This window comes from Salvelinus namaycush, chromosome 25 (assembly GCF_016432855.1).
Source record: "Salvelinus namaycush isolate Seneca chromosome 25, SaNama_1.0, whole genome shotgun sequence".
Lineage (NCBI taxonomy): Eukaryota > Metazoa > Chordata > Actinopteri > Salmoniformes > Salmonidae > Salvelinus > Salvelinus namaycush.
The window spans coordinates 14,657,063-14,721,043 of NC_052331.1; the positions used below are offsets into that span (position 1 = coordinate 14,657,063).

A 63,981-nucleotide genomic window follows, 5' to 3' on the forward strand; every position below is an offset into this window, starting at 1 on the left:
CCATAGACTTTTAAAGGAAAGGAATACAGCTAAAGAAAAGGAGAACAAAGGAAAGCCAAGTGAGAATATTGGGAACCTAAAGCTTTACTTTCTTTTTTGTCAAGATCGTAAGTCAGGTAAGTTTGGCTTGTTCTCAAGCAAGCTGCTCACATCATTTAGTTGTGACAGGCGCTTTAGAAAATGTGGCGACTATGAAACAAGGTAGTAGAGGACGCTTATATCAAGTTTACAAACATATTTCACACAGTAAATGCATGTTTAGCGTTATACAGCAACATACTCATGTGCGTGTTTCATTTATATTTGTTGGATAGCTGCATTGAATTAATAATTTCTGATACTCACGTCTGAATAGTCGTAACTCAGGTATAAGGGAAAACGCACACGCACAGTGATGATGTCGGCTGTGTGAGGGACAAACTAATTGCTTTTGTATCACTCCGTGCGTGCATTTGTGGATGTGTAAATTTCCTCATTGTGGGAGTGCAGCAAGATAAGAGGAGAACGATAAGTGTTAGCTGAATGCTGCATAGTATCCGTGCACGGCAGCGTTGGGGTTGCCTTTTCCTCTTATCCAGCAACTTAAATTGCGTTATCGAAGATAATAAGGCGATGCAGCATCTCCTATAATATTTTGTTTTGACAGTGCGCTTCAAACAGCAGCGTCCATTTCAAATGATCTTGTCTTGAACGACTGACAATAGCAAGGGAATAGCACATTATTGGGACTATACGTTTTTGTTTTCTCTTCCGACCTGAGCCAAAGTTCAAATGATACCGGACTGAACGATATTGTTCACTGTAGAATAATATCGGAGGGAGCAGCATGACGGTTTACAAGTTCAGTCGTGTGTATATCCACCATTTAACCATTATGCTCGGTATAACGTGAAGGTATTAGAGACAATTCCACCCTGACTGTAATGATGATATCATGTTATGTTATTCACAAATAAATGGGCTAGAGGTAGGCTAAATGGCTTGCGTGGTGTATTTGTTGCCTAGGTGGCGTTAACAGTCAGGAAGTCATGTCCAGATCCGGTGATAGAACCTCCACCTTTGACCCTACACACAGTGACACCCTGCTGCACGGGCTCAACCTGCTATGGAGGAAACAGCTTTTCTGTGATGTGACTCTCACTGCCCAGGGACAGCAGTTCCACTGCCACAAAGCCGTGCTGGCGTCCTGCTCACAGTATTTCAGGTCTCTCTTCTCCAGCAGTCATATGCTCAACAACGAGGGGACCAACAACAACAAAGACCAGGGGAGCAGTGGTACCCCGTCTTCCTCCCCCGATGACAAGCTGATGGCCAGCCCCCGGCCCATCAACAACTTGGTCCTTCAGGGCTGCTCCTCCATCGGACTACGGCTAGTGCTGGAGTACCTGTACACTGCCAATGTCACGCTCTCCCTGGACACTGTGGAAGAGGTGCTCTCGGTCAGCAAGATCCTCAACGTCCCTCAGATCACCAAGCTCAGCGTGCAGTTCCTCAACGACCAGATCTCTGTGCAGAACTACAAGCAGATCTGCAAGATTGCGGCGCTGCACGGCTTGGACGAGACCAAGAAGCTGGCCAACAAATACCTGGTGGAAGATGTGCTGCTGCTGAACTTTGAGGAGATGTGTGCCATGCTGGATGCTCTGCCGCCCCCGGTGGAGTCGGAGCTGGCCCTCTTCCAGATGTCGGTCCTCTGGCTGGAGCATGACCGGGAGACTCGCATGCACTACGCCCCAGACCTGATGAAGAGGCTGCGCTTCGCCCTCATCCCGGCCCCAGAGCTGGTGGAGAGGGTGCAGTCGGTTGACTTCATGAGGAGTGACCCGGTATGCCAGAAGCTGCTGATGGACGCCATGAACTACCATCTGATGCCCTTCAGACAGCACTGCAGGCAGACCACAGCCAGCAGGTGAGGAGACGCACACACACGCACACACGCACACACACACACACACACACACACACACACACACACACACACACACACACACACACACACACACACACACACACACACACACACACACACACACACACACACACACACACACACAAATAAGGGTTAGGAGTGGTGTGTAAGAAGTCGTTAGCAAAGGTTAATAAAGATACTACATACTGCATACTTGCTTAAGGTTTGGGTTAGTGAGGATGCTTTAGAATGGTCTACCTTATTTTGCATACCATCTCAATTCCAACGCTACACTATCTAACTTAGTTAACTCTTGGTAAAATTGTTTTTTCTCTGTAAAGGTTTTAAGTGCTGAAAAAATGGAGGAACGTACATTTAGTCAATAGTTGTACAGTACATTCAGGCATTTCTTCTGAAATAAGAAATTATTCTTATTTCCTATATATTCCAAAAATATATAGGTCACTCATAACTTAACGTAGGCAGACATGTAAAAATATGACATAAGAGCACATGAGCATTTGTGTTGACATAACCTGGGTAGATATCACCTATAACTTATAACCTATTTATACACAACCAGTAGGTATATTTCTTTATTAGCAAGGACAGGAAAACAACTCATGGGTTATAGAGTTATAGGTCTGAGTGATCCATACTTAGGAAAGTTGCTTGGTCTGCCTCACCTACAGTACACAACCATGGGAGATGCAGAGTACTGCATGGCCAGGTATGCTTGTCATGGTCTGTTTGTCATGATGAGCATTTTCAGAGATAATTAATGGACAGGATGTTGACAGGAAGATGATTGATTGGCAGTGCTTTATGATGCTGTTGTTTATAGAACACAATTTAGTTATTATAAGTCTCAAGTATTATGGAGCAATTTTGACTTTTATATTTGTCTAACGTTATCTGCTTCATTCAGAAACAGTAGACTATATGATTGGAAAAATATTCTCACAGTATTGTAGAAAATAGAAATCAACAATTGTGTTGCAGTTGTGGGGTACTATTTATTTACCAGGGTAATTTATGGCATGGGTCATTTCACAATTTCTTTCTCACAATATCTTTATAGAGCACATAAGTGGAAATCCAATAAACAGTTTTATCATAAATTCAGAGTAGAAACAGCTGTGATATTACAAAGCTGATTTTCTGTATTTAGAGGTAACAATATTATTAGGAAGTATTATCATGTACATTCACATGATTGTTAAGATGTTACAGCTATGATCTACTGTATATAGCTCATATAGCGTTGGCCAATATGGACTTTTCTCCATGATAGGGAACATTATTTTGTTATCTAAATCTTCCATATAGAAAACAGTTACAGTGCATTCAGAAAGTACTCCAATAAATAAATCCAATAAAAAGCTATGTGGAATAGAGAGGGCCTGCATGTGCTGTAGCATGTAGCCATTGCCTAGTAGTCTCAGTGAGATACCCATAGATGGGTCCAGATACAGCAAGATCTAGGGTCTAGACTTCTCAAATTAATATCACAATCCACTGTTTCTCTCCCCTTAATTAATTAGCCTTATCTATGTTTAGTGGCCATTTGCAGATGAGAATAACCCCCAAAACACGAGTCGGCCAGTATCCAAGTGGGTGCATGAGAGGGCGGTCATTTAGTCAATCGTAAAACGAGAACGATGCAAATGCCTGGAATTAATGGCCAATGTTGTTTAAACGACTGTTACTTTGTGGTTAGTTGTTTAATTGCATTGCACTTAATTAGATGACTGGACTCAATGTACAGTAAAGTATGTGGCCCTGAAATTGTGTTTCACAAACCAACCCCACAGCTCAAGAATATGCTGCACAATTGGCTCAGAACTATCACATGGAGAGTCTTTGCCAATGGAATAGCAACATTTTATGTAGTAGTTGATCTACTGTGTATTGTCCAGTCATAATAATATTTGCCTCACTGTATGGCACACTAGCACCCTGTAGAAAAGTTCTGATGAGTTCACACCTAATTGAACAGATATCTTTAGGCTGTAAACCCTCTTTAGACCGAAACCGAATGAAAAACAAGCCATTGAAAGCTTTATCATAAATTCAGAGAAAAAACAGCTGTGATATTACAAAGCCGATTTTCTGTATTTAGAGGTTACAATATTATTAACATGTTGTTACCAAATACATAGGAAGTATTATCATGTACATACGCATGATTGTTAAGACGTTACAGCTGTGATCTACTGTATATAGCTCATTTAGCGTTGGTCAATATGGATTTTCCACCATGATGGGAAACATTATTTTGTTATCTAAATCTTCCATATAGAATACAGTTACAGTGCTTTCGGGAAAGTATTCAGACCCCTTGACTTTTTCCATGTTTTGTTACTTCACAGTTTTATTCTAAATTTTAATTGAATCATTTTCTTCCCTTGTCAATCTACACACAATACCCCATAATGACCAAGCAAAAACAGAATTTTTATGTATTAAAAATAAAAAAACATTTACATAAGTATTCAGACCCTTTACTCAGTACTTTGTTGAAGCACCTTTGGCAGCAATTACAGCCTCGAGTTTTCTTGGGTGTGACGCTACAAGCTTGGCACACCTGTATTTAGGGAGTTTCTCCCATTCTTCTCTGCAGATCCTCTCAATATTTTCAGGTTGAATGGGAAGCGTTGCTGCACAGCTGTTTTCAGGTCTCTCTAGAGATGTTCGATCGGTTTCAAGTTTGGGCTCTGGTTGGGCCACTCAAGGACATTCAGAGACTTGTCCCAAAGCCGCTCCTGTGTTGTCTTGGCTGTGTGCTTAGGGTCTTTGTCCTGTTGGAAGGTGAACCTTCGCCCCGTCTGAGGTCCTGAGCGCTCTGGAGCAGGTTTTCTTGAAGGATCTCTCTGTACTTTGCTCCGTTCATCTTTCCCTCAATCCTGACTAGTCCCCTAGTCCCTGCCGCTGAAAAACATCCCCACAGCATGATGCTGCCACCACCATGCTTCATCGTAGGGATGGTGCCAGGTTTCCTCCAGACGTGACGCTTGGCATTCAGACCAAAGAGTTCAATCTTGATTTCATCAGACCAGAGAATCTTGTTTGTCATGGTCTGAGAGTCCTTTAGGTGCCTTTTGGCAAACTCCAAGTAGGCTGTCATGTGCCTTTTACCGAGGAGTGTCTTCCGTCTGGCCACTCTACCATAAAGGCCTGATTGGTGGAGTGCTGCAAAGATGGTTGTCCTTTTGGAAGGTTCTCCCATCTCCACATAGGAACTCTGGAGCTCTATCAAAGTGACCATCGGGTTCATGGTCACCTCCCTGACCAATGCCCTTCTCCCCCGATTGCTCAGTTTGGCCAGGCGGCCACCTCTAGGAAGAGTCTTGGTGGTCCCAAACGTATTCCATTTAAGAATGATGAAGGCCACTGTGTTCTTGGGGACCTTCAATGCTGCAGAAATGTTTTTGGTTACCTTCCCCAGATCTGTGCCTCGACACAATCCTGTCGCTGAGCTCTACGGACAATTCTTTTGACATCATGGCTTGGTTTTTGCTCTGTCAACTGCGAGACCTTATATAGACAGGTGTGTGCCCTTCCAAATAATGTCCAATCAATTGAATTTACCACAGGTGGACTCCAAGAAAGTTGTTGAAACATCTCAAGGATGATCAATGGAAACAGGATGCACCTGAGCTCAATTTCGAGTCTCATAGGAAAGGGTCTGAATACCTATGTAAATAAGGTATTTCTGTTTTTTATTTGAATACATTCGCAAAAATGTCAAAAAATATGTTTTCGCTTTGTAATTATGGGGTATTGTGTGTAGATTAGTGAGGAAAACATTTCATTTCATACATTTTAGAACAAGGCTGTAACGTAACAAAATGTGGAAAAAGGAAAGGGGTCTGACTACTTTCGAAATGCGCTGTACATGGTGTCATGACTGTCCAGAGAATCCAAATAGATCAGTTTTGCAATGAATAACTTCAATCAGACCCACTCTCACCCGCAGAGGAGGGAGAAAATAACTAGTGGGGATTGACACTCACGTCCTGTTGTAAATGAAGGGAGAAGATCCAGGCCTGCGCTCTCAAGATTCACCAAAGGAATGTGCTTTGTCTCAACAGACCCTTTTTCCTGCTGAAACTCTAACGCGTTCAAAAGCGAATAGTGGAACAATATTTCTAACGTAGAACGTGGGGTATGGTCTGAGGCGAACTATAGAACACTAATGTAATTTTGTTTGTTATTTTGTGATGTCATTAAAAAATGTATTAAAAAAAGGAAATACTGAAACTTGGAAAGTATACACACTACATATATGAAGTTTCCACACTATGCGTTGTGCATGTAATATGAAAAATGATAAAAGTGTTTTCCATAACTTTGCACAGTGAGTAATCACCGCCCCGGAGTGAGGTCAGGGAGCGTGCTAGCCTGCCGGAACCGCCCCTTTCGAGCAAAAGGTATAAAGGATGGGTTAAGAAGTTAACACGGCACCAGAAAAGCGTGAAGCTTCAGCTACATGTTTAAAATGGTTTGAACTTTGAATCTCAACACGAGGTGGAGACGATAAACTCACCTCCCGGACAATCACTGGTATGGCGGATTAGCTGTCCTAAGTAAAGTATCTTCGAAAGTGAATTTAAGCTCAAACCATCGTATTACGCTACTCTCATCACCACACTGGGGAACCATCGATACGGCTGGTAAGCCTTTCTTCAAAGAAGCATCTTCAAGAGAAAATGGAAGGAACATCAACTCTGTAGTTCTGTTCAGGACTAAACGACTAGTCACCGGATACCGGATAACTACGAAGAAGGACAACAGTAGAAGACTTGTTGGAACCCATTTCGGACTATCAGAGCCTTACAAGCGTGCCGAGAAAATGCCCTACCCCCTTTCCAAGGCTGGCCGGTTCACTGAGAGACCCCCGGCGAACCCAGGCATTTCACGTAAATACATTCATGATTTTTCTCTCAAAGCGGGCGGCTGTTCGTGTGCAAAGTATATGGTTACTTTAGGTGGTAGTAGTTTCTGAATGTTGCAATGTTAAGTGTCTCTGTCTCTCTCTCTATCTCTTCTTTAACAAGCAGCCATGTTATTGTCATTCCACTAGGGACCTGTTTTCAGCGTGTTAAGTCTCCAGTCAATAACCGGTGCAGAATGTGTATGTTTATCTGTATTCCCATTTAAGTAGCTAGTAAATAAATAATTCAACCAATTTGTGTAGTACTGAATCATAATTCAGACTCCAGTTTTTGCAGATGCAAGGTTACGACTGTTCAGAATGATGATATGATACAAAGTTATGATTAATACGTTGACTGTTTATAGATGTGATAGGTAAAGGCCTTATAGAGTTTAATTCGGGAGATGGTAACTCTTTAAAGAACCGCTCTCGTGGTGCCCCAGATCCTAATGAGTTAGTTACATGATTCATTGAATTGGGTAACAATTAAACATAGTTAGTTAATTAGATAATGAACAGTCTTCAGATTAATGTTAAAGTCAAGTCACGACAATGGGCTACAATTCAATGACTACCAACACAATGAATTTGTTGGGATTAGTTACAATTGGCTTTCTACTCAACAAAAACGGTTCTCTGTTTGTTTATGTGTGCAAGTGGTTGTTTTATTTAATCTATATCTGTTATGTAATCTATGTTTCCCGGCTCTTGTCCCCCCCAACCCAACCCACTCCATACCCTAACCCACCTCCACATCCCAACGCCTAAACCCGAATCGCTCCAAATCCCAACCCCCTCCACACCCCGAAACCCTCAACACCTCCTCACCCACACTACTCCAGGATTCGTTCCAATAAGAGGATGCTGTTGTTGGTGGGTGGCTTGCCCCCTGGACCCGATCGACTCCCCAGTAATCTGGTCCAGTACTACGATGACGAGAAGAAGACATGGAAGATCCTCACTAGTGAGTAGAAACCCTATCTTTTACCGATATGCTCTTTCTGTTATAAGCTTATTTAATAAAGATGAATCAACGTACCAACGTGTCAACGTACACATTTTTCTACTTCATATTCATCATCTCCAGCAACACCCCAACATCAACATATGTGAAAATGGAGCGTTTCTATGTTTTGAAGTCAGAAAGATAGAGGAAGATAAGTGTTTACAAACCTTTGCCTACTTATAGTTGGTTAGAATCACATAATGCACACCAGATGATGTAAAAAAAAAAATCTAATTACATCGTTGATCATCTGGTGTGCATAATTTTGACTACAAAACATAAAAATACACCGTTTTCACATATGTTGATGTTGTGGTGGGGCTGGAGATAATGAACCTTAAGTTAAACAATTGTGAAATGTCCCTTTCATCGATTTTTGGGTTGAATTCACAAAAAGTAATCGACATTATAATTTAACCAGATTTCAATCACAAATCAATGACAGAATTTTAAGAAGTGGTTTATTTCAAGTTGAACATTCCTGAGCACGGGTTCATTTCCAGGTAAAATGAAGGGAAGAACAAAAGGAGTTCCTTAAATCCTAGAGGTAATGATGTATCACTATCACTTTTAATGTACGTTTTTTAAACTGAGCGTGGCTTTACAGTCACAGCCCTGTGGCGTGGAGCTTTCTGCCTGGATTCCCTTGTTTTTGCTGAAATCTCTTGGCAAAGATGCATGGCCAGATTTATAATAATCTAATAATCTTGTGAGGTGTAGATGTAACATTATATAATTAAATGTTACTGTCCAGCTGCTTTAAAATACAATAATATTAAGTTATAATATGTTATTATAAATATTGAATATGCCAGATATATAGCAGAGCGAGGGAAGGAGAAAACATCCCTCCAAGATGATAAAACCATTTGGTAATTGGACATGCATGAACGTCTTGAAAAACCTTGCAAAGCCAAAAGATAATTGTGTGGGTATTTTTTTGCCCAATAATATGATAAAATATAATTTTTCCCGCAAATGTTGACAATGAATTGAATAATTCTAAAATTCATAATTACATTGATTTTATGGTACATTTGAAGTTGGAAGTTTACATACACCTTAGCCAAATACATTTAAACTCAGTTTTCACAATTCGTGACATTTAATCCTAGTAAAAATTCCCTGTCTTAGGTCAGTTAGGATCACCACTTAATTTTAAGAATGTGAAATGTCAGAATAATTGTAGAGAGAATGATTTATCTCAGCTTTTATTTCTTTCATCACATTTCCATTGGGTCAGAAGTTTGCATATACTCAATTAGTATTTGGAAGCATTGCCTTTAAATTGTTTAACTTGGGTCAAACGTTTCGGGTAGCCTTCCACAAGCTTCCCCGAATAAGTTGGGTGAATTTTGGCCCATTCCTCCTGACAGAGCTGATGTAACTGAGTCAGGTTTGTAGGCCTCCTTGCTCGCACACGCTTTTTCAGTTCTGCCCACAAGTTTTCTATAGGATTGAGGTCAGGGCTTTGTGATGGCCACTCCAATACCTTGACTTTGTTGTCTTTAAGCCATTTCGCAACTTTGGAAGTATGCTTGGGGTCATTGTCCATTTGGATGACCCATTTGCGACCAAACTTTAACTTCCTGACTGATGTCTTGAGATGTTGCTTCAATATATCCACATAACTATCCTACCTCATGATGCCATCTATTTTGTGAAGTGCACCAGTCCCTCCTGCAGCAAAGCACCAACACAACATGATGCTGCCACCCCCGTGCTTCACTGTTGGAATGGTGTTCTTTGTACCTGTTTCCTCCAGCATCTTCACAAGGTCCTTTGCTGTTGTTCTGGGATTGATTTGCTCTTTTCGCACCAAAGTATGTTCATCTCCAGGAGACAGAACTCATTTCCTTCCTGAGCGGTATGACGGTTGCGTGGTCCCATGGTGTTTATACTTGCGTACTATTGTTTGTACAGATGAACGTGGTACCTTCAGGCATTTGGAAATTGCTCCCAAAGATGAACCAGACTTGTGGACATCTACAATGTTTTTCTGAGGTCTTGGCTGATTTCTTTTGATTTTCCCATGATCTCAAGCAAAGAGGCACTGAGTTTGAAGGTAGGCCTTGAAATACATCCACAGGTACACCTCCAATTGACTGAAATGATGTCAATTAGCCTATCAGAAGCTTCTAGAGCCATGACATAATTTTCTGGAATTTTCCAAGCTGTTTAGAGGCACAGGCAACTTAGTGTATGTAAACTTCTGACCCACTGGAATTGTGATACAGTGAAATAATCTGTCTGTCAACAATTGTTGGAAAAATGTCCTTACCGATTTGCCAAAACTCTAGTTTGTTAACAAGAAATTTGTGGAGTGGTTGAAAAACGAGTTTTAATGACTCCAACCTAAGTGTATGTAAACTTCCGACTTCAACTGTATATAGTTGATGGTAGAACTCTACCAGAGTATATAATGCGCACAGAACACAAACAAATGATCTATTGGCTTCTGCAAGTACAAAGAACAAGCTTTCTATTACAGTACTATCCCATAATGAAAAAGCAAAAACAGGTTTTTAGAAATGTTTGCTAATTATAAAAAAAAACTGAAATATAACATTTACATAAGAATTCAGACCCTTTACTCAGTACGTTGTTAAAGCACCGTAGGCAGCAAATACAGCCTACAGTCTTCTTGGGTATGATGCTACAAGCTTGGCACACCTGTATTTGGCAAGTTTCTCCCATCCTTCTCTGCAGATCCTCTCAAGCTCTGTCAGGTCGGATGTAGAGCGTCGCTGCACAGCTGTTTTCAGGTCTGTTTTCAGATGTTCGATCGGGTTCAAGTCCGGGCTCTGGCTGGGACATTCAGAACCTTGTCCCGAAGCCACTCCTGCGTTGTCTTGGCCGTGTGCTTATGGTCTTTGTCCTGTTGGAAGGTGAACTTTCACCCCAGTCTGAGCACTCTAGAGCAGGTTTTCATCAAGGATCTCTCTGTACTTGGCTCCGTTCATCTTTCCCTCAATCCTGAATAGTCTCCCAGTCCCTGCAGCTGAAAAACATCCCCACATCATGATGCTGCCACCACCATGCTTAACCGTAGTGATGGTGCCAGGTTTCCTCCAGATGTGACGCTTGGCATTCAGTTCAAAGAGTTAAATCTTGGTTTCATCAGACCAGAGAATCTTGTTTGTCATGGTCTGAGTCCTTTAGGTGCCTTTTGGCAAACTCCAAGTGGGCTGTCATGTGCCTTTTACTGAGGAGTGGCTGGAGTGCTGTAAAGATGGTTGTCCTTCTGGAAGGTTCTCCTATCTCCACAGAGGAACTCTGGAGCTCTGTCAGTGTAAGCATCGGGTTCATGGTCACCTCCCTGACCAAGGCCCTTCTCCCCCGATTGCTCAGTTTGGCCAGGCGGCCAGCTCTAGGAAGAGTCTTTGTGGTTCCAAAATTCCTCCATTTAGGATTGGTGGAGGCCACTGTGTTCTTGGGGACCTTCAATGTAGAAATGTTTTGGTACCTTTCCCCAGATCTGAGTCTCGACAGCTCTACTGACAATTCCTTCGACCTCATGGCTTGGTTTTTGCTTTGACATGCACTGTCAACTGTGGGATCTTATATAGACAGGTTTGTGCCTTTCCAAATCATGTCCAATCAATTGAATTTACCACAGGTGGACTCCAATCAAGTTGTAGAAACATCTCAAGGATGATCAATGGAAAGAGGATGCACCTGAGCTCAATTTCGAGTCTCATTGCAAAGGGTCTGAATACTTATGTAAATAAGGTATTTCTGTTTTTTATTTGAATACATTCGCAAAAAATGACTAAAAACATGTTTTCGCTTTGTAATTATGGGGTAATCACCTGATTATGTTGACCCTTTGAGACACACCATTATATTCTTGCCACATTCCAAAGATCAAACAGGTGCTAATGTTAAACCTTATCTGTCCTTTGCAGCAGCATCATCATCATCATCATCTTTTGTCTCTCAGTTGAGTTGTTGTCCTCTTGTCTGGCGGGGAGCATCTCTCACTAATGTCTCTCCATTCATAGGTATTAACCACTGGCCTATGCTGTCAAATACCCTGTATACTCTCTCACAATACAATACAACTTTCTAGTCCATTTGTCACAACTGCTCTCAATCCCACCCCAGACAACACACAAACAACACTCACTTTGTGCCCATAGTTATTTCTGGTCGTGGTCTGGTGGTGCGAGTATCATGTACCATGATACCATTTTAACACATGCCATCTGTAGCTAGATTGAATTGTAGTAGTGTTCCCAAATATTACCCACCTGTTTACTATCTGTCAATACTCAGCAAGTTAATTGTCTGCTCTATTAAGTGTTACGTTAATGGTATTTTAACATTTGCCTTAGGTTTTTTCATACATGTACATGATTTGGAAAGACAGGTATGCATACACAATGACTTACAAGCCCCCATTGATATTTCACTGTTGACGTTTTTTTCCATTAAAACTAATCGATATGTGTAACAGTGTAAAACAACTAAAAGGTCAATGGGGATTACCATTATTCAAAACTTAAAGTTAACGCTCAGATGGTCCGTGTCTGAGTGGAAGGACAAAACTGCAAAATCATCCCCTTAACGTAACACATCGATCGCCACCTGATGGAGCTGCTACACACTGGATGTGAAATAGAGGATGATTAACATTCAATCATAACTTTTCAATAAGGCAAAGCCTGAGAGGGACAACGTTTGATTAAGACGTTTATCAACACAGTTTAAGGAGAATCTGATCGCTCTCGTCGCGTCAGATCACTGCAGCTCGTCTGCTCTAGAAACTAGAGGAACACTTGCTTGCCATCTAGTGTACCTATAGCACCGTGAAGAAGCAGGGGAGGAAAGTAAGACAGAGACAGTGGCTCATTGAAAGTAGTGACTGTCTGTCCACAGGCTGATTCTACAGTACCTGTGTCAACATTGCATTAACACCTGATGGCTTCAAAAATAAATCTTTATCCAAGCACAGTACTGAACAAAAGAATGCAATGCGGTGGGATGCAACACTAATGACGTTCGATGGCAGTAGTAACGCAACGTTGGTTGGTCCAGTTGCAGTTGAGTTATTCAGTCGACCCCGACCAAGCGTGTTTCAATGCGAGGTATCTAACTCCCTCTAGTGAGCCTGAGAGTTTACTGTAAAGCTAAGACAAGGCCAATTCTAAGGGGCTGGGTTTCTGCCCCATAGTGGTCTTACTGTTTAGGCTCCAGTGGTAAGTTAGGGGAAAATTCATTGACAAAAATGTTTGATATCAACATCTTTCAACATCATGATCCCTGATCAAATTAATTAGCCAACTTAAACGTGTGTTATGGATAGTAAAACCACTGTTTTGAGTCGTGTTATTACCTTTACCCCTTATTGGAGGCAAAGTGTCTGGTTACCTATGTATCTGTTTTTTATTTTTTAATAAATTAGCAACAATTTCTAAAAACCTGTTTTTGTTTTGACATTATGGGGTATTGTGTGTAGATTGATGAGGGGAGAAAATGATGTAATCCATTTTAGAATAAGGCTGTAACGTAACAAAATGTGGAAAAGTGACGGGGTCTGAATACTTTCCGAATGCACTGTTTTAAAAATATATATGTTACTTCATTATATATTTTACTCCCCTAATTGGAGTAAACTAATGGGCAACAACATTTAGGCTTCTACTTCCAGCTTATACATACTATGTACATTTTACGGACACAGTATTTTTTACATTAGTTATCTTGTTGTTTTTTGTCCCACCCTTCAACTGAACCCCTCTCATCTATCTCTGAACACCATCCAGTTTTGATTTCTGTTTTCCATGTAGTTTCCAACTGTGCTGAGATGTTTCACAAGTTCTGAACCTTTCCATTCTCATAGTTTTTAAAGATTGTAAATGACTTTTTTTTTGGTTAAGAGCATTATTATATTATTGATCGATTGACTATGACTTTTTACATCACCCATTAGTGCTATTTGCAGAGTTAGCGCCAGGTAAATGTTGCAATTCTTTAGCCATTCCTGAACCTGTGACCAAAATCAAGTCACATACTGTATGGACAGTACCAAAACAAATTATCTAATGGTTCTGTCTCTTCGCAGCAAAATCTGCAGAGCTGGGATGGTTTATCCCTCCTATATATAACATTCTATTGGTTGCAAGGATTTTGGATAATCATTTAAATGGAAAAATTGTAACTTTTGAATCAAGCGTTTTGTGTATCAGATCATAAATTATGTGTCATGGAAACGGTACAAAGAAAATCTCTTCCCAACTATTTTGCAATCAACTGTATATGGCACAGTTGTCAATCCTTAAAATAAACTGGTATACTTTTATATTTATCACAATTTTCTTTAACCAATTTTGGTCTTTAATGCAGAAAAGTTCCTTACTTTATCCCCCTTCCACTTGCTCTCTATCATTTTTGCCGTAATGCTGCAATTAGTTGGCTGTAATTTTGAGTAGAGCAGACATTTCCTACCCTAACCAGAAACCGTGGATGGATGGCGGCATTCGCACGAAACTTAAAGCGCGTTCCACCGCATTTAACCATGGAAAGAGGTCTGGGAATATGACTGAATATAAACAGTGTAGTTATTCCCTCCGCAAGGCAATCTAACAAATGCCAGTACAGGAACAAGGTGGAGTCGCAATTCAACGGCTCAGACACGAGATGTATTTTGCAGGGTCTACAGGAAATCATGGACTACAAAAAGAAAACCAGCCACGTCACGGACACCGATGTCACGCTTCCAGACAAACTAAACACCTTCTTTGCCCGCTTTGAGGATAATACAGCGCCACTTGTTAGCGGCCTGCTAACAAGGACTGCGCCTCCCCCTCTCCTTCTCCATGGCTCACTTGAGTAAAGCATTTAAACGCGTTAACCCTCGCAAGGCTGCTGGCCCAGACAAAGTGATCTCCACTTCGCTGATCCTCAACACTGGGGCCCCACAAGGGTGCGTGCTCAGCCCCCTACTGTACTCCCTGTCCGCCCACGACTGCGTGGCTATGCACGCCTCCAACTCAATCATCAAGTTTGTAGACGACACAACAGTAGTGGACTTGATTACCAGCAACAACGAGACAGCCTACAGGGAGGAGGTGAGGGCACTCGGAGTGTGATGTCAGGAAAACAACCTCTCACTCAACGTCAACAAAACAAAGGAGATGATTGTGGGCTTCAGGAAACAGAAGAGGGAGCACCCCCCTATTCACATTGGAGGGACAGCAGTGGAGAAGGAAGAACGTTTTAAGTTCCTCGGCATACCTATCACAGACGAACTGAAATGGTCCACCCACACAGATAGTGTGGTGAAGAAGGCGCAATAGCGCCTCTTCAACCTCAGGAGGCTGAAGAAATTTGGCTTGTCACCTAAAACTCTGACATACTTTTACAGATGCCCAATCGAGAGCATCCTGTCGGCCTGGTACGGCAACTGCACCGCCCTCAACCGCAAGGCTCTCCAGAGGGTGGTGCAGTCTGCACAACGCATCACCGGGGGCAAACTACCTGCCCTCCATGACACCTACAGCACCCGATGTCACAGGAAGACCAAAAAAGATAATCAAGGACATCAACCATCCGAGCCACTGCATGTTCACACTGCTACCATCCAGAAAGCGAGGTCACTACAGGTGCATCAAAGCTGGGACCGAGAGACTGAAAAACAGCTTCTATCTCAAGGCCATCAGACTGTTAAACAGTAATCACTAACTCAGAGAGGCTGCTGCCTACATTGAGACCCAATCACTGGCCACTTTAACAAATGGATCACTAGTCACTTCATACAATGCCACTCTAAATAATGCCAGTTTAATAATGTTTACATATCTTACATTACTCATATCACATGTATATACTGTATTTTATACCATCTATTGCACCTTGCCTATGTGGCTCAACCATTGCTCATCCGTATACTTACATGTACATATTCTCATTCACCCCTTTAAATTTGTGTGTATTAGGTAGTTGTTGGGGAATTGTTAGATTACTTGTTAGATTTTACTGCACTGTCGGAACTAGATGCACAAGCATTTCGCTACACTCACATTATCATCTGCTAACCATGTGTACGTGACAAATAACATTTGATTTGATTTGATTTCCATATATATTTGCTAGCTGCATGTGTGACATAACTCCACCAGTCATATTTATAATATAATTTACAAAGATTAAATAGTCATTTTTTTTGATCAATTAGTATATTTGAATTTAACCATAATGTTTGTTGTAATATTTGTTCAGTATTTTCTGGTGGATTAAACTGAAATTACAACCTTCAATGGCTTGTTTTTAAAATAGCGATATTTTTTAGATGATTTCATTTTAAAATAACCTAAAGTGAGAGGTTGTAATCTGAATATTGGGAAAAAAGCCATTATTGAACATGGGGTGAGACATTCTTACTAATCTTCTAGAGAACCAGTTCAGATTTAAGTATTGCTTTTGTATGATTGAAGCCTTTAGTGAGAGGTCTAATGCTTAATATTTAATAAGTGCTGCCCTCCGAATTCATATTCATCATATAAATAGGCCTGCTTAATTTTGTCTTGCTTGCCATTCCAAATAAAATTGTATATGCTTTGCTCATTTAAAAAACAAGTTGCTAGTGTAGGCCATAAGTAAAAAGGTAAATTGGGATATGACTAAAGAGTTAATCAGGGATATTTTTTCCACAAATAGACAGGTATTTTCCTTTCCATGGTCACAAGATCTTATCTATTTTTGTTAACTTTCTATAAAACAAATTGTAGTGAGATAAGTTCTTTCTTCGGGATATGATTACTGAGTATGTTCACTTCATCATCAGACCATTTTATTGGTAAACTACACGGTAATGTAAAAGTTGTATTTTTTAGTGATCCAATCCGTAATATAGTACATTTATCATAATTTGGTTGTAATCCAGAGATGTTAGAAAAATTGTATAGATCCTCTATGAGGCTGTGGAGGGATCCAAATTGTGGATTTCAAAGAAAACATGAATCATCAGCGTACAATGACACTGTTGTTTTTAAGCCCTGGATTTCCAGCCCCTTGATATTATTGTTGGATCTAATTTTAATAACTAACATTTCAATGGCCATAATAAATAGATATGCCGATAGTGGACAACCTTGTATTACTCCTCTTGACAGTTTAATACTTTCTGAGAAGTAGCCATTATTTACTATTTTACACCTAGGGTAAAAATACATAACTTTAACCCATTGAATAAGAGATTCTTCAAAATTGAAATATTCCAGGCATTTATATATAAATTCCAGTCGTACTTTATCAAAAGCCTTTTCAAAGTCAGCTATGAATACCAGGCCTGGTGTCCCAGATTTTTCATAGTGTTCTATCGTTTCCAGTACTTGTCTTACATTATCTCCAATGTATCGTCCATGTAAAAACATATCTGATTAGGATGGATAATATCCGACAATATCTTTTTAATACCTGTGCTATCCATTTTTCTAGAATTTCTGCATCACAACAGTGAAGTGTAAGGGGCCTCCAATTTTTTTAATGGACTGGATCTTTTTTTCTATCACTTGGGTCCTATTTCAGTAACAATGAAAATAAGATCTTCTTGTTGAGAATCTGATAATCTATCATTTTTATGGTTAAAACATGCTAATAATGGTCCTCTGGTATACCTTCATGAATCTACTTGTTCTAATAAATCCATGATATTTGTGATTTCCTTAAATGCATGAGGGTAATAGTTTGTAGTGTGATTTCCTTTACGGTCCATTGAGGTATTTAAAACCGTATTATAATCTCCCACCATAATAACAGTCTTGTATTGCTTATAAGCTTGATCAATTATTATACATATTTTTAAAGAAGCGTTGATCATCATTATTTGGACTGTAATTTAAAAAGAATCCATCTACTAATTAATATCATCAACCCTTTTGAATTTCTTTGGGAGAACTATATTCTGTTCCTCATCAATCTACACACAATACCCCATAATGACAAAGCAAAAACATGTATAAAAAACCCAGAAATGCCTTATTTACATAAATATTCAGACCCTTTGCTATGAGTCTCGAAATTGAGCTCAGAAGCATCCTGTTTCCATAGATCATCCTTGAGATGTTTCTACAACTTGATTCGAGTCCACCTGTGGTAAATTCAATTAATTGGACATGATTTGGAAAGGCACACACCTGTCTATATAAGGTACCACAGTTGACAGTGCATGTCAGAGCAAAACCAAGCCACGAGATTGAAGGAAATGTCTGTAGAGCTCCGAGACAGGATTGTGTCGAGGCACAGATCTGGGGAAAGGTACCAAAACATTTCTGCAGCATTGAAGGTCCCCAAGAACACAGTGGCCTCCATCATTCTTAATTCTTAAGCCTAGGCATCCCGCCAGCGGGACAACTTCCGGTAAAACTGGAGGGCGCGCAATTCAAATAAATAATCATAAAACTATGGATATTAAACATTTAGGTACATAAGTGTCTTATATCGGTTGAAAGCTTAAATTCTTGTTAATCTAACTGCACTGTCTGATTTACAGTAGCTATTACAGCGAAAGCATGCCATGCGATTGTTTGAGGATGGCGCCCCAAATCATAAATTCACAAATAGCAATTAAATATTCACTTACTTATTGAAAATCTTCCTCTGATTTGTCATCCAAAGGGACCCAGCTATAACATGTAGTGTCGTTTTTTTAGGTAAAATCCTTCTTTGTATCCCAAAAAGTCTGTTTAGTTGGTGCAATCAATTTGAGTAATCCACTCGTTCAACATGCAGAGAAAGGAATCCGAAAATCTACCCCTAAACTTTGTTTCAACAAGTCAAAATAAGTTTCTATTTACTCCTCGGATACCCTAAAATGTAATCAAACTATAATATTTCTTACGGAAAGAAGTATGTTCAATAGGAAACCGATTCTGGATGGTTTTTCTTTGGATTTTCTCCTACCATATCTATTGTGTTATATTCTCCTACATTATTTTAATATTTCTACAAACTTCAAAATGTTTTCTTTCCAATGGTACCAATTATATGCATATCCTGGCTTTTGGAACCACCAAGGCTCTTCCTAGAGCTGGCTGCCTGGCCAAACTGAGCAAAGCGGGAGGAGAAGGGCCTTGGTCAGGGAGGTGACCAATAACCTAATGGTCAATCTGACAGAGCTCCAGAGTTCCTCTGTGGAGATGGCCAGTCAGGCCTTTATGGTAGAGTGGCCAGACGGAAGCCACTCCTCAGTATAAGGCACATGACAGCCCGCTTGGGGTTTGCCAAAAGGCACCTAAAGGACTCTCAAACCATGATAAACAAGATTCTCTGGTCTGATGAAACCAAGATTGAACTATTTGGCCTCAATGCCAAGTGTCACGTCTGGAGGAAACCTGGCACCATCCCTACGGTAATGCATGATGGTGGTAGCATCATGCTGTGGGGATGTTTTTCAGAGATCTTTGACGAAAACCTGCTCCAGAGTGCTCAGGACCTCAGACGGGGTCAAAGGTTCACCTTCCAACAGGACAACAACCCTAAGCACACAGCCAATACATTGCAACAGTGGCTTCAGGACAAGTCTCTGGATGTCCTTGAGTGGCCAGCAGAGCCCGGACTTGAACCCCATCGAACATCTCTAGAGAGACCTGAAAATAGCTGTGCAGCGACACTCCCCATTCAAACTGACAGAGCTTGAGAGGATCGGCAGAGATGAATGGGAAAAACTCCTCAAATGCAGGTGTACCCAAGAAGACTCAAGGCTCTAATCGCTGCCATAGGTGCTTCAACAAAGTACTGAGTAAGGGGTCTGAATACTTATGTAAATGAGACATTTCAATTTTTATTTTGAATACATTTGCTAAAATATCTTTTAAAAAGTTTTTGCTTGATAATTATGGGGTATTGTGTGTAGATTGATGAGGGAATTTTATTTTTATAATCCATTTTAACGAAACAAAAAGTGGAAAAGTCAAGGGGTCTGAATACTTTACGAATGAACTGTATATTTAAAATCTAGCATATCTTAATTTATTTCCACAATTAACAAGTAATATGTGTAATAATGTAGGCAGTTCATGTTACCTATAATCAGGATTGGCATTACAAAAATTACATTTTTGGCAAGCAATTATTATTTTGGCAAACAATTATTGTGATTCTACCTATATTGTCCCTAACATTATTGCCCTATAGAAACAGATGTGGGACACACACACACACACACACACACACACACACACACACACACACACACACACACACACACACACACACACACACACACACACACACACACACACTCCCCACCCTTCCCCCACAAACAACCACAAGCTCAGATGTTCAACAGTTAAAATCAAATCAAATGTTGTTGTTCACATACACGTGTTTAGCAGATGTTATTGCGGGTGTAGCGAAATGCTTGTGCTTCTAGCGCCGACAGTGCAATAATATCTAGCAATTACACAACATGCAGTCGCTTGCAAAAGTATTCACCCCTTTGGCATTTTTCCTATTTTGTTGCCTTACAACCTGGAATTAAAATAGATTTTTTGGGGGGGGATTTGTATCATTTGATTTACACAACATGCCTACTACTTTGAAGATGCAAAATATTTTCTATTGTGAAACAAACAAGAAATTAGACAAAAAAACAGAAAACTTGAGCGTGCATAACTATTCACCCCCCCAAAGTCAATACTTTGTAGAGCCACCTTTTGCAGAAATTACAGCTGTAAGTCTCTTGGGGTATGTCTCTATAAGCTTGCCACATCTAGCCACTGGGATTTTTGCCCATTCTTCAAGGCAAAACTGCTCCAGCTCCTTCAAGTTGGATGGGTTCCACTGGTGTACAGCGATCTTTAAGTCATACCACAGATTCTCAATTGGATTGAGGTCTGGGCTTTGACTAGGCCATTCCAAGACATTTTCCCTTAAACCACTCAAGTGCTGCTTTATCAGTATGCTGAGGGTCATTGTCCTGCTGTTAGGTGAACCTACGTCCCAGTCTCAAACCTCTGGAAGACTGAAACAGGTTTCCCTCAAGAATTTCCCTGTATTTAGCGCCATCCATCGCCATCTATCATTCCTTCAATTCTGACCAGTTTCCCAGTCCCTGCTGATGAAAAATATCCCCACAGCATGATGCTGCCACCACCATGCTTCACTGTGGGGATGGTGTTCTCGGGGTGATGAGAGGTGTTGTGTTTGATCCAGACATAACATTTTCCTTGATGGCCAAAAAGCTAAATTTTAGTCTCATCTGACCTCATCTGACCTACCTTCTTCAATATGTTTGGGGAGTCTCCCACATGCCTTTTGGCGAACACCAAACATGTTTGTTTATTTTTTTCTTTATGCAATGGCTTTTTTCTGGCCACTCTTCCGTAAAGCCCAGCTCTGTGGAGTGTACATCTTAAAGTGGTCCTATGGACAGATACTCCAATCACCGCTGTGGAGCTTTGCAACTCCTTCAGGGTTATCTTTGGTCTCTTTGGTTGCCTCTCTGATTAATGCCCTCCTTGCCTGGAGTTTTGGTGGGCGGCCCTCTCTTGGCAGGTTTGTTGTGGTGCCATATTCTTTACATTTTTTAATAATGGATTTAATGGTGCTCTGTGGGATGTTCTAAGTTTTGTGTATTTTGTTATAACCCAACCCTGATCTGTAGTTCTCCACAACTTTGTCCCTGACCTGTTTGGAGAGCCCCTTTGGTCTTCATGCTGCCGCTTGCTTGGTGGTGCCCCTTGCTTAGTGGTGTTGCAGACTCTGGGGCCTTTCAGAACAGGTGTATATATACTGAGATCATGTGACAGATCATGTGACACTTAGATTGCACACAGGTGGACTTTATTTAACTAATTATGTTACTTCTGAAGGTAATTGGTTGCACCAGATCTAATTTAGGGGCTTCATAGCAAAGGGGCCAAATACATATGCACGCACAACTTTTTTTTTCCTTTTCTTTTTTAAACCTTTTATAAGTAATTTTTTTCATTTCACTTCACCAATTTGAACTATTTTGTGTATGTCCATTACATGAAATCCAAATAAATTACAGGTTGTAATGCAACAAAATAGGAAAAACGCCAAGGGGGATGACTACTTTTACAAGGCACTGGATACCCAAATACACACAAATCTAAGTAAAGGAATGGAATTAAGAATATAAAAATATATGGACGAGCAATGTCAGAGCGGCATAGAATAAGATACAGTAGAATAGTATAGGATACAATATATACATACAGTTGAAGTCGGAAGTTTACATACACTTAGGTTGGAGTCATTAAATCTTGTTTTTCAACCAGTCCACACATTTCTTGTTAACAAACTATAGTTTTGGCAAGATGGTTAGGACATCTACTTTGTGCATGACACAAGTCATTTCTCCAGCAATTGTTTACAGACAGATTATTTCACTTACAGTTGGACGTCAGAAGTTTACATACACCCTATGTCATCAATCCCACCGAAGATGGTGCCTCTTCCTGTTCGGGCGGCGCTCGGCGGTCGTCGTCGCCGGCCTACTAGCTGCCACCGATCCCCTTTTCTGTTTCAGTTAGTTTTGTCTGATTAGTTTCACCTGTTTCTTGTTTGGGTTTTGTTTTGGGCTATTTAAACCCGGTAGGCCCGCCGGCTTTTGTGCGGGCTTGTTTTTCTGTTCATGGTGTGTGGATTATTGTGGATTCCTTTTTCCTGGACAGTTTCGTCCTATTTGTTGGACTGGGTATTTTATGTGCCCTTGTGTTTGGTGTGACCGTTACTCTGTTCTTGGAATAAAGATCCACGTTTTGAACTACCCTGCTCTCTGCGCCTGACTCCTCCACCCACTACTTCTTGAAGCTGTGACACCTTAGCCAAATACATTTAAACTCAGAAGCTTCTAAGGCCATGACATAATTTTCTGTAATTTTCCAAGCTGTTTAAAGGCACAGTCAATTTAGTGTATGTAAACTTCTGACCCACTGGAATTGTGATACAGAGAATTATAAGTGAAATAATCTTTCAATAAATTTTGCCTCAGGATATGTGGTTTCCAGTTTGCATAAAGTCCAGTGGAGTTCTTTGAGGGCTGTCGTGGTATCAGCTTGAGGGGGATATACACGGCCGTGACTTTAACCGAAGAAAATTATCTTAAAAGATAATACGGTCGGCATTTGATTGTGAGGTATTCTAGATCGGGTGAACAAAAGGACTTGAGTTTCTGTATGTTATCACAATTAAGCCATGAGTCGTTAATCATGAAGCATACACCCCGCCCTTCTTCTTCCCGGAGTGATATTTATTCCTGTCTGCGCGATGAACTGAGTATCCAACTGGCTGGTCCGATTCAGACAGTAAATCCCGACAGAGCCATGTTTCCGTGAAGCAGAGTATGTTACAATCCCACATTTTTCTCTGGAAGGAGATCCTCGCACTGAGCTCGTCAACTTTATTATCCAGAGACTGAACATTAGCGAGTAATATACTCTGAAGTGGTGGGTGGTGTGCTCGCCTCCTAAATCGGACTAGAAGACCGCTCCACATCTCCTCCGCCCGCGTTGTTTTGGGTCAGCTTCTGGAATCAGTTCAATTACCCTGGGGGGTGCAAACAAAGGATCCACTTCGGGAAAGTCATATTCCTGGTCGTAATGCTGGTAGCATTGTTCCATCCCCGAGCCCAACTCAAGAGAAGACTTGATGTGCGAATGCACATACAATTGTAGCTTTTTGAGAAGGCATGCATAATTGAGTAAGAATAGGAAGATTTGATTAACCAATGTCAAGCCCTAGCTGATGGAGCTCAGATATACCCCCCTACCCTGAAACACACATGCTGGTCCCCCGTTGTGACCATTTTCCCAAGCATCTCTGTGCAGTCAGACCTTTTGATTATTTTATGCTACCAGGGCCACAATCATTTACCCCCTCTCTGATTGTCCGAGTGTGACGCCCTCCCCGTGGGTTACTGCAGCTAGTGTTGCCAGCACTGCCACTACCTGGGTGAGGGCACCCCACCAGAATTCCCACAGGATAGGTACAAGGTCATCAAGGTTCTCATTAGCAGCTTTGAGAAATTCCTTGTATATTCTGCTCACACATCTGGGGACTTTGGCATTGTTGGACCAACCCTGCCAGGCAGGCTCAAACTCTTGAGTGGCTATTGCTGCTTTAGTGGGTCTCTGACCGCTTTTATCGGCTACTACTTACAGTAGGCCTATAAAACAGATAAGGACTTCTCCTTAGTGTGTGGGTCGCTCAGGTGGGTGTCTAGGGTATAGGGTTGGGGACCGTTCCATCATGATAGGACAATAAATATATATATATATATATAGAGAATTAATTTAAAATGTATATCCCATATCTGATACAACCCCCAACTGTTGCGATCCAAATAGTAATAAGGGAAAAATTATGTGTAGGTGCTTTTTTCCCGAGGGAGATTACGTTTATGAATTTCCTGCATGGGCTGCGGGACAGTGGAATTATTACATTTCCCATACCAGAAACCATGGATAAATGGCAGCATTCACACAAAACTGAAAGCGCGAATCCCCACATTTAACCTAGCAACCCCAGGACTCTCCAGAGTGTGGTGCAGGCAGCCCAACGCACCATCGGGAACACACTGCCTGCCCTACTGGACATCTACAGCACCCGGTGTCACAGGAAACCCAAGAAGATCATCAAGAACCTCAGTCATCCGAGCCACAGCCTGTTCATGAAATGAAGAAGGTAGAGACAGTACAAGTGCATCAAAGCTGGGCCGAGAGACTGATAAACAGCTTCTATCCCCAGGCCATCAGACTGATAAACAGCCACCACTAGATGGCCTCTGCTCAATACCCTGCACTCTGCCAAGTACCCTACTCTGCCCCTCAGTCACTGTCACTAGCCAGATAGCACCAGGCACTGTACCCTGCACCTTAAGGACTTCTGCCATATGTACATAGTCATTGAACACTAGCCACTTTAATTATGTTTACATACTATTTATATATCTACTGCTGTACAAAATGTTTGATTATTTTAAAATGTTGGATTATTGTGTGCTTGTTGACATTTAGTGCATTGATTGATAGGAACTAGGAACATAAGCATTTCGCTGCACCCGCCATAACACCTGCTCAGTGGTGTATGCGATCAATAACATTTGATTTAACTAAAAGAACAACTCGTTCAAATCTTTAAACATCAACTGAATGTTAAATATTAAGGCATTTAAGGAAATCTGACACCTACACGCTCCTTCCATTGTGATGCACTGAAGTCAGGGACTATAATCCCCTTTCCTCATTCAAGATAAAGCTGTGTTAGTTCCCCTATCTGTCTGAGGCTCAATGGAAGACCTCTGCATGTCAGCCACACACACACACACACACACACACACACACACACACACACACACACACACACACACACACACACACACACACACACACACACACACACACACACACACACACACACACACACACACATTACACACACAGAGAAGATAAAGCTGTGTTAGTCAGTCCCTATCTGTCTGAGCTAGACTCCCCTCGATGAATGGAAGACTTTCGCATGTCAGCTAGCCACAGCTATTGAGATTGCAGCTGAGGAGTGAAGAAAATAAATTAGATTCAAGGCTGTCTAATTTTACAGTAACTGCGATCCATCAGACTAGCGGGAGGTGACAGTGGAAATGACGGATGGAGACAGACAGGTGGCCTTACCATTTCACTGATTTACGCTCAAAAGCACGGCACGGGCCCCTAGATTTATTGAGTGAAGCTGATCCTGTTCATTATGACTGTCACCTAAGACCATTTCTCTCCATCTCAACGGGGGTCACTTTAGGAAGATGGAAAGGAGAACATGAGAGGGATAGGAGGACAACTTTAACATATAGACAGTGTACAGGCAGGTTAGGTTTGGGGGAGTTCTTTGGCCCTGTGAGCTGCCGAGTGTTGTCAAATTTAAAACAACAATCAATGAAATGTATTTTTTAAAGCCCTTTTTACATCAGCAGTTGTCACAAAGTGCTTTACAGATACCCAGCCTAAACCCCCAAATGAACAAGCAATGCGGAGGCAAAAGCAGAAGCACAATGGCTTGGAAATACTCCCTAGAAGTCAGGAACCTAGTAATAATAATAATAATACATTTTATTTGCGCCTTTCAAGATATACAAGGACACTTACAGAGTAAAACATAAAATAGCAAATATAAACATGGTAATACTAAAAGCAAAGGACCTGATTCCGACCCGAGCTAAGTGCGCATAAATGGAACGTAAATTAGATTTTTATGCACTTTTCTCTCTACGTGTATTCTGACCTTGAATTTAAACAGGAGAATAGCATGCTATTCACCCGCTATTTGTTTGGTGTGAAGATCAAAGAAATGAAGGTGTGGCGGAGGTATTCTGATCTCGACTCAATTCCCACATAATTCAACCGCCTTTACGCACAATGAAACAATGAATAAGGTCGCGCAACCTGTCGGTTCCAAGTGGAACAACAACTACTTTCTTTTTCCCCCAGATATAAATAACACCATTCTCCATGAGTAAGCCGTTTGGATGAGGGGATTGTAAATATAAATGACAATTGTTTTAGTTATATTTTACCTTACGATCGCTGCAGACAAATGTGAAACCAGTCATATGGCAGAAAACTGAAGCATATCAACATATCACCTTTTCCACCGTGAAGTTTATGACTTTGGATGAAATTTGGAAACCCAACTTATAGGCTTCTGTAGCCATGCACAAATGACAGTATAGTAGTACCAAACCTACCGAGTTGATTTATGATCGTCGAGGGTGATGCCTTGGACTGAGTTGGAAAATTCACATGCTGTGTGAAATTGAAACAGTCCAACAGGGAAAGGAAATCCGCCGCAAACTCACAAGTGCTGGAGTCCACATGGATGTTTAAAGTGGAACTTACAGCGTTTTAGCAACATGAAACCTTATACAAATCTGTTCATATACACCCCCAGGAAGAATATGACACAATGTTTTACATTTTCTGACAAGCGAGCACTTAGATATGGTCATTTTCACCTTTTCATCAATTCATGGAATGTTTGGGAATGACGTATATTTAACGATTTGTGAAAATTCTATAGCAATACAGGGTGGGAAAGCCACTGCAGTAAATAAAACCAACAACAAAAACATTTGTCTTGTCCAGGGCCGGAGTCTACGCAGACCGTTGCGCCAATCAGAGCTACAGTAGGCCTATATGCAAACAAGCCATTTGCCACACGGGCCTGCCATCATTCACTTCAAACTGGACTGTGTGTTTACAGGCAGTAGCAACAGCACAACTTTAGATCATTAGAACGCATTCGCCAAAAGCCACAAAATACACTTGAATGGATTTCTGCAAATAAGTTTTTCCTAGCCACCGTGCTTCTACACCTGCATTGCTTGTTGTTTGGGGTTTTAGGCTGGGTTTCTGTACAGCACTTTGTGGCATCAGCTGATGTAAGAAGGGCTTTATAAATACATTTGATTGATTGATGTAAATACCACGGGAGTCCTCTTACATTTGGGAACTTCACAGTCCTATTGAGCAAGCAACCAGGTAGGCTCTCTCTCCCTCAGTTGCCTATGGACATCAACAACAACAAGATCAACAACTAATGCTAGCCAGAGCAAGATGAGCTAAATTCTAACAAGGGAACATTAGATAAACCCTCTCAAACTTTTTCAGCTAGTTGGCCGTCAAAATTGCAATGATAAATGATGGGGAATAGCCTACTCCTACTTCTGCAGCTTTCCTGCCAATGCATGCTTGTCCCAACCCACGCTTTGACAACTGAATTGGAACTTGCCTCCCTCCCCGCCCATTTGATCGATGCCAAATACATTTGTTTGACAACTAAGAGATATGAATAACAGTCGTTCAAGTTCAGCCTAGCAAGCAAAGTGATTCACCTTTCTTGCTAGCTAACCAAAATACATCTGCATCTCTAGCTGTAGCCAGTACCCACCGAAAAATACAATATGATGGGAAAAAGTCGGTCACTCACCCACTCCTCCAATGACATGACATCTTCCCAGAAGCTAGTTAGCTATTTTGTGAAGTGTCCCAGTCCCTCCTGCAGCAAAGCACCCCAACAACATGATGCTGCCACCCCCGTGCTTCACGGTTGGAATGGTGTTCTTCAGCTTGCAAGCTTCCCCCCTTTTCCTCCAAACATAACTATGGTCATTATGGCCAAACAATTCTGTTTTTGTTTCATCAGACCAGAGGACATATCTCCAAAAACTGCGATCTTTGTCCCCATGTGCAGTTGCAAACCGTAGTCTGGCTTTTTTATGGCGGTACTGGAGCAGTGGGTTCTTCCTTGCTGAGCGGCCTTTCAGGTTATGTCGATATAGGACTTGTTTTACTGTAGATATAGATACTTTTGTACCTGTTTCCTCCAGCATCTTTGCTGTTGTCCTGCGATTGATTTGCACTTTTCGCACCAAAGTACGTTCATCTCCAGGAGACAGAACACGTCTCCTTCCTGAGCAGTATGGCGGCTGCGTGGTCCCATGGTGTTTATACTTGCGTACTATTGTTTGTACAGATGAACGTGGTAGCTTCAGGCATTTGGAAATTGCTCCCAAGGATGAACCAGACTTGTGGAGGTCTCCAATTTTTTTCTGAGGTCTTGGCTGATTTCTTTTGATTTTCACATGATATGGGAAATTTGTGGAGTGGTTGAAAAACAAGTTTTAATTACTCCAACCTAAGTGTATATAAACTTCCGACTTCAACTGTATATATATAGCATTTTACATATTAAAACAAAAGAAGAGATAAATAATATTTGTCCAGCCTTTGCTCCTATGCTTGCAGATGTGCATAATATGATGCAACCCAAATCAAAAATAACAAAAACTGAGCTATGCTGTGGGTTGTTGTAACATTTAAACTTAAAACATGTTTTCATTTTTTTGCACTGCATGGATCACAGGTGTGGTTGAGTGCAGCATTGCTGTATGGTGCACTCAAAATGTATTGTTGTTGAGTAGCCAGCAGTGGTGTAAAGTACTTAATTAAAAATACTTTAAAGTACTACTTAAGTCATTTTTTTGGTATCTGTACTTTACTTTTACTTCACTACATTTCTAAAGAAAATAATATACTTTTTACTTTATACATTTTTCCTGACACTGAAAAGTACTCGTTACATTTTGACAGAAAAATGGTCTAATTCACACACAGATCAAGAGAACATCCCTGGTCATCCCTACTGCCTCTGATCTGGTGGACACACTAAACACAAATGCTTCATTTGCAAATTATGTCTTAGTGTTGGAGTGTGTCTCTGGCTATTCGTAAATAAAATAAAAAACTGGAAATTGTGCCGTTTGGTTTACTTAATAGAAGGAATTGGAAAGATTTATACTTTTACTTTATATTAAAGCAATTCTATTTACTTTTGAGACTTAAGTATATTTAAAACCAAATACTTTTAGATTTTTACTCAAGTAGTATTTTACTGGGTGACTTTTACTTGAGTCGTTTTCTATTAAGGCATCGTTACCTTTACTCAAGTATGACAATTGGATACTTTTTCCACCAGTGGTAGCCAGCCTAGGCTACTTGCTCAAATGTTGCTGTAATATGCCTACATGTTTCTCCTTTGCATGGTGTTTTGTTCCAGGTTTTGTTTTTTGGTTATTCATTGTCAAGCTTTAAAAACCAAAGCCAGACTGCAACAGTTTAGTAGCCTAGCTAGGACTCTGGCATGTGTCTGTACACTTTCCCTCCGCTGCGCGCTGTAAACGGCACACACAAAAGCAGCGCAATTGAAGTTGAATTCACTGGTGCATCAGGCTGTAATTTCATAAAGTAGATGACAACTGTTGACTCATTTATACTCGCTTGTGTGTCCTAGCCTATTAGCCACGTTATGACTGACTTGTGATCAATGCCCTTGCTAGATTGATTGAATTGACATTCTCAGCCTTAGGTACAGTCGTTTGTTTTTTCTCAAAATATTGAGTCATTGAAATTTAAACAGTGCATCCCGAATGGGTGGAGTCAGCAAACAATGTACCAGGCCAGCTGTGATTTGCAACCTGATAGCAATATTTTTAAGACTACATAGAAATGTACTGTATTCATGAATTATATTAATCATGCATTGAACTGCATCCATCTATTCTGCCAACAATGCCTTACTGTACATCATGGTATTTTGAGTCAAATAGAACCTATTTTTAAAACCTCTTATAAAGTTGGTTTAGAAGCATGAACTAGGAATTTGATCTTTTTGACTGATATTATGATTGTCTGTTTCATATCTACAAAGTAGTTAAAATGCTGCCAGTTCTACTTTAAAGGACCAGTGCAGACGTTTTTATCTCAAAATCAAATCATTTCTGGGTAACATTTAAGTACCTTACTGTGATTGTTTTCAATTAAAATGGTCAAAAATAAACTTCTTAGCAAATAGGCAATTTCTCAAGAAAGAATTTTGCTAGGACTGTCTGGGAATGGCTTGAGTGGGGAGGGGATAACTGAAAACTAGCTGTTATTGGCAGAGAGGTTTGGAACTGTCTTTCTAATTGGTCTAATTTACCACCTTGCGATGTCAGCAGGCAGGCCAAAACTACTTCCCACCAAAACAAGCTGAAAATTCAAACAGCACTTACAATAAAATAGCATCATAATTTTCACAATTTCACAGTATTATTCCAACCTCATAATGTGGATATACAGTACCAGTCAAAAAGTTGGATACAACAAAAAAATATTTTATATTTGAAATTCTTCAAAGTACCCACCCTTTGGCTTGGTGACAACTTTGCACACTCTTGGCATTCTCTCAACCAGATTCATGAGGTAGTCACCTGGAATGAATTTCCATTAACAGGTGTGCCGTGTTAAAAGTTAATTGTGGAATTTCTTTCCTTCTTAATGCGTTTGAGCCAATCAGTTGTGTTGTGACAAGATAGGGTTGGTATACAGAAGATAGCCCTATTTGGTAAAAGACCAAGTCCATATTATGACAAGAACAGCTCAAATAAGAAAAGAGAAATGACAGTCCATCATTACTTTAAAGACATGAAGGTCAGTCAATCCGGAAAATTTCAAGAACTTTAAAGTGCAGTTGCAAAAACCATCAAGCGCCATGATGAAACTGGCTCTCATGAGGACCACCCCTGGAAAGGAAGACCCAGAGCTACCTCTGCTGCAGAGGATAAGTTCATTCGAGTTACCAGCCTCAGAAATTGGCAATTAACTGCACCTCAGATTGCAGCCCAAATAAATGCTTCACAGAGTTCAAGTAACAGACACATCTCAACATCAACATCAACTTCAGAGGAGCGTGAATCATGCCTTCATGGTCGAATTGCTGTAAAGCAAACACTACTAAAGGACACCAATAAGAAGAAAAGACTTGCTTGGGCAAAGAACCATGAATAATGGACATTAGACCAGTGGAAATCTGTCCTTTGTTCTGATGAGTCCAAATTTGAGATTTTTGGTTCTATCCTCCGTGTCTTTGTGAGACGCAGAGTAGGTGAACGGATGATCTCCGCATGTGTGGTTCCCACCGTGAAGCATGGAGGAGGAGGTGTGATTGTGTGGGTGTGCTTTTGCTGGTTACACTGTCAGGGATTTATTTAGAAATCAAGGCACACTTAAGCAGCATGGCTACCACTGCATTCTGCAGCGATACGCCATACCATCATACCATCATTTGCGCTTAGTGGGACTATCATTTGATTTTCAACAGGACAATGATCCTAAACACACCTCCAGGCTGTGTAAGGGCTATTTGACCAAGAAGGAGAGTGATGGAGTGCTGCATCAGATGACCTGGCCTCCACAATCACCCGACCTCAACCCAATTGAGATGGTTTGGGATGAGTTTGTTTAACAATTTTTTGGTTGCTACATAAGTGTTAAGTGTTATTTCATAGTTTTGATGCCGTCTTCACTATTATTCTACAATGTAAAAAATTGTTTAAAAAAACAAACTTGAATGAGTAGGTGTACAAACTTTTGACTGGTAATGTATATATAAAACACCTTTAAGTCCCCAAGCAGCACTGTGGCAGGGCATGTGGAGCAGGAAGATGTTAATACCTTAGATAATTCAGAGACTAAGACAGGGGAGTATTTGGCAGGCCTTTATATCAGAATGAGGAGCAGTGGTTTTGGACCAGACAGTTTGAGCGCTAGGCATTCAAATAAGGTCAGATTCTGTACCTGCGTTAAAGACATTTGTAGGTCTGATCGGTGGAGAACAGCAATACCCCCTGCAGGGCCTGTGGAGCGATGTTTCCCTGTGTAGACATAGCCAGGAGGGGCAGAAATGTTGAGAGACAAAAATTCATTAGGTTTAGTACAAAGGTTTCATTCAGACATAAATGGCATTTTCTGTGATGACATTGATAATTAGGTTTTTGTTATTGAGGGATTCTGTGTTAAATAGAGCAAACTTGCATTTGACAGAGGGGGCTGGTTCAATGTGGAATAGTCAGATTTTGTAGCTTAAAACTCATTGCGCTAAAGTCAAACAGCAGCCTACAGCAGTAAAAATTGGTAATCCTCAAAGAAACGCTAAAAGGATCTGCAGAGTTTCTATATTTCTATGACAGGGTGGCAGGTAGCCTAGTGGTTAGAGCATTGGGCCAGTAGCTGAAAAGTTTCTGGATCAAATCCCTGCGCTGACAAGATCAAAATCTGTTGTTCTACCCCTGAGCAAGGCAGTTAACCCACTGTTCCCCGGGTGCTGAAGACATGGATGTCGATTAAGGCTGCTCCCCGCACCTTTTTGATTCAGAGGGGTTGGGTTAAATGCAGAACACACATTTCAGTTGTACAGCTGACTTAAGTTAATTACAATATGAGTGAAATAGTTTTCCTTCCCAAAAATTGGAATTAAGTATTTTAAAAAGCAACTTTTCTGTGTTTAAATGGTGTGGGCATTAAAAATATTCACGCGAATAGACCGCTGATTGGCCAGCTCATTGTCCACAGGAGGATGATATCATCCTGTATAAGGAAATAGCAAGCATTTTTTAAACGGTCTGTTGAGATACAAGTGGGTTTTTTAAAGGGTTTTTCTCAAATGTATGCTTTGGCCTCAAATACAAGTATAGGATTAGTCAACAACTTTATTTGGGTATAAGTTAAAATAATATTATCTTTTAAAAACAAGATTTTCACTGGACAGTTACTTTAATAGTCCATGCAAAAGATTATAAAAATTCAAATGAGAAACAGTCCGAGAGAAGCTAGCAAGAATCTAGGAAGACACCTACAGAGAAGAAATCTAGAGAGGAAGAAACCTAGAGAGGAACCGGGCTCTGAGGGGTTGGACAGTCCTCTTCTGGCTGTACCAGACAGAGATTTAAGAGTACATGTGGCGTTTCAAGACGTTCAGATGTTCATAGATGACCAGCAGAGACCAGCAACACTTCAACGCTTCAGTTGACTTTTCATAAAGAACTCCAACACACCAATGTCTGAATAAGTTACAACAATTAATTGTTTTGAATCTTTTGGTTGATTTTGTGCTAATGTTCATATTTGATGGATTTCTAGCATTTAAACTGCAAGAGCATGCTCAGTTTACGAACATATGATTTATCAATTATCCGAGGTTTTCTTATTAAATTTCTGACTTACAGTTGAAGTCAGAAGTTTATATACACTTAGGTTGGAGTTATTAAAACTCGTTTTTCAACCACTCCACAAAATTCTTGTTAACGAATTATAGTTTTGGCAAGTCGGTTAGGACATCTACTTTGTGCATTACACAAGTAATTTTTCCAACAATTGTTTACAGACAGATTATTTAATTTATAATTCACTGTATCACAATTCCAGTGGGTCATAAGTTTACATACACTAAGTTGAATGTGCCTTTAAACAGCTTGGAGAATTCCAGAAAAAGCTTCTGATAGGCTAAATGACATAATCTGGGTCAATTGGAGGTGTACCTGTGGATGTATTTCAAGGCCTACCTTCAAACTCAGTGCCTCTTTGCTTGACATCATGGGAAAATCAAAAGAAATCAGCCAAGACCTCAGACAAAAAATTGTAGACCTCCACAAGTCTGGTTCATCCTTGGGAGCAATTTTCAAACGCCTGAAGGTACCACGTTCATCTGTACAAACAATAGTATGCAAGTATAAACACCATGGGACCACGCAGCTGTCATACCGCTCAGGAAGGAGACACGTTCTGTCTCCTAGAGATTAACTTACTTTGGTACGAAAAGTGCAAATCAATCCAAAAACAACAGCAAAGGACCTTGTGAAGATGCTGGAGAAAACAGGTACAAATGTATCTATATCCACAGTAAAACAAGTCCTATATCGACATAACCTGAAATACCGCTCAGCAAGGAAGAACCCACTGCTCCAAAACCGCCATTAAAAAAGCCAGACTACGGTTTGCAACTGCACATTGGGACAAAGATTGTACTTTTTGGAGAAATGTCCTCTGGTCTGATGAAACTAAAATAGAACTGTTTAGCCATAATGACCATCATTACATTTGGAGGAAAAAGGGGGAAGCTTGCAAGCCGAAGAACACAATCCCAACCGTGAAGCACAGCATCATGTTGTGGGGGTGCTTTGCTGCAGGAGGGACTGGTGCACTAAACAAAATAGATGGCATCATGAGGTAGGAAAATTATGTGGAAATATTGAAGCAACATCTCAAGACAGATCTCAAGATCAGTCAGGAAGTTAAAGCTTGATCGCAAATGGGTCTTCTAAATGGACAATGACCCCAAGCATACTTCCAGAATTGTGGCAAAATGGCTTAAGGACAACAAAGTCAAGGTATTGGAGTGGCCATCACAAAGCCCTGACTTCAATCCTATAGAAAATGTGTGGGCAGAACTGAAAAAGTGTGTACGAGCAAGGAGGCCTACAAACCTGACTTAGTTACATCAGCTCTGTCAGGAGGAATGGGCCAAAATTCACCCAACTTATTGTGGGAAGCTTGTGGAAGGCTACCTGAAACGTTTCACCTAAGTTAAACAATTTAAAGGCAACGCTACCAAATACTAATTGAGTGTATGTAAACTTTTGATCCACTGGGAATGTGGTGGAAGAAATAAAAGCTGAAATAAATCACTCTCTACTATTTGTCTAAAGTGGTGATCCTAACTGACCTAAGACAGGGAATTTTTACTTGGATTAAATGTCAGGAATTGTGAAAAACTGAGTTTAAATGTATTTGGCTAAGGTATATGTAAACCTCCGACTTCAACTGTATGTCCTGCACCATTCTGTGTCCTTTCATAACCAGTTTCTGACATCCTCCACTATGCTGTGTTGTGTCTTCCAGTAATGCCTTACAACAGTGCCCATCACTGTGTGGTGGAGGTGGAAAACTTCATACTACTGCTGGGTGGAGAGGACCAGTGGAACCCCAATGGTAACATGACTACTGATACTACTACTAATACCAGTAGTAATACAAAAAATATATATATAAATGTTTAGTATTTATATTCATAATTTGCAATTTATTTCCAATCAACATTGTTTGATTAGATAAGTGTGGCCATATTAACTATTTATGGATCTTGATTATGACATGTATTTTGCAGGAAAGCACAGCACCAATCATGTCAGCCGTTATGATCCACGATTCAACAGTTGGATACAACTTCCTCCTATGCAGGAAAGGTAAGTCAATGCAAACAAGATTGACAAAGTAATGCAATACAATAGATGTGTGAATTATTGCACTGATTATTAACACTGAATGATTACGGTGTCTGTATGTGACATTACACTTTTAAGGAGAAGAAATCTTAACTTTTCTGGAGTACTGCGAAAGGTTGAAAACACTATTTTGGTGTTTCGAGTTCTGTTTAGTGCAGAATTAGATACTCAACAATATATGTTAAATTAGTTTTGATTTAGAATGGACCATTATCATGCACCTGTCTCGAAACAGGGGAAGCGGAAAAAAATACATGTCATCTATGCACTTAAATAGCGAGTGTAGGATGTTTTTCCCGTGATTCATTTTCATGCCAGCCTAGTAGGCTATACTCCTGTTTGTAAAGAGAAGCAATGTGCTTAATATTAGGAAAGTTGATAAATAAATATAGCAGGCCTAGCCTATAGAAAGCTGATGGAATACTCCACTTTTTAGTAGTGGCCATCACTCTGTTTTCTCGCGCAATTGCATAGCCCATAGAAATAGTTGATCAACATAAGCTCATAGGCTCTCATTAAGTTTTTGATTAGATTTTCAATACATTTGCATTGATGTCAGAGTGATTAGAGGGACAATAGAGTGTGGAGTAGGGAGTTAGCAAGTTTGGTAGGCTACTAATGACCATCAGCAGCATCAGAGCTTGCAGAATCCTACAATAATTACCGTGACTAAATGGTCACGTGGAATCTGACTGCCGTCACGACTCATGACTGACGGTGTGGTGTTAATACGGTCACCGTAACAGCCGTGCACACACACACACAAACACACACACAAACACACACACATATCAGTGTTAATGTCGTCATCAATAACTATGATAAAAAATACTTTTCAACAAACTGTTTTTCCTGACGAAAACAAATGACAATAACGAGATGAGATGCCCTGAAAAAAAGAGAACTATTACCAATGGCTTTTCATTTTAGTTTACGAATAGGTAACGAGATGAGAATTCCATGTGAGACTAATGGTCATTCCATTTGACATGAAACGCCTTTTCATCCGTTTTGTCCAATCATAAGCATGCATCCCTGTGCATAATATACTGTATAACGCAATCCTCTCATTGGCTGCTAAAGTCTTTCTGTTGCGTGGGCTGTTTGCATTGATCTGGCTCCCCCACAATCACAGCTCCCGGTCACTTCAATCACTCGTCTCTGTCTCTGTTTTGAACTGATGCGCAGCCAGGACACTTGTAACAAACTAACCTAAATTAGAAACAATAATGTCTTTCGTCATCTTTGCTTTTTCACATCAGAAGCTCTGTTTTGCCATGTGCGCTGTTATTCATCTGTGTTGGCAATAACAAGTTTTGATGAATATTAGGACTGCAGTAATACTTCTAGCATTGTTGCAAAGCTCATATTCTCCACTTTAAGGACATCACTGTTATTTAACCCCTTCGATGGTTATGATGCTGAAAAAATCAGAACCTAAATTGTTTAACCTGTAGGATTTATATCCTATAGTCTATGGTAAATTATGGCTGGCATTGGTTACCAGCTAAGGTATACATGGCGATAGTGACGCCTCTATTTGGACAAGGCTATCTGAGTGTGCACATGGTGCAAGTAAATGCACCGACTAATATGTGACTAAAATGACTGACTAAACCAGACTAAAATTGTCCAGCGTTTTCGGAGACTGATAATAATTTAAATGAACGAAGGATGAAAATACTAAAATGTGACTAAGACTAAAATATATATATATATTTTTGTTGTTCTTGTTACTTTTTACCCCCTTTTCTCCACAATTTCGTGATATCCAATTGGTAGTTACAGTCATCCCATTGCTGCAATTCCCGTACGGATTCAGGAGAGGCGAAGGTCGAGAGCCATGCGTCCTCCGAAACACGACCCCGCCAAGCCGTACTGCTTCTTGACACACTGCTCGCTAAACGCGAAAGCCAGCCTCACCAATGTGTCGGAGGAAACACTTTACAGCTGGCGTCCGAAGTCAGCGTACATGCTTCCGGCCCGCCACTAGGAGTCGCTAGAGCGCGATGGGACAAGGACATCCCGGGCCGGCTAAACCCTCCCCTAACCCGGACGTCTTTGGGCCAATTGTGCGCCGCCTCATGGGTCTCCCGGTCGCGGAAGGCTGCAGATCGAACCCGGGTCTGTAGTGACGCCTCTAGCACTGCGATGCGGTGCCTTAGACCGAATATATTTTAAGACCAAAACTCAATCTAAAATAGCTGCCAAAATTTACACTGACACACACACCACTGGCATAGCACACACCACCACAGCCCCTGGGGGGCCCAAGAGCTATATATATTTGTTTTTAATTACAAGAAATGTGCTTTAAAACTGCAAAATGTTCTCTCATCCTTATGGCAAAATGTGTAGAATAGCAGGAAATTTGCTCTATAACGGCAACATTTTCTCTCAGCCTCATGGCAAAATGTGTAAAATAGCATGAGGTTAGCTATAAAACTGCACATTTTTCTCTCTGCCCCATGGCAACAACAAAAAAGATGTGACCCTTGCTCGAACCTTGTGGGTGGGCCCCGCAAAACTGTGCATACCACTGACACACACACACACACACACACACACACACACACACACACACACACACACACACACACACACACACACACACACACACACACACACACACACACACACACACACACACACACACACACACACACACACACACACACACACTGTCCTGCTTGTTTTAATTATGTTGTCTGGTTGACACCTCCTGCTCAGGAGAGCCAGTTTCTTCGCCTGCTGCCTGGATAAGCACCTGTATGTGATTGGCGGGAGGAACGAGTCGGGCTACCTCTCCAGTGTGGAGTCCTACAAGCTGGAGACTAACGAGTGGAACTACGTGTCCTCCCTGCCCCAGCCTCTGGCCGCACACGCTGGAGCAGTGCACAATGGGAAAATATACATCTCAGGTCAGACCTCACTCAATTTATAGAACCTTTATTTTACAAGGGTGTCCCATTGTCAAAATACCTATTTTTCAAGGGAGACCCACTGATCATCTTATTCATGGAAAATTAGTTCATGTTGGAAATTAAAAGCTGAAAAATTATTCACTCAGACACAGTCAAAATGAAAGTACAAAATCTACTGATCTGTGTATTGTGATGAGTGCAGGACTGCTTAATATCACCTATCAATGCATACAGACTTTCCAAAAGCAGAGTCTTGTGTCTATGTATCCTGATCCTGCCATTCGCAGCTAATAGGTCTTCATGTGTGTATCTGCCATAACACTACAGGAGGAGTCCACAATGGAGAGTACGTATCCTGGCTGTATTGCTACGACCCCATCATGGATGTGTGGGCCAGGAAACAGGATATGAACACAAAGAGAGCTATTCATGCCCTGGCTGGGACGAACGACCGCCTCTACGCTATCGGGGGCAACCATCTGAAAGGTAAGGACTGACATGTCTCAGCTACTGTACTGTACTGTGCAAAATAGACTGTGGAATACAAGATGGATTTTTTTAATAGTTGTACTTAGGGCTGTTGCGGTGAGCATATTACCACACCGGCAGTCATGAGTCATGACTGTATTAAAATTCTACGTGACCGTTGAAACACGGTAATCTCCTCTTATGCACTCTGGACCTGCGTTATTAGAACCAAACTCACTAACGACCATCAGGTCGCTGATGGCTTGGTACTCAGCACTCTATTGTACCTCTAACCACTCTGACATCAATGCAAATACACTTATCATCATGTGCTTTTAAAACTCACCTCGATGTGGTTGATCAATTTGAAGAAAGAAGTTCAGTGTTTTTGTATTTTGAAGGAAAATTCCACCCAAAAACTAGCCCCAAAATGTTTTGCTTGTCAGCGATCAAGTTTTCAAGATATGTAACTTTCCAAAAACATGAATCATACCTGTTTGATGCATTTTACATCATATGATACTTTGTTTTGCATCATATGTATCATTTCTGTATTTTGAAAGTTTTATATCTTGAAAACTTCATTGCCGACAAGCAAAGCATTTTGGGACTGTGTCAAGAATGGACCAATGAAACAAATACCAAGAGATCCTTTTTGGGTGGAATTTTCCTTATGTATATATTACAGTACCAGTCAAAAGTTTGGACACCTACTCATTCAAGAGTTTTTCTTTATTTTTACTATTTTCTTCATTGTAGAAAAATAGTGAAGTCATTAAAACTATGAAATAACACATATGGAATCATGTAGTATGATAAAAGTGTGAAACAAATCAAAATATATTTTATATTTGAGATTCTTCAAAGTAGCCACCCTTTGCCTTGATGACATGTGATAATGTATCTGTGACACTGTGATTCTGTAGCAGCTGATGTTGTGACTTCTTACAAGCGTCTCGGGCAGGTGTTTACAAAACATTAAGACCTGTGTGATTAATAAGTGCCTTCTCAGAGAAGGCCCGTTAGACATTTCTGTGCTGAGGTTGCAACTTGTATTAAACCAAATAGATTTTGATTGACTTTATCTGCGAATGCTCTTCTTTTTTATTCACCTGTATAATCCCATTTACACTCGCATGTATCATTAACTGTTATTTTGTGCTCAGGGTTCTCTCACCTGGATGTGATGCTGGTGGAGTGTTATGACCCCAAAGCGGACCAGTGGAACATCCTCCAAACGCCCATCCTGGAGGGCCGCAGTGGCCCCGGCTGTTGCATACTGGACGACAGCATCTTCCTAGTGGGCGGATACAGCTGGAGCATGGTAAAGACACATCTCACTATCAACTTGATATCATTAATTCACGGCAAACCTAGGTAGGTCGTTTCACAAAAAGAGTGCCTTTTGCGTCCCTTTGATATTTTAAGTAGAAATTGTGCACCAATATTGAATTTTAAAAATCTGTTATATTAAAGGGATACTTCGTCATGTTGCCAATGAGGACCTTTATCTACTTCCCTAACGTTAGCACAATGACTGGCAGTCCATGGTTATCTGCTAGCATGCTAGTAGATAGCCATAGACTTCCAGTCATTCATTCCGCGAATGCTAGTTAGCATTGGCTTGAGAAATTACCTTTAACTTCCTTCATACTGGACAGAGACATAAAAATGGTATCCACAAATGAATCTGGCTCTGGGGAAGTATACAAAGGGCGTCATTGCCAAAATCCCAAAGTATCCCTTTAAATTAAATTCCCTTTAATATAGACCACATGGATATTTCAATAAATCAGGAAAAAAAATGCATTTTGACATGTCCCTCCATCAACTCTGTATCACTTAAAGGGATGTTTTCAACCCACAATCCAAACATTTCTCCAAGTTTCATCATCATTGTAAAGCCTTAGTTATTTTGTTGCTTTGGCAAAGTCATTTCTTGAAGATTGTTATTCATTTAATGTGATTAGTGATTCATTTATGTCTGTCCCTCATTTTAAGGTCAACCCTGTTATGTGAACTGGAAAACTGAGCGGGTCTGGCATAACACGTCAACCCCGTTACCCATAGATAGACAGGCTAGAAATGTTTTATAAATGTCATACATTTTTTTGTGAAGGTTGAGTTCAATTGCCACTCACTGTTGTACACAACAAGCTTCCATTCCCTCTGTCACGAGGGGATTTATGGTTGATTTAAGAAAATCTGCAACTCTATTTTGGTCATCGCTGTTATTATTATTATTATTATATTGCAGGGAGCCTACAAGTCTTCCACCATATGCTACAGCCCAGAGAAGGGGACCTGGACAGAGCTAGAGGGAGAGGTGGCTGAGCCCTTAGCAGGCCCATCCTGCTCCACTGTCACACTGCCTGCCTGTCTGCCCTTCAACAAATAACACATCACTAGATACAGAGCAGGATGAGGAGGAAAATAGGTGAGGAAGAGGATGGGGGATGGAGAAAAGGACCATCGATAAACGAACATTTGTAAACAAATTTTGTGATGAAGTACTCCAATCAGCCGATGGGATGTGTATAAATTATTTTTTTACAGGTTTGACAAAAGAGCACTTTCGTTATTATTGCCTACTGAAGGTTTGAAAAAGTAAGTAATCATGTATTTCATGTATTTAAATCCCCATCTGTGTTGAACTTTTTCCAGACAATAGTCACATTTCACAGTTTAATCGATAGTAAGTGTTTTTGGCTTATCTTGATATAGCACGCATAGTGTTTAACTGAATTGTTATAGCTTTAAAAAATCAATTTGTATCTTGTTATTAGTAGGAGACATAAATCCAAAACAGAATGCAGTGTTGTTAAAAATAATTGACACTGGAAACAACCTGTCTGTCGACCAAATCACACTGAAACTGAGTTCTGGTTAATATGCTCTTTTTTTCCCAACCAAAATCGTGATTCTGTGTACAGTATATTGTAAACCAGAGACTAACTAACAGTTCATCTGCAGCAAATTAATCATTCTTTAAGCTGCAAGCAAGAACAATTTTTACATTCAACATCGATTCTGACCTTTGTAAAAACGGCACTAAAAACTAATATGGTTATTTAAGGATGGTACAATCAAATGATTATTATTCATTGCTAGCCATTGGTATACACGGGTAGCAATTTTAACTGAGTGATAAGGTAGGTTTTATGTTTTATGTTCAATGTTACCTGTTAATGTTTAACAGAGCCTATTTCCAGAGAGCACACAATAAATTCCTCAAAAAGGGTACATCCCATTTACGATTATGATAAAGCACACAGTGGTCCTCAATGCACTAATGGTGAACCTTAAAAACAGTTGTGTGTAAGAATGGTTCACAATACTAAAAGTTTGTTGAATTGTTGTTAATTTTAGTATACTATGTTCAGAAACATGATGAAAAGTGAATTCAACTGTCATGTCTGCGTTCTACTATTTTGTCTAAGTAAGTGTGCAAGGTCCACACTGAATATTGGTACCTGTTGAATTACATATAGATACAGTATGTTACTTTTTTCTTGTAAATAATAGCTTGCAGTGGAACATTTTTGTGCACTCAACCTGGGATTTATTCTCAAATCCTGTTATGTCCTTTGCATTTTAGAATATGAAAATAAAAAGGAAACTTGACAATTACAACAGTCTCTGCAGCTTTTTTCAGGTACTGCAAATATTTCCAGTAAACAGACACTCACTTTACATTGAACTTCCAGTATACAAGGACATTCACGGATCCATTCAAACAAAGTAGCCATTCAGACATTTCTTGAATATAATAACTATCAAGCAGGGTTGGGTAGGTTACTTTCTTAATGTAATCCGTTACAGTTACTAGTAACCTGTCCAAAATTGTAATCAGTAACGTAACTTTCGGATTACCCAAATTCAGTAATGTAAGCTGATTACATTCTGTTACTTTTAGATTACTTTCCCTTTAAGAGGCATTAGAAGAAGACAAAAATGTATGTTACCATTTGAATGACATCTATTGCAGGATAAATCAATGTTAAAGCTTACATAGCTGGCATATATGGATGGTAAATTTAACCCTATGGGCTGGTTATGTAGGATTCTTGTAACCCATTCCTTTCTACTACATATAATAATACGATTAAATTGTCTTCACATTAAAAATCTAAGTCTATCAGAATTCCAGTCATTCCAATAAATGTTATACCCCTTAGGACTTGGAAATATTGAAGTATAGATTAGCCAAATTGTTTTACCTGAGCATGACCCCAAAACGAAGGACTTATTAGCCAGCCCTATTCTGTTTATGAATTTGTTGTCATAGAGGACTGATTGGGCTCATTGATTCGAGTTGAAAAATAAATGCTGTGCTCATGGAATGGCATGCTTTGAGCACTACTGAAAAGTGCTATTTACATGTGAAGAATGAATGCCATATGCTGCATTTGCTATAGGCCTATTGTTTAAATTTTTTGTTGGTGACACTTTGATATCTTCATAATATGCAGCTGTTGAAGCGAAAGAAACTGAAGCTCTCGTACAACGCTGTGTACTACTCCCTTCACAGAACAGCGCAAACCGGCTCTAACCAGAATAGAAAGAGGAGTGGGAGGCCCCGGTGCACAACTGAGCAAGAGGACAAGTACATTAGACTGTCTAGTTTGAGAAAGACACCTCACAAGTCCTCAACTGGCAGCTTCATTAAATAGTACCCGCAAAACACCAGTCTTAACGTCAACAGTAAAGAGGCGACTCCGGGATGCTGGCCTTTCAGCATGAAAGTGCACACCTCATGTCACAAGGATCTGTACACAATTCCTGGAAGCTTAAAATGTCCCAGTTCTTCAATGGCCTGCGTACTCACCAGACATGTCAGCCATTGAGCATGTTTGGAATGCTATGGATCGACGTGTATGACAACATGTTCCAGTTCCCGCCAATATCCAACAACTTTGCACAGCCATTGAAGAGGAGTGGGACAACATTCCACAGGCCACAATTAACAGCCTGATCAACTGGTGGTCAGACCAGATACTGATTGGTTTTCTGATCCACGCCCCTAAATTTTTTCGAAGTGTCTGTGACCAACAGATGCATATCTGTATTTCCAGTCATGTGAAATCCATAGATTAGGGCCTAATTAATCAATTTAAATTGACCTGATTTCCTTATATGAACTGTAACTCAGTAAAATCTTTTAAATTGATGCATGTTGCATTTATATTTTTGTTCAGTATATGTAAGAAGTTTTGAGTTGTTCTGCTGGTTAACTTTCCTCTCGTTTATCTGGTTAAGTCTTATTTAAGACTTAATTATTGGCAGTGTACAAGATTTTTTGTCAATGCATCACACAACAGAACACTTAAACTGGAACGACACTCAGTAAAGGTTGCACAAAAAGAACTGTGGCAAACCACGCCCCCAAATATTCTAATGAGCCCCTGTCTCTACATGAAATATCTTACTTGGGTGTGGGATAGCACGTACTGGGTTTGGTATGGGTTAGCCCGTGTTGGGCTGGTGTGTGCTAGCCTGTGTTGTGCTGATGTGGGCTTGGTGTGGGCAAGCCAGATGGGCTATAGGCTAGCCTGTGTTGGGCTGATGTGCAATTGGTGTGGTCAAGCCCTTGTTGGGCTTGGTGTGGGCTAGTTTGTGCTAGCCCACACCATATGGCAGACAGAAGCAGTCTTGACACACACACACACACACAAGGGTTGGGCTCAATTTGATTTGAAGGCAGTCATTTCAGGAAGTGATTTGAATTTAACATTTAACAAAAAAAGTACTTTTACAGGTCGAGAGTCATGCATCCTCTGAAACACGACCCTGCTAAGCCGCACTGCTTCTTGACACACTGCTTGCTTAACCCAGAAGCACCAATGTGTCGGAGGAAACTGGCGGCGAAGTCAGCTTGCAGGTGCCCGGCACACCACAAGGAGTCACTGGAGCGCGATGGGACAAGGAAATCCCGGCCGGCCAAACCCTCCCCTAACCCGGACTACGCTGGGCCAATTGTGCGCCGCCTCATGGGTCTCCCGGTCACGGCTGGCTGTGACACAGGCTGGGATTGCACCCGGGTCTGTAGTGACGCATCAAGCACTTGTAATTGTAATTTTAATTTACTTCCTGAATTCACTGCCTTCATTTAGAATTGATCCCATCGATGACACACACACACACACACACACACACACACACACACACACACACACACACACACACACACACACACACACACACACACACACACACACACACACACACACACACAGCAAGACAAATCCTGCTTATGCCTCATCTGAACCTCTGAGATTACAGGGGTGAATTCTGGAGGACCACTGATAACCTTCAGAGTCAGAATATACAAAAAACACAAGTAGCAGAATTACAGTATTTATTTGATAGAGTTGAGGACACCAATGGTGTACTCCAGCAGGTTTTCAAAGAAGCTGTCAGCCATCCTCATTTTTATGGCCAACTCCTCTTGCATCTCCTGATGCAGAAAGAGCCCAACACGCTACGTTAGGTCCAGCAGTGTGTGTCAGTTTTGGACAATGATAACACACTTGTAAAAAGCTTACCAGAATGTGGTCCACGCTGTCCAGCTTCCTCTTGCTTGAGGCTTGTTGGGAAGGTCTGGCCAAACTTATTGGTTAGGGCCACCTCTACCTTCTTGCAGCCATAGGCCTTTAAAACCTCACAAGCAGTGTTAATAAACATGCACGCACGCACAGACGCACACCCACACAGAAACACACCCATACAGAAACACACACATACAGAAACACACCCATACACGGGAAGACTTGACTCCACAAATCCTGCTTATGTTTCACCTGAACCTCTGCCATATTATCGAAGCTGAGGGTGCACTTGTAGGTGTGGTGTCTGTCCTCAGGCTTCTCCCATGGCAGCCTCTTAACTTTTCCTTCTGGGAAGATGTTTTTTTTATTTATTTTTTATTTCACCTTTATTTAACCAGGTAGGCTAGTTGAGAACAAGTTCTCATTTACAACTGCGACCTGGCCAAGATAAAGCATAGCAGTGTGAACAGACAACACAGAGTTACACATGGAGTAAACAATAAACAAGTCAATAACACAGTAGGAAAAAAACAAAATGAGTCTATATACATTGTGTGCAAAAGGCATGAGGTAGGCAATAAATAGGCCATAGGAGCGAATAATTACAATTTAGCAAATTAACACTGGAGTGATAAATCATCAGATGATCATGAGCAAGTAGAGATACTGGTGTGCAAAAGAGCAGAAAAGTAAATAAATAAAAACAGTAAGGGGATGAGGTAGGTAAATTGGGTGGGCTGTTTACAGATGGACTATGTACAGCTGCAGCGATCGGTTAGCTGCTCAGATAGCAGATGTTTAAAGTTGGTGAGGGAAATAAAAGTCTCCAACTTCAGCGATTTTTGCAATTCGTTCCAGTCACAGGCAGCAGAGAACTGGAAGGAAAGGCGGCCAAATGAGGTGTTGGCTTTTGGGATGATCAGTGAGATATACCTGCTGGAGCGCGTGCTACGGGTGGGTGTTGATATCGTGACCAGTGAACTGAGATAAGGCGGAGCTTTACCTAGCATGGACTTATAGATGACCTGGAGCCAGTGGGTCTGGCGACGAATATGTAGCGAGGGCCAGCCGACTAGAGCATACAGGTCGCAGTGGTGGGTGGTATAAGGTGATTTAGTAACAGAACAGATGGCACTGTGATAGACTGCATCCAGTTTGCTGAGTAGAGTATTGGAAGCTATTTTGTAGATGACATCGCCGAAGTCGAGGATCGGTAGGATAGTCAGTTTTACTAGGGTGAGTTTGGCGGCGTGAGTGAAGGAGGCTTTGTTGCGAAATAGAAAGCCGATTCTTGATTTGATTTTGGATTGGAGATGTTTAATATGAGTCTGGAAGGAGAGTTTACAGTCTAGCCAGACACCTAGGTATTTATAGATGTCCACATATTCTAGGTCGGAACCGTCCAGGGTGGGGATGCTAGTTGGGCGGGCGGGTGCAGGCAGTGAACGGTTGAAAAGCATGCATTTGGTTTTACTAGCGTTTAAGAGCAGTTGGAGGCCACGGAAGGAGTGTTGTATGGCATTGAAGCTCGTTTGGAGGTTAGATAGCACAGTGTCCAAGGAAGGGACAGAAGTATACAGAATGGTGTCGTCTGCGTAGAGGTGGATCAGGGAATCGCCCGCAGCAAGAGCAACATCATTGATGTCCTTTAGGATCTCCCAGCTGAGGTCAAAAACAGAGACATACAAGGGTCACTCCAAACCACACAAACAATGAGCAACCACCTGTAAAAAGAATGTGTCAGGTCAGGAGATTTCCATTCCCTAGTGTTCCATATCATGTTAGCTAATTCACACTTATTGGGTGAAATAGCTGATTGCCTGAATCGATGTGTGAAAAGTGGTAATCTATGCATTTACAACAAGGCTTACCATCCTGTAGCTATGCTTGCTTTGGGTATCAAGATCACATCCCTCTGCATATATCCCCAGAGGGATGTCTGGTTTGTCCTTGTCAGCCAGGATGCGTGGCCCGTGCCAGGTTGCAGTGGGTCCAAATGTGCCCAGTGGCCAGATGCACCAGCCTGGTCACCTCAGGCACTGTGTGGGCCACCACCATAGGGATCTTAGCCTTCTTTGGCTTAGGCTTTGGCTTGTTTGGTTCTTTGGCAGGCTCTTTTGCCACCTGCTTCAGCCTGGAGCTGCTGGTTTCCACCTGCCTTTGCCAGTGGCTGCTGCAGCTTACTGGGCTGCTTCATCTTTGTCCCACTGAGGCCGAAATCATCATCGGACCACTCATCCCCGAGCAAGTACAGAAGCTCATCGAGCTCATCTTGAGGTTTGTTCTTTTTCACCTCTTTGGCTGGACTGACTTGGGCGACTGTGGTGCGGCTGGCCTGTGTCTGGACAGAGTGTGGAACAGGGAATAGTTCTAGTAGGAGACTGTACTGGACACTTCAAAGAGGAACCTTTCGAGACACGGACAATACAAAAGCATCCAAAAACATCAACCAATATGAAGGGATAACTCACCTGGCTTTTGCTCTGCTCAGGAGGAGAAGGTAAGTGCTTGTCAGTGCTGTTGGTGCTGCTGCTTTGGCCACTGCTGGAGCTGTGGCTGAACCTGGAGTTGCTCTCCTTACTCTCACTCTCCCCAGAGGACTGAAAGTCCTCCTCATAGTCAGCCTCAGCTTGGTGACAGACACATTCAGTTACCCACAGTAACAGGACATTACCTATGGCCAATAACTAGGTACTACATGTATATTCCAAGTAAATAATAAAAGTTACTCTGTTACCTCATCCGACGACACCTTCTCCTCCTTCTTCTCTCCACCTCACTAACAGCATCTGTACTCGCCTGAGAGTGAATGTGAAACCCATGAGAGAACTTCTAAGTTAACTACAGTTTTACACAGAACAAGAGATAGCTGAGATGTGTTCGCAGTGTGGTCCAACTCAGTTTACCTGCAGCTGCTCCTGAAGGCTGACTATCATGGCCTCAGTGGTGGAGTGTGTGTCCTGCTCTTTGTCGTCAGCCAAGGACACTCCAACACAGGAAGAAACAGTCTTCAAACAAACACTCAGAACAGCACAGAGTAGGAGTCTTGTCTGTGTAAAGTGGGAAGGAACCCTACAGAGAACTTCAACCTACTAGAGCAGTGATTCCCAAACGTTTTATGTCCCGTACCCCTTCAAAGATTCAACCTCCAGCTGCGTACCCCCTCTGACCAGGGTCAGCACACTCTCAAATGTTGTTTTTTGCCATCATTGTAAGCCTGCCACACACACACACACACACACACACACTATACAATACATTTAAACATAAGAGTGAGTATGAGTTGTTGTCACAACCCTGCTCGTGGGAAGTGACAAAGAGCTCTTATAGGACCAGGGCACAAATAATAATATAATAATCATCAATAATTTTGCTTTTTATTTAACCATTTTACATATAAAACCTTATTTGTTAATTGAAAATTGTGAATTACTCACCACAGGTTAATAAGAAGGTTGTGCTTGAAAGGATGCACATAACTCTGCAATGTTGGGTTGTATTGGAGAGTCTCAGTCTTAAATCATTTTCCACACACAGTCTGTGCCTGTATTTAGTTTTCATGCTAGTGAGGGCCAAGAATCCACTCAAATCAAATCAAATCAAATCAAATTGTATTTGTCACATACACATGGTTAGCAGATGTTAATGCGAGTGTAGCGAAATGCTTGTGCTTCTAGTTCCGACAATGCAGTAATAACCAACAAGTAATCTAACCTAACAATTCCACAACTACTACCTTATACACACAAGTGTAAAGGGATAAAGAATATGTACATAAAGATATATGAATGAGTGATGGTACAGAACGGCATAGGCAAGATGCAGTAGATGGTATAGAGTACAGTATATACATATGAGATGAGTAATGTAGGGTATGTAAACATAAAGTGGCATAGTTTAAAGTGGCTAGTGATACATGTATTACATAGAGATGGCAAGATGCAGTAGATGATATAGAGTACAGTATATACATATACATATGAGATGAGTAATGTAGGGTATGTAAACATTATATTAAGTGGCATTGTTTAAAGTGGCTAGTGGTACATTTTTACATAATTTCCATCAATTCCCATTATTAAAGTGGCTGGAGTTGAGTCAGTATGTTGGCAGCGGCCGCTAAATGTTAGTGGTGGCTGTTTAACAGTCTGATGGCCTTGAGATAGAAGCTGTTTTTCAGTCTCTCGGTCCCTGCTTTGATGCACCTGTACTGACCTCGCCTTCTGGATGATAGCGGGGTGAACAGGCAGTGGCTTGGGTGGTTGTTGTCCTTGATGATCTTTATGGCCTTCCTGTGACATCGGGTGGTGTAGGTGTCCTGGAGGGCAGGTAGTTTGCCCCCGGTGATGCGTTGTGCAGACCTCACTACCCTCTGGAGAGCCTTACGGTTGTGGGCGGAGCAGTTGCCGTACCAGGCGGTGATACAGCCCGACAGGATGCTCTCGATTGTGCATCTGTAGAAGTTTGTGAGTGCTTTTGGTGACAAGCCGAATTTCTTCAGCCTCCTGAGGTTGAAGAGGCGCTGCTGCGCCTTCTTCACAACGCTGTCTGTGTGGGTGGACCAATTCAGTTTGTCCGTGATGTGTACACCGAGGAACTTAAAACTTTCCACCTTCTCCACTACTGACCCGTCGATGTGGATAGGGGGGTGCTCCCTCTGCTGTTTCCTGAAGTCCACAATCATCTCCTTTGTTTTGTTGACGTTGAGTGTGAGGTTATTTTCCTGACACCACACTCCGAGGGCCCTCACCTCCTCCCTGTAGGCCGTCTCGTCGTTGTTGGTAATCAAGCCTACCACTGTAGTGTCATCCGCAAACTTGATGATTGAGTTGGAGGCGTGCATGGCCACGCAGTCGTGGGTGAACAGGGAGTACAGGAGAGGGCTCAGAACGCACCCTTGTGGGGCCCCAGTGTTGAGGATCAGCGGGGTGGAGATGTTGTTGCCTACCCTCACCACCTGGGGGCGGCCCATCAGGAAGTCCAGGACCCAGTTGCACAGGGCGGGGTCGAGACCCAGGGTCTCGAGCTTGATGACGAGTTTGGAGGGTACTATGGTGTTAAATGCTGAGCTGTAGTCGATGAACAGCATTCTCACATAGGTATTCCTCTTGTCCAGATGGGTTAGGGCAGTGTGCAGTGTGGTTGCGATTGCGTCGTCTGTGGACCTATTGGGTCGGTAAGCAAATTGGAGTGGGTCTAGGGTGTCCGGTAGGGTGGAGGTGATATGGTCCTTGACTAGTCTCTCAAAGCACTTCATGATGACGGAAGTGAGTGCTACGGGGCGGTAGTCGTTTAGCTCAGTTACCTTAGCTTTCTTGGGAACAGGAACAATGGTTGCCCTCTTGAAGCATGTGGGAACACTTGAAGCATGTGGGAACACTCTCACATAGGTATGTGGTTGCAAAGGGCATCAGTGTCTTAACAACGCGATTTGCCAAGGCAGGATACTCTGAGCGCAGCCCAATCCAGAAATCTGGCAGTGGCTTCTGATTAAATTACATTTTCACAGAAGCGCTTGTTGCAATTTCGATGAGGCTCTCTTGTTCAGATATCGGTATGTGGACTGGAGGCAGGGCATGAAAGGGATAACGAATCCAGTTGTTTGTGTCATCCGTTTCGGGGAAGTACCTGCGTAATTGTGCACCCAACTCACTCAGGTGCTTCGCTATATCACATTTGACATTGTCCGTAAGCTTGAGTTCATTTGCACACAAAAAATCATACAATGATGTGTGTTGTCCTTGTTAATGCAGACAGAGAAGAGCTCCAACTTCTTAATCATAGCCTCAATTTTGTCCCACACATTGAATATAGTTGCGGAGAGTCCCTGTAATCCTAGATTCAGATCATTCAGACGGGAAAAAACATCACCCAGATAGGCCAGTTGTGTGAGAAACTCATCTTCATGCAAGCGGTCAGACAAGTGAAAATTATGGTCAGGATATGAAAACTTTAAGCTTGTGTCAATAGTTTGCCCCTTGATAACCAGCGCACTTCTGTATGTTGTAAAAGCGTTACATGGTGGCTGCCTATAACATTGCATACTGCGGAAAATACACAGGTGTTCAGGGGCCTTGCTTTAACAAAGTTTACCATTTTCATTGTAGTGTCCAAAACGTCTTTCAAGCTGTCAGACATTCCCTTGGCAGCAAAAGCCTCTCGGTGGATGCTACAGTGTACCCAAGTGGCGTCAGGAGCAACTGCTTGCATGCACGTTACCACTCGACTATGTCTCCCTGTCATGGGTTTTGCGCCATCAGTACAGATACATCTTGACCATCTTGACCACCAAAGTCCATTTGATGTCACAAAGCTGTCCAGTTTGTAAAAATATCCTCTCCTGTTGTCCTGGTTTCCAGTGGTTTGCAGAAGAGGGTGTCTTCCTCCTCCACAATAGTATGGGGCTTGCCTGTCCTAGCTACTTTTTAGCTCACCATATAAGACGCTTCATTAATGGTATCTGTTGCTTTTATACATGTCTTACTACTCGGAAGTCGTCTTAATTCAAAAAACTCCCGTGGCTTATTTTTCAAATTGGCATGTTTTGTTTCTAAATGTCTGTGCAAGAGTGAATGTTTAATTGAGTTGTGAGACAGTACTTTTGCACATATAACACACTGTGGCTGAGGAAAGGCACTACTCCCAATATAAGTGAACCCCAAATCAATGTAGTTCTCATCATATTTGCGCCTCTTCGATGGACCAACGTCCCTGTCTGTTGTTCGGTGCTATACCGGGTAAGGGGGCAGTAGCTCTTCAGCTGCATCAGATTCACAACTGTCAGTGTCCATTCTAGCCGGACTAACAACAAATGTAGAATTACTGATGTTAGCATTGGATGTGCTCATGGAAGGAGAACAACTTGTGTCGTCGACAGGTGCAGGTGTAGTACTGCTGGTCGTAGCAGTACTACCAGTAGAGCTGGTATGTGTCTCTATGGATGCGGGTCTTACTTTTTTTAACCATTTATCCATTTTAGAGCAAACAAAATGAGTAGCAGCTACGTTTGGCTAAATCCGGGCCGTTAGTGGAATTCCCACGAGAGAGTAACGGTTAATGTGATTGGATGTTAATTATTTGACTAGGCTACCTGAATTTGACATTGCAAATGTATTAAAAATAAAAAACAGAAATATCACATGTACATAAGTATTCAGACCTTTTGCTCAGTACTTTGTTGAAGCACCTCTGGCAGCGATTACACCCTCAAGTTTTCTTGGGTATGCCGCTGCAAGCTTGGCACACCTGTATTTATAGAGTTCCTCCCATTCTTCTCTACAGATCCTTTCAAGCTCTGTCAGTTTGGATGGATAGCGTCGCTGCACATCTATTTTCAGGTCTCTCTAGAGATGTTCAATCTGGTTCAAGTCCGGGCTCTGGCTGGGCCACTCAAGGACATTCAGAGACTTGTCCCAAAGCCACTCTTGTGTTGTCTTCACCCTCCAACAGGTCTTTGTCCTGTTGGAAGGTGAACCCCCCCCCCCCCCCCCCCCCCCCAGTCTGAGGTCCTGAATGCTCTGGAGCAGGTTTTCATCAAGGATCTCTCTGTACTTTGCTCCGTTCTTTCCCTCGATCCTGACTAGTCTCCCAGTCCCTGCCGCTGAAAAACATCCCCACAGCATGATGCTGCCACCACAATATATATATTTTTTAAATGTACTTCACCTTTGTTTAACCAGGTAGGCCAGTTGAGAACAAGTTCTCATTAACAACTGCGACCTGGCCAAGATAAAGCAAAGCAGTGCGACACAAACAACAACACAGAGTTATACAAAAACAAACGTACAGTCAAAAACACAATAGAAAAATCTATGTACAGTGTGTGCAAATGTAGAAGAGTTGGGAGGTAGGCAATAAATAAGCCATAGATGCGAAATAAATACAATTTAGCATTAACACTGGAGTGATAGATGTGCAGATGATGTTGTGCAAGTAGAGATACTAGGGTGCAAAAGAGCAAGAGGTTAAGTAATAATATAGGGATGAGGTAGTTGGGTGTGCTATTTACAGATTGGCTGTGTACAGGTACAGTGATCGGTAAGCTTCTCTGACAGCTGATGCTTAAAGTTAGAGAGGGAGATATAAGACTCCAGCTTCAGTGATTGTTGGAATTCGTTCCAGTCATTGGCAGCAGAGACCTGTTAGGTAAGGTGGCAAAAGGAAGTGTTGGCTTTGGGGATGACCAGTGAAATATACCTGCTGGAGCGTGTGCTACGGGTGGGTGTTGCTATGGTGACCAGTGAGCTAATATAAGGCGGGGATTTACCTAGCAAAGACTTATAGATGACCTGGAGCCAGTGGGTTTGGCGACGAATATGTAGTGATGGCCAGCCAACGAGAGCATACAGGTAGCAGTGGTGAGTAGAGTGTTGGAGGCTTTTTTGTAAATGACATCGCCGAAGTCAAAGATGGGTAGGATAGTCAGTTTTACGAGGGTATGTTTGGCAGCATGAGTGAAGGAGGCTTTGTTGCGAAATATGAAGCCCGATTCTAGATTTAATTTTGGATTGGAGATGCTTGATGTGAGTCTGGAAGGAGAGTTTACAGTCCAACCAGACACCTAGGTATTTATTTATTTTTATTTCACCTTTATTTAACCAGATAGGCTAGTTGAGAACAAGTTCTCATTTACAACTGCGACCTGGCCAAGATAAAGCAAAGCAGTGCGACACAAACAACAACACAGAGTTACACATTGAGTAAACAAGCGTACAGTCAATAACACAATATAAAAAAATAAAGTCTATATACAGTGTGTGCAAATGGCGTGAGGAGGTAAGGCAATAAATAAGCCATAGTAGCGAAGTAATTACAATTGAGCAAATTAACACTGGAGTGATAGATGTGCAGATGATGATGTGCATATAGAAATACTGGTGTGCAAAAGAGCAGAAAAGTAAATAAAAACAATATGGGGATGAGGTAGGTAGATTAGATGGGCTATTTACAGATGGCCTATGTACAGCTGCAGCGATCAGTTAGCTGCTCAGATAGCTGATGTTTAAAGTTAATGAGGGAAATATAAGTCTCCAGCTTCAGCGATTTTTGCAATTCGTTCCAGTCTTTGGGGATGACCAGTGAGATATACCTGCTGGAGCGCGTGCTATGGGTGGGTGTTGTTATCGTGACCAGTGAGCTGAGATAAGGCGGAGCTTTACCTAGCATCGACTTATAGATGACCTGGAGCGAGTGGGTTTGGCGACAAATAGGTAGCGAGGGCCAGCTGACTAGAGCATACAGGTCGCAATGGTGGGTGGTATATGGGCTTTGGTGATAAAACGGATGGCACTGTGATAGACTGCATCCAGTTTGCTGAGTAGAGTGTTGGAGGCTATTTTGTAGATGACATCGCCGAAGTCGAGGATCAGTAGGATAGTCAGTTTTACGAGGGTATGTTTGGCGGCGTGAGCAAAGGAGGCTTTGTTCGTGAGCAAAGGAAGTGAGCAAAGGAAGCAGATTCTAGATTTATTTTGGATTGGAGATATTTAATATGAGTCTGGAAGGAAAGTTTACAGTTTAGCCAGACACCTAGGTATTTGTAGTTGTCCACATATTCTAAGTCAGAACCGTCCAGAGTAGTGATGCTAGTGGGCGGGCGGGTGCGGGCAACGAATGGTTGAAAAGCATGCATTTAGTTTTACTAGCGTTTAAGAGCAGCTGGAGGTCACGGAAGGAGTGTTGTATGGCATTGAAGCTCGTTTGGAGGTTTGTTAACACAGTGTCCAAAGAAGTGCCAGATGTATACAGAATGGTGTCATCTGCGTAGAGGTGGATCAGGGAATCACCCGCAGCAAGAGCGACATCGTTGATATATACAGAGAAAAGAGTCGGCCCGAGAATTGAACCCTGTGGCACCTCCATAGAGACTGCCAGAGGTCCGGACAACAGGCCCTCCGATTTGACACACTAAACTCTGTCTGAGAAGCAGTTGGTGAACCAGGCAGTCATTTGAGAAACCAAGGCTGTTGAGTCTGCCGATAAGAATACAGTGATTGACAGAGTCGAAAGCCTTGGCCAGGTCGATGAAGATGGCTGCACAGTACTGTCTTTTATCGATGGCGGTTAGGATATTGTTTAGTACCTTGAGCGTGGCTGAGGTGCACCCGTGACCAGCTCGGAAACCGGATTACACAGCGGAGAAGGTACAGTGGGATTCGAAATGGTCGGTGATCTGTTTATTAACTTGGCTTTCGAAGACTTTAGAAAGGCAGGGCAGGATGGATATAGGTCTATAACAGTCTGGGTCTAGAGTGTCACCCCCTTTGAAGAGGGGGATGACCGCGGCAGCTTTCCAATCTTTAGGGATCTCGGACAATACGATTGAGAGGTTGAACAAACTGGTAGTAGGGGTTGCAACAATGACGGTGGATAATTTTAGAAAGAGAGGGTCCAGGTTGTTCAGCCCAGCTGATTTGTACGGGTCCAGGTTTTGCAGCTCTTTCAGAACATCTGCTATCTGGATTTGGGTGAAGGAGAAACTGGGGAGCTTGGGCAAGTAGCTGCGGGGGGTGCGGAGCTGTTTGCCGGGGTTGGGGTAGCAAGGAGGAAAGCATGGCCAGCAGTAGAGAAATGCTTATTGGAATTCTCGATTATCGCGGGTTTATCGGTGGTGACAGTGTTACCTTGCCTCAGAGCAGTGGGAAACTGGGAGGAGGTGCTCTTATTCTCCATGGACTTTACAGTGTACCAAAACTTGTTGGAGTTAGAGCTCTACAGGATGCAAATTTCTGTTTGAAAAAGCTAGCCTTTGCTTTCCTGACTGACTGCGTGTATTGGTTCCTGACTTCCCTGAAAAGTTGCATATCGCAGGGACTATTTGATGCTAGTGCAGTCCGCCACAGGATGTTTTTGTGCTGGTTCGAGGGCAGTCAGGTCTGGAGTGAACCAAGGGCTATCTGTTCTTAGTTCTACATTTTTTGAAAGGGGCATGCTTATTTAAGTTGGTGAGGAAATTACTTTTAAAGAACGACCAGGCATCCTCGACTGACAGGATGAGGTCAATATCCTTCCAGGATACCAGGCCAGGTCGATTAGAAAGGCCTGCTCGCAGAAGTGTTTTAGGAAGCGTTTGACAGTGATGAGGGGTGGTCGTTTGACCACGGACCCATAGCGGATGCAGGCAATGAGGCAGTGATCGCTGAGATCCTGTTGAAAACAGCAGAGGTGTATTTGGAGGGCAAGTTGGTCAGGATAATATCTATGAGGGTGTCCATGTTTACAGATTTAGGGTTGTACCTGGTGGGTTCGTTGATAGTTTGTGTGAGATTGAGGGCATCTAGCTTAGATTGTAGGACTGCCGGGGTGTTAAGCATATCCCAGTTTAGGTCACCTAACAGAACGAACTCTGAAGATAGATGGGAGGCAATCAATTCACATATGATGCCCAGGGCACAGCTGGGAGCTGAGGGGGGTCAACAGTGATAGACTTATTTCTGGAGAGATTAACTTAAAAAAATTGAAGCTTGAACTGTTTGGGCATAGACCTGGAAAGTATGACAGAACTTTGCAGGCTTTCTCTGCAGTAGATTGCAACTCCTCCCCCTTTGGCAGTTCTATTTTGACTGAAAATGTTGTAGTTGGGGATGGAAATTTCAGAATTTTTGGTGGCCTTCCTAAGCCAGGATTCAAACACGACAAGGACATCAGGGTTGGCGGAGTGTGCTAAAGCACTGAATAAAACAAACTTAGGGAGGAGGCTTCTAATGTTAACATGCATGAAGCCAAGGCTTTTATGGTTACAGAAGTCAACAAATGAGAGCTCCTGGGGAATGGGAGTGATGCTGGGGGCTGCAGGGCCTGGGTTAACCTCTACATCACCAGAGTAACAGAGGAGGAGTAGGATAAGGGTAAAGGGGTCACCTCGTCATTGTTCCTGTAAACAGACGAGGGATAGGGTGGAGAAATGCAACCACTCACACTCACAGACAGTCATGTCCATAGACCAAAATTAAAGTTTACAATTTTCTGTAAACAATGTAAGTGTAAACAAAATTTAAAAAACAGTGCACAACAAGCTCACATTTTAGTCTCTGACAGGGCAAGAGAAATAAGGGATCCACAAGTCACATTCAATAAAAATCAATAGGCACCATCAAATCAATCACCAACCTCAATGTCCTCTGAAAAAAACACAAAGAAATGCTCCTCCTACCAGTAAAGCACAGGGGTGTCAAATACATATTCATTTTTGTTTTAATAAGAATGCCATCAGAGTATAAATAAATACAACAAATGTTTTGATTTGTTTAACACGTTTTTGGTTACTGCATGATTCCATATGTGTTATTGAATAGTTTTGATGTCTTGACTATTATTCTATTATGTAGAAAAAAGTAAAAATAAAGAAAACCCTTGAATGAGAAGGTGTGTCCAAACTTTTGACTGGTACTGTACATCTGAAATTGCACCCTTAGGAAGCTTGGCCAGCTCAAAGATGCTCTCTATAGCTGTACTCAAAGGCCTATTGGGAAATTCAGGTGTGTTAGCTCTAACAAAGTTCCTAGTCTGGAGATAGTGGAAGAAGTAGGATTGGGGAAGTTTGAACTTTTCCTGTAGCTGAGCAAAAGAGACAAATGTATCATCAAAGAATAATTGGGCTGGTGAGAAGAGGCCCAGTAGGTGCCAGATGCCAAAAGCCCCATAATTGATTGGGCCTGATAGAGAGAAAAGCCTCGAAGGCTAAATGCTAAACGGAACTGATTCCAACTTTTAAGAGACTGCTTTACAATTGGGTTGACACACCTTTTGCCGAGGGATATTGGGAGAGACGAGCACAACACAGAGGAAAGTGCAGGAGGTTTACATGATTCAGATTCGATCTGGACCCAGAGAGGTCTTGGGTGAGTAGGATCCGTCTGTAGCCAGTACAAAGGGGCTCTGAAATTTGCAGCCCAATAGTATGTCTGAAAATATGGTAGAGCTAAATGCCTTAGACTAAATGCCACCAATGCCTTAGACTTCGGTAAATGTTTTCTCCCAATCCGTGGAACCTTATCCACCTTTCTTTTGGGACTTTTTCAGCGCAACATTTTCTCTTGATTGCAAGCTGTTTTTCCCCAATCAATGCACAAATAAATATACCAATCAAATTTAATAGAGACATTGGTGATTTTATCAATGTAATCAGATTGAAAATATTAGGCTGTTATTGACATTGAACTGATTATATAGCCTACTAACCAGATGTGTTAAAATTTGTGTTTAATCTGTAGCATATGAATTGGGCTGCCATTATGTTCTGTTCCTCCAACTTTTAGCTGAGAAAAAAATTGTCCCAAGCCCAAACCTATTGCCAACTCCTGCTGTACATAGTTTAGCGGGATAGGAGGGGGGCGGCAGTTTTTTGTCTCGCCTAGGGCAGCAGAATGTCCATGGCCGGCCCTGCCAGTAGGTGTACAAAAACATTAAAGGGATTTTTTTTGAAAAGTGGGGTTACAAGTCGACCAATTTTCAAAGCAGAATTACTTTCACATTGTTCCTAGTGTATGATATACCCTTTTCTAGCTCTGAGTGTTTACTTTTATCCAATGTAAAAAACACAATTAAAAATGTTGCTACTTAAGAACGAATCGAGCCGGTCGGTCAGTTACAAAACGGGTTGTTTGGGTCCTGGATGCGGATTGGTTGATAGCAGGGAGTTATAGCACCACAATTTCCATATTCCATGGGGAATGCCTGTTAACAGTTCAGTAAGATTTAACAATGCGCATCCACTGTCCCACAGCCCAGCCAGTAAATGTATAGACTTAATCTCCCCTGGAAAAAAGCGTCTAGACAATATTTCGTCCCCATGTAACAATCCTAGCGTGTCCGACATATGCAACATGTTGCAGTTTTGTTTGTCATCTCCACTGTGCCATGAATGTGATGAGACTGACAACTTCTCTGACCGAGGCAAGTTAATTTATTAAGGATACATTATTATAATGGATAAACAGTTGAAGATGGGAAGTTTACATACACCTTAGCCAAACACATTTAAACTCAGTTTTTCACAATTCCTGACATTTAATCCTAGTAAAAATTCCCTGTCTTAGGTCAGTTAGGATAACCACTTTATTTTAAGAATGTGAAATGTCAGAATAATAGTAGAGAGAATGATTTCTTTCTTTCATCACATTCCCAGTGGGTCAGAAGTTTACATACACTCAATTAGTATTTGGTAGCATCGCCTTTAAATTGTTTAGTTTGGGACAAGCATTTCGTGTAGCCTTCCACAAGCTTCCCACAATAAGTTGGGTGAATTTTGGCCCATTCCTCCTGACAGAGCTGGCGTAACTCAGTCAGGTTTGTAGGCCTCCTTGCTCGCACACGCTTTTTCAGTTCTGCCCACACATTTTCTATGGGATTGAGGTCAAGGCTTTGTGATGGCCACTCCAATACCTTGACTTTGTTGTCCTTAAGCCATTTTGCCACAACTTTGGAAGTATGCTTGGGGTCATTGTCCATTTGGAAGACCCATTTGTGATCAAGCTTTAACTTCCTGACTGATGTCTTGAGATGTTGCTTCAATATTTCCACATAATTTTCCTACCTCATGATGCCATCTATTTTGTTTAGTGCACCAGTCCCTCCTGCAGCAAAGCACCCCCACAACATGATGCTGCCACCCCCGTGCTTCACGGTTGGGATGGTGTTCTTCGGCTTGCAAGCCTCCCCCTTTTTCCTCCAAACATAACGATGGTCATTATGGCCAAACAGTTCCATTTTTGTTTCATCAGACCAGAGGACATTTCTCCAAAAAGTACGATCTTTGTCCCCATGTGCAGTTGCAAACCGTAGTCTGGCTTTTTTATGGCGGTTCTGGAGCAGTGGCTTCTTCCTTGCTGAGCGGCCTTTCAGGTTATGTTGATATAGGACTCGTTTTACTGTGGATATAGATACTTTTGTACCTGTTTCCTACAGCATCTTCACAAGGGTCCTTTGCAGGTCGGGGAATGATTTGCACTTTTCGCACCAAAGTATGTTCATCTAGGAGACAGAATGCGTCTCCTTCCTGAGCAGTATGACGGCTGTGTGGTCCCATGGTGTATATACTTGCGTACTATTGTTTGTACAGATGAACGTGGTACTTTCAGGCGTTTGAAAATTGCTCCCAATGATGAACCAGACTTGTGGAGTTTTTTTTCTGAGGTCTTGGCTGATTTCTTTTGATTTTCCCATGATGTCAAGCAAAAAGGAACTGAGTTTGAAGGTAGGCCTTGAAATACATCCACAGGTACACCTCCAATTGACTCAAATGGTGTCAATTAGCCTATCAGAAGCTTCTAGAGCCATGACATCATTTTCTGGAATTTTCCAAGCTGTTTAAAGGCACAGTCAACTTTGTGTATGTAAACTTCTGACCCACGGGAATTGTGATACAGTGAATTAGAAGTGAAATAATTTGTCTGTAAACAATTGTTGGAAAAATTACTTGTGTCATGCACAAAATAGACAAAACAACAACAGGTTGGGCTCAAAACAGGTGATGTGTCACCACTGCAGCAAACTATGTGCATTTTCATTTGTTTTACCTTAGTTTCTATTGCCAATTCTTAGGATACAGTTGAAGTTAGAAGTTAACATACACTTAGGTTGGAGTCACAACCACTCAACAAATGTCTTGTTAAAACAAACTATAGTTTTGGAATGTCGTTTAGGAATGTTTATCTTTTAAAGCTTGGAAAAGAGACCCTTTCCGACAGATGTTTTAAATCCTTAAACCCAGACTTGGACCACACGCCCTATCCACAAATAGCAGGCAAGGGAAGCAAAATAGTGATTGCTTTGCAATGCTTGCAGTTAGCCACTGATTCCTTTCAAACCACTCATTGTTGAATTGGCGATTTCCAACTTGTTGTGTAATGTTTATGTCCAATGGCCGATGAGCACCGATACGTTTTATCTATAATTTCTCTTCATATGACAAGGATTGAAAAGGATTTTCCAGTAGAATGTCAATGTGATTCATGCTGATGACTGTTTGTTTAGCTTGCTAGCTAAGATTATTAAGCCTTCTTGGATGGGGCACTTCTATGGCAGCACCCAAGGCGGTTTTAACTGCCTAGCTCTCCCTGTAGATTCTGCTGTGAGCCAATCACGGCGCAACTAGAGAACATTACCTACCCCTACGCTCTGTATTTTCCGCTGGCTGCCCCACCACCACAGAAAGCACTGAGCTAGGCTTAAACACCTGCATTTTGGAGCTGCCTTACTCAAGGAAGCAAGAAAGAGACCATGTTTGTACTCAATAAATTTGTTTTTACATTGTTTGCAAATTGATATGTGATACTTATTAATGCCAAAATAACATGCAAAACAGGAAAAAAATACAGGTCCGGCTCAAAACATGATGCGTCGCCACTGTGTAGGCTAATCACCCACTGGTAGGCTATGCACATTTGCGAGCAATGTGTATGTGGATCTATCTGTTTGCTAGCCAGCTAAATTAGCAAGTTAGTTTCTTCAATTACCAGTAGATAGAGCTCACTTTAGTAATTATTAGCCATAGTGTCCAACATGCTACTGGCAACACTGGTCGTCCTGAGAAGTCTAAAATATGGTCCAACTAGCAAGTGTTGCACTCTGAAAATATTCTCAATCCCTTGCTGAATGAAAATCGCAGAAGCTCAACATCAAAGCAATTTTGTAACGGCAGAACCACCACCAGTGTTTTCAAATCTGTGCTCCTGCATATCGTCAGCTGTTGCACAGACAGGCAGACGCATAGACGGACTGGAGTCAATATTATTATTATTCATCTTTACATCATGAATTTCTCAGCTAAATTACACATATATTATGTATCACTCAACTCTCATTTAAGAGTCTCGTTTGTGTTTAAAGCGATATGGCTAGATATGTATTGTCGACGTAAGTGTTGCTGTTGTCGTGGATGGATCAGAAGGACAGATAGAACGTGCGCGAGAAAAATTATCAATAGGCCTATGCATGCAACATGCATAATTACCTGGAGAAATCTGACATGCAATTTGCAAACAAAGCTAATGTACTTATAATTCGCAAAACCTTTCATCTATACATTTCGAGATACACTATATATACAAAAGTATGTGGACACCCCTTCAAATTTGTAGATTTGTCTATTTCAGCCACACCCGTTGCTGATTGGTGTATAAAATCGAGCACACAGCCATGCAATCTCCAAAGACAAACATGGCCTTACAGAAGAGCTTAGTGACTTTCAATGTGGCACCGTCATAGGATGCAACCTTTCCAACAAGTCAGTTTGTCAAATTTCTGACCTGCTAGATCTGCCCAGGTCACTGGGTCACAATAACTGTAAGTGCTGTTATTGTGAATAGGAAATGTCTAGGAGCAACAAAGGCTCAACCATGAAGTGGTAGGCTACACAAGCTCACAGAATGGGACAACCGAGTGCTAAAACGCGTAGCAGTGGAAACGGATTCTCTGGAGTGACGAATCAAGCTTCACCATCTGACAGTCCGATGGACGAATCTTGGTTTGGCGGAGGCCAGGAAAACGCTACCTGCTTGAATGCATAGTGCCAACTGTAAAGTTTGGTGGAGGAGGAATAATGGTCTGGGGCTGTTTTTCATGGTTCGGGCTAGGCCCCTTAGTTCCAGTGAAGGGACATCATAATGCTACAGCATAAAATTACATTTTAGACGATTCTGTCCTTCTAACTTTGTGGCAACAGTTTAGGTAAGACCCTTTCCTGTTTCAGCATGACAATGCCCCCATGCACAAAGCGAGGTCCATACAGAAATGGTTTGTCGAGATTAGTGTGGAAGAACTTGACTGGCCTGCACAGAGCCCAGACCTCAACCCCATCGAACACCTTTGGGATGAATTGGAAGGTCGACTGCGAGCCAGGCCGAACCGCCCAACATCACTACTCGACTTCACTAATGCTCTTGTGGCTGAATAGAAGCAAGTCCCTGCAGCAATGTTCCAACATCTAGTGGAAAGCCTTCCCAAAAGAGTGGAGGCTATTATAGCAGCAAAGGGGGGACCAATTCCTTATTAATGTCCATGATTTTGGAATGAGATGTTCGACCAGCAGGTGTCCACATACTTTTGGTGAAGTAGTGACATTTTATTTGGGACTTACTGAGTCTGGCTTTAATTAAACGTATTTGTCACATTTCACTTTCCATATGACTATCATCAAAAATCTAATATTCAGAGTTACGTTCCTTGCGACACTTGACAATTTTATTTCAAAATAAAAGTTGACAACGCTGAATATTTAACAAGTTGAGGAGTCTATCGCTGACTGTCATTGATTGATTGGTTCTAAATTGCAATGGATATGAGCGTTAAATGACTCAAATGCTAAATGTAATACTTGTAAGACTAGGCCACCATCTAGTGGAAAATGTGTGGTATACTGTAGTTTTACTTTAGCACCATAGTATCAAATAGCCTATGACCCTTTCAACAATATTGCATTGATGTGTATTGTGTAAATAATGTTCTTATTCACTTCCTTAGGCATACAGTAGTTTTGACCCTTGTTCTTTATTGATCGATTAAGATGTCCAAGCCATTGCATGGTGCTTCAACTGAAAAAAAAGGAATTCCAAAAATGTTTTTCCAAATAAAT

General features: G+C 41.6%; 1 protein-coding gene across 1 annotated transcript; it reads left to right on the forward strand.

Annotated features, from left to right (window-relative positions):
• Positions 1-1,028: 1,028 nt before the first annotated feature.
• Positions 1,029-41,260, forward strand: klhl14 (kelch-like family member 14). The gene is made up of 8 exons (XM_038963232.1): positions 1,029-1,909; positions 7,691-7,812; positions 35,088-35,177; positions 35,353-35,431; positions 38,201-38,391; positions 38,722-38,880; positions 40,029-40,186; positions 41,120-41,260. The coding sequence occupies exons 1-8, from the start codon at positions 1,029-1,031 to the stop codon at positions 41,258-41,260; spliced, it is 1,821 nt and encodes a 606-aa protein (XP_038819160.1).
• Positions 41,261-63,981: the final 22,721 nt, after the last annotated feature.

Excerpts from the sequence above, each read along its gene's own strand:
- klhl14 (XM_038963232.1), top strand. The coding sequence starts at position 1,029 with ATGTCCAGATCCGGTGATAGAACCTCCACCTTTGACCCTACACACAGT. Across the intron at positions 7,813-35,087 it reads GACATGGAAGATCCTCACTA|TAATGCCTTACAACAGTGCC; the intron begins GTGAGTAGAAAC and ends TGTGTCTTCCAG. Across the intron at positions 35,432-38,200 it reads CTTCCTCCTATGCAGGAAAG|GAGAGCCAGTTTCTTCGCCT; the intron begins GTAAGTCAATGC and ends CCTCCTGCTCAG.